The sequence below is a fragment of the Bubalus kerabau genome, chromosome 6 (assembly GCF_029407905.1).
Source record: "Bubalus kerabau isolate K-KA32 ecotype Philippines breed swamp buffalo chromosome 6, PCC_UOA_SB_1v2, whole genome shotgun sequence".
NCBI classification, from domain to species: domain Eukaryota; kingdom Metazoa; phylum Chordata; class Mammalia; order Artiodactyla; family Bovidae; genus Bubalus; species Bubalus kerabau.
In genome coordinates this window covers 67,559,708-67,631,796 of record NC_073629.1, presented here as the reverse complement: position 1 = coordinate 67,631,796, position 72,089 = coordinate 67,559,708, and the positions used below count along the sequence as shown (strand labels likewise).

The 72,089-nt window shown below is 41.9% G+C and overlaps 1 protein-coding gene across 1 annotated transcript; it reads left to right on the top strand.

Annotated features, from left to right (window-relative positions):
* Positions 1-36,831: 36,831 nt before the first annotated feature.
* LOC129655240 (adenylate kinase isoenzyme 5) lies at positions 36,832-71,604 on the top strand. The gene is made up of 4 exons (XM_055585432.1): positions 36,832-37,463; positions 40,073-40,189; positions 52,574-52,765; positions 70,795-71,604. Exons 1-4 carry the CDS (start codon positions 37,284-37,286, stop codon positions 70,861-70,863), a joined length of 558 nt encoding a protein of 185 aa, XP_055441407.1. The 5' UTR covers positions 36,832-37,283; the 3' UTR covers positions 70,864-71,604.
* The last annotated feature ends 485 nt before the right edge of the window (positions 71,605-72,089 follow it).

The window sequence follows — 72,089 nt, the reverse complement described above, 5'->3', positions numbered from 1 at the left end:
CTTAGGCAGGATGTCCCTGATGGTCCAGTGGTTAAGACTCCATTCTTCCAATGCAGGGGGCAAGGTTTTGGGGAACTAAGAGCTCACATGCCTCATAGCAGGGTCAAAGAAAAAAAAAAAACTTAGGGCAAAGGGAAGGCATTTCAGGCTGGACAAACATAGTAAGCAGGGAGTCAGAGGCCAGATTAAACGAGTCAAGTTTTAGGAAAATTAATAGACTCATTTGACTTATATCAAGTTGCTTGGGCGAAACAACATGAAATTTATCCAAGTTGTAGATAGCAGCTATAGATATCAACTTCCCCACAGTCTGTCCAGGTTCTCTCTTCCTGAGCCCTTCCTGGGACTTGTAGACTCTATAGCCTAATGGTTTCAGGTCCAGGGAGTGTTTCTAATGAAAAGAACACTTCTTTCAATCTGCCTCTTTGATTTCCGTCTCCAGCTGGGAGGTCACCTTCAGCTCCTCTTTGCTCTGTGCTCAGCGACCACTAACTGTGTCCCACTCCTCGCCCAACCTTAACCCCTAAAACCTCAAGGAATTGAACACAGACATTCAGTTGGATTATAATAAAAGTGAGAGAAGTTGAGGCAAGGTCAGAGCTGGACTGTGAGTGTGTGGATGGTCCCTGGAAAGCTGTTGTGTCTGTGTTAATGATAAGCATGAAATGCTTCAGATCACTGAGAAAGCAGGGGGCACATCTGTGACAAGCAGAGGACTCAGAAGGAAGAGGAACCGGGAGGAGTTAGCAAGGAGTCCTTCCAGCCTCCACTTGCTCACCCCATCCAGATCTGCCGTCTCCCAGCCTTACCTCCTTTTAACAGAAAGCTGTGTACTGCTCAGTCACTCAGTCCTGGCCAACTGTTTGTGGCTTTGTGGACTGTAGCCCGCCAGGCTCCTCTGCCCATGGAATTTCCCAGGCAAGGATACTGGAGTGGCTTGCCATGCCCTCCTCCAAGGGCTCTTCTTGATCCAGGGATCGAACAAGAGTCTCTTGTATTGGCAGGCAAACTCTTTACCACTAGTACTGCCCGAGAAGCCCCTTTGACAGAAGGATAGTGGGACAAAGGATGATGACTCCAGGCAATATTTTTCTCCTTAGAAAATGCATAAACACACATAGTATGTTTTATTCTGATAATTAACTTGATTGTCCATTTTGCTGAGACTGTCTCATAAGGAGTTGTAACCTCATAGCACCGAAGTACAAAAGTACTCAAGAGAGACTGGTGTTGCTGTAGTTTCCAATGATTGACTCTAAGCTTTGCCATTCTATTTCTTTTATACAAAGAATCAGAAGACAAAAGTTCAGTTCAGTTCAGTTCGGTCACTCAGTCATGTCCGACTCTTTGCGACCCCATGAACTGCTGCTGCATGCCAGGCCTCCCTGTCCATCACCAACTCCCGGAGCTTACTCAAACTCATGTCCATCGAGTCGGTGATGCCATTCAACCATCTCATCCTCTGTCATCCCCTTCTCCTCCCGCCTTCAATCTTTCATAGCATCAGGGTCTTTTCCAATGAGTCAGTTCTTTGCATTAGGTGGCCAAAGTATTGGAGCTTCTGCTTCAGCATCAGTCCTTCCAGTGAATATTCAGGAGTGATTTCCTTTAGGATGGGTTGGTTGGATCTCCTTGCAGTCCAAGGGACTCTCAAGAGTCTTCTCCAACACCACAGTTCCAAAGCATCAATTCTTCAGTGCTCAGTTTTCTTTATAGTCCAACTCTCACAATTGTACATGACTACTGGAAAGATCATAGCCTTGACTAGACCGACCTTTGTTGACAAACTAACATCTCTGCTTTTTAATATGCTGTCTAGGTTGGTCATAACTTTTCTTCCAAGGAGTAAGCATCTTTTAATTTCATGGCTGCAGTCACCATATGCAGTGATTTTGGAGCCCCCCAAAATAAAGTCTGTCACTGTTTCCACTGTTTCCCCATCTATTTCCCATGAAGTGATAGGACCAGATGCCATGATCTTAGTTTTCTGAATGTTGAGTGTTAAGTCAGCTTTTAAACTCTCCTCTTTCACTTTCATCAAGAGGCCCTTTAGTTTTTCTTCGCTTTCTGCCATAAGGGTGGTGTCATCTGTATATCTGAAGTTACTGATATTTCTCCCAACAATCTTGATTCCAGCTTGTGCTTCATCCAGCCCAGGATTTCTCATGATGTACTCTGCATATAAGTTAAATAAGCATGGTGACAATATACAGCCTTGACATACTCCTTTCCCAATTTGAAACCAGTCTGTTGTTCCATGTCCAGTTCTAAGTGTTGCTTCTTGACCTGCATACAGATTTCTCACGAGGCAGCTAAGGTGGTAAGATTCCTCAGAAGGCAGTTAAGGCAGGTAAGACAAAAGTGGTAAAGACCAAATAACTCTCCTTGGTAAGACTCTAGTCAGGGATGACTTTATGGTCAACAGTCACTTGAAATGAAATCAGGATGAGAACTTGACTCCCTTCTTTGAACAACCAGCCTTGCACAGCCCTGGGACAATGTCTGGAGTGTGAAAGCAAGACAAGTGTTTCCTCCATGGTCTTCCAGCAATGGCTTGAGTTGGACATATTTTTGAGCTGATGAAAACAGGAACTTATAGAAAAACATCAGGAAAAAGCCTCTTTCTTTAAAATTTCTTATTAGAGACACCAACATTTCAATTTATACCTAAACAAAGAAAATACCATTCCTCCTCAAGAACTAGATCTGTAAACCACTGTTTAAAGTAGTTCATGTAGAGAGACTGCAATTTAGTAAGATGGGAAAAAGGCTAGCCTCACATCCCCTATATTTTTTCCTCCTTGTTTACTCAATTATGCAAGTACTTCCAGAACAAGCAGACCTCTAATTGTGCAGACTTCAGTGAAAGAGAAATGGAACTTGCTGTAAAATAAATTCTTGGGTGCAACTAAATTACATACCACTTCTCATACTTTTTTTTTAAATTGCCCATTACTTTAAATGAAAACATGCTTTAGAAAAGAACTGTAAACACTCAAAGCATTTCTCAAGGACCAGTTTCCCTTCCTCCTGCTGATACAATAAAGCTATGTTCCATTTTCCAGTATTCTCCAGCTGAAGGTCTGAGTTATTTCAAAACTGCATTCACGGTTCTCCCAGTAAAACTTGAGAGTTCCACTTCCAAATCAGTTGAGCAGAATCCAGCTTCAGTCCTTCTTTTAGCAAATGAATCTACCTTCGTGCCTCTTCATGCGACATGACGAGTGTTCCCTACCCTCAGGTAGTGAAGTCGCTCGATACGCTCTGTCTGCCTCATTTGACACACGGAGGAGTCATCACGCTCCTTCGGGCAGCAGGAGAGGGGCTAGAACATGAGCTGGGGCATCAGGAAACCCCACTGGCTGTAGCCTCCTGCACAGTCCACCTACGCTTTCTGAGCCTGAGTTTCCCTATCTGAAAAATGGGAAATAGCAAACCTGCCTACCTCCTAGTGTCTTCTAGGGGATCAGATGAGATCACACATGTTAAAACACCCCAATAGCCACCCAAATAGCAGTTCCAATAACCATTTTAAAAATAGTTCCTGTGAGGTGCTTCGGTTGCTTTTGTTCCTTGAGTGGCATGGAGAAAAATAATCCAAAAAATCTCATTTTCAGGTCCCAAAATGGGGAAACGATACTATTTTGGTTGTTCTTTTTAAATTATTCTTTCTTCCTGTTAAGAGTCTGGTTCTCAGTGAGATGAACCCTTCTGAGAACTCCAGCACATTTTTGTGCCTCAACCCCAGCGTTGCTTCACTGCCATTGCTTCTTATAAGCAGAGATAATGTCATTAGACAAATTTAAATAAAAAATCCTCACATACTAGCTTTTATGATTATCCCAGAATGTAGATGATCTACATAGTACTAGTCAAAGTGTGAAAAGGTTAGAAAAGATGCATCCTCATACTGTCACAGAAACTACAGAATCTCTTTGAAATCCATTTTCTTAGATTAAAAAAAAAAAAAAAAAACTAGATTGGTATCTGTGCTCAGTGCCAGAGAAAGAAAATATTTTTTTCCTTGCAATATTTGTGAATTTTGGAGCAAACAATTACTCACTGTGCCATTTTATTGTTATGTAAAACCTCTTTCTCGTAATCCCACTTGAAGCTTGAATCCCACATATTCTTTATGCCATGAAACACACACACTGTTTAAGACAAACAGGAACTAGGAAAACACTCCCCAAATGACCTACTACTTCTCTCTCCTTCCCAGGGGAGGTTTTGTTTTGTGGTCCCCAAAAAGGATTTTTAAAAATCAACATTGGCAGGCTTCCCTAGTGGTTAGAAGAATCCACCTACCAATGCAGGAGACATGGGTTCTATCCCTGATCTGGGAAGGAGCACCAAAGCCCATGCACCACAGCTACTGAGCCTGTGCTCTGGAGCCCAGAAACTTCAACTACTAAGCCCAAATACCACAACTACTGAAGCCCAGGCACCCTAGGGCCCATGCTCTGCAACAAGAGAAGCCACCGCAATGTGAAGCCCACGTACCACAACTAGAGAGAGAAAAACCTGCACAGGAAAGAGGAACCAGAACAGCCAAATATATATATAATATATATATATATATACACATATACATATAAAAGTATTTTAAAAAATCAACACCATCTACTGAAGGAGGGGCAGTAGAGGACCTGATTACATGACCACTCCCACAGTAAGAGGATGCTGATGTAGCATCTAGCTTGGTATCAGGGCACTGAAGTCAGTTCTTAGCCCAAATCTGGGCAGCAATGGAAGCTCACGTATTGACACATCCCAGTCCAGCAGTACCACAGTACCTCAGTTGCATCATTCCTATCAGGGTTGCAGCAAGGATCCAGTGAGATCATACCAGTAGAAATGCTGCCAGAGCTGTAAAGCACTGTTTAAGTGACAGCCTCATCTTATGACATGATCTGCTTGTGACAATGCCCTGGTCCCGTAACCAGGAACAGACACCATGCTGCCATCAAAGCATGTTGAAGAAGGAACGTAATGCCTTATGATTGGTGAAACATCTGTGAAGCTCTGTTGTTCTATTTTGATCTTGCCTGCCAAAATTCAATGATTCAAGGAACTGGGATGACAAAACATCCATACCTCAAGGTGGAGATGTAGGAGCGCCAACCCAAAAGGAAAATATCCACACACACCAAATAGCTGCTCTTCTGACAAAGAATACCAGGATCCATCCAGCCTTGCAGAAGTAGCTTCTTGCCTATACATCCACACAGGGAAGCAAAGTGGAATGCAGGTTGCTTTTACACTCCTCCTGCATCTGGCATGACTGGGAAAGAGAGATAGAGACCAAAACACACATGTAGTCCAAATCCAGCTTCCTCATAATGCCATCAGTCCTTTCCTGATGTTCTAAATGTGTCACTTCAACAGAAATTCTCACCATCAATTGCCAACCTATTGTCAAATATCTAGTAGAAAAAGATGTGGCAACCTGAGTTGATTTAGGGGGCCAGTGGTTTTGCTGCAGTTCTTCCCACATTCTCCAATATTAACTGCATCATCCCAGGCTTTGTCTTGGCTCCATACTCATGAGTCACAAATCACACTTACATAAATCCGTACCTATATTTGTAGTGTCTCTCTTTGTCAGTTTGTTCAGTTTTGGTATCCTTCTTCATGCCCCCAAATTCTAGCTTAATAATGTAGAGTCTTTTATGTCTCCTTGTACCTACAACACTTAACCATGCATTCAGACTTACAGATGACAAAGAGTTGAGTGGATGGAGCAGCAGCAAGGTAAAAGGCTGTAACCCCCAGCAGCACCCACAGGCATCGAGGGCAGAAACAGTGGGTTGTGTTTTCCCCAAGAGCACCTCACTCGAGATGCAGCTACAGTGGAACAGGATATGAACACCTTATCAGCCATTTCTCCTAGAGGCTTATTTAACATTTTGCTTATATAAAGCTTTTATATAACCTTATATAATTTATATAACCTTATATAACTGACTTTCTGAAATTAGTGCTTTTGCGCAAAACACACCTAGCAGTTGAAAAGAAAGAAGGTAAGGCTTAGAGCCTCTGGAGACTGTATGGCATCTTTTCACCAAAACCAGAAGTGGTTGCCTTCCACTAGTTGTTTCTCATGTGTGTGTGTGTGTGAGTTCAAATAAATCTTTTCTACAAAAGATTCGCACTGGAATCATGACGTTTATTGAGCATCACTGGAAAATAACACCCTCCAACCAAACAGCCTATTCACCTGGGCTTTCATGTCAATGGCACGCACATTCGTGGCAAGGCAGCACATTCCTGAGAGAGAGCTTTTGGCAGTTGTATCTATGCCCCCAGACGCCTGTTCACTATCAGCGCACTCATGGAAATGAAGCTGGGGCTCATTTGAGGCATTTGGGCAAACAGCATAGAAGGCTGTGAATAAGTGCTATGGATATAAACAGGTCAGACTCAAGAGACCACATAGAGGTCAGATAGGCCCTTGTATAACCTGGTGCATTATTTTATGAATTCAGATTAACCCTAAACAAACTCCCAAGACATGATAGCCAGATACAAGAAATGTCTGATACAATTTGGTATATAAGGTGGGTTTAAGTCTAATAATTCAATAATAATAATAACAATAATTGAAGGAGAGGACTCAGGGTCTCCTCTTAGCATTACCTGAATATATTCAATGTCTGTTTGAAAGCAATAATTAGAGTCTGATTAAACAGTCGTTTTCCACCAAAGGCTATTGAGCATCTTTCTGTGTAGCTGTATCTTAGGTAAATGTGTGAACTGTAATTGCTTCAATTAGGTCCCTGTCTCAAGTGGGCTTCCCTAGATGCAGAGCTTTCCAGGAAGATTTTTGTGAGTGTGATATTAGGTGCGCTCTTGGGAGAGAGGAACAGATGCAGGAGAGGGCCGCAAGTGAGGACAGCTGGGTATTAGCTTCAGCTTGATCTCAAGGTGACCACTGGGGAGCAGCTTATACCAGAGTCATCCCAGCTTGAAGGAGGGACCAGACCCCTGTGTGCTCTTAGCTGCAGGGGGATGGCGCAGTTACATGAGCGTGAACTCTGGACACAGCCCAGGCTGGAAGCCCAGGCTTTGCTCCTCACTCTGTGACTATGTGTGTACACGCTCAGTCCCTTAATCGTGTCCGACTCTTTTGTAACTCCATAAACTGTAGCCCACCAGGCTCCTCTGTCCATGAGATGTCCCAGGCAAGAATACTGGAGTGGGTTGCATTTCCTTCTCCAGGGCATCTTCCTGACCCAGGGATCGAACCTGAGTCTCCTGCAGTGGCAGGCAGAGTCTTTACTGCTGAGCTACCTGGGAAGCCCTTGGCCAGCTGAGCAACAGGACACTCACAGATCCATGATGGTAGCCAAGCTGATGGGACTAAATCTCTAGAAGCCAGGCTATGTGGTAGGGGATGTGGTTTTCATCCCAACCCTGGCCTCACTAAGGACGTGACGACATGGTCATGAACCCCTCACGTGACCACTAACTATCAATTTCCTCATCTGTAAAATAGGGACAGGGGATGGTAGAACTGGATTAGACCATCCCTATACTTTCAGCTGAAAAATGAAATGATCTCAATAACGGAAGTAGGGGGAGGCTCACTGAGGAATAATGGACTTTTTTTCTATTCATGGAAAGGAGTTCATTAATGTAAATGTGTCCTTGAATAACCACTCCATTGAATCTTCTTCTCTCACCTGGAATAGCTCTGGATACACAGGCAAATCTAAGAAGACAGGCAGTAAAGTTGCCCTGAAGGCATATGTTCTAAAAAAGGATTGCAACGCTCTGTTTTCAGACAAAGTGCTTTTGTGGCAGTTTACCTAAATGGAGCATTAATGCAACCCAGCAACCTCATTTAACTGACTCCTATATCATAGCAAATTAGAGGCAAGAGGCCGGAGTAAAGCATGAGCCAAAGGTTGTCCCTGAAAAACTATACAATCTCTAGGGAGAATGGTTTGGAAAAATCTATCAGCTTATAAATAAGTTTATTCTTTGCACAGCCCCTTCTCTAGGAATTTATCCTACAAGTATATACATATGAAATGCCATTTATGTGAGTTTATTCTTTGTTCTACTTTTTCAAAAATAGTCCAAGATTGCAAGCAACTCAGTGGTCCATCAATAAAGAACTAGTTAGAAATAATAACAACTATGGTACCTTCCATAGGGTAGAATACTGTGTAACCAAGAACATCTGTACTGGTACAGAAGCTTCTCCAGAATATATTGATAAGTGAGAAAGCAAAGGGAAGAATAGTATTATCATAGATTAGCATGTGTTTTATAAACATATGTGCATATGTAATGTTTGCTTCTTTCTGTGTAATGGAGGTGATAAGATTCTATACTTATACTCAAGTGTATCCATAGATATCTGGAAGTCAACTTTTGTGTGTATGGAAAGGTACAAAAAAAAAAAAAAAACCTGTGAGTGGTTACGTATGAGCAATGAGGAAGTGAGAAAATGGGGTGTATGGAGACACAGGTAGGAGTGAGGAATCTCACCAGTACCTTTTTTAAAACTAATTTTTATTAGATTATAGTTCCTTTATATTATTGTGTTAGTTTCTACTGTACAGCAAAATGAATCAGCCATACATATACACGTATCCCCTCCCTTTTGGACTTCCTTCTCATTCAAGTCACCAGTCATTAATCACCAATTCCATTTTACAAATTTTCTTTCTGGATTTTTCCTCAAACACCATGTATTTTTCTGTAAGAAGAATGGAGTAACTGTTTGATTAAAAATGAAAATGAAAATTTTAAAGTGAGGCAATCAAATCTGGTCATTCCGACTTCCTTTATTTCATGCTTTCATTCCAGGATTAGCAAACTATGGCTGGTGGTTAAATAGTGAGACCACATGGCTCCCAATGCTGAAAATGTTTACTCTCTGGTGCTTTCCAGAAAGTTTGCTAACTCTGGACACAAACAGCCCAGGTTGAAGCCCAGGCTTTGTTCCTCGCTATTTGACCGTGAGCAGCTAACTTCTTGATATAAGTATGGTTTTCATCTGTAAAAGGTGGGCAGTTATGGTACCTCTTTCACAGAGCCGTTTGGAAGGTTAAGTATATTCATCTCGGCAAGAAGTTTAGCACAATGCTTGTTGGTATTATCATCTAATATTTTGATTTTGATTTTTTTAATAAACAGGGTGATGACCAGTTAAATGTGTTTGGAGAAGACACCATGGGAGGTGAGTTTCCTTTACTGATGAGACTAAAGTTGTCATTTTAGCAGCTCTGAGCATATCTTTTTTATTAAACACCACTAAGAGATAATAACCTACCAAGAGCATGTACTTTTTTCCCTCAGCCAGGGATCATGATTATGATTGGAATTCTGGATTTCTCCCCTCTTGGTCCATGTAAAGAACCAAAGTGATGCCTTACTAAGTGATATATTTCCTCACCTCCCAGAGGACATGAGCCCTGAGATGCTCAGTGAAGAGAGGATGCTCAAAGAGTTCATGCTCTTTGTAACTGGTAAAAATGTTTGAAAAACACAACACCCAATCCTCTTTGGAAGATTCACATATATAAGAGCACAGCAAGGCTCCCACATGTCCTGCAGGAAAGAGAACTGGCTAACTTTAATTCAACATTCTTCAAATTTTATTAGAAGCATGTCTAATAAAAGTCCTTTTTTAGACTTTTAAGTCTAAAAAGTGAAAGTGAAAGTCCTTTTCCTGCATAATGTTGCTCCTCCTCTGTGGTGTGCCATTGGGATACAACCTAAGAATCACCCAAATTATACTACTTCATAATTTTGTCACATTAAAAGTCTTGCCAAAACTAAAAAAAAACCATTATTAGCTCCACATGGAACTGGAAATAGAAAATTACATAAATCTGACTTTGTCCAAAGAAGATAAGGTTTATGATTGCTCTAGGAAAATTACCTTCTAACATTTCTACTCTGTAATAAATGTTGTTATAATTATGGTCCATGGAAATATATTTACATTGACTGTGAGCACATACAAGTAAGTGAATTGGCTTTCTAAACAACCCCAGCTCTAATCTTGCTGATCCATGAGCATGAGGAGGTAGATAGAGTGTCATTTGATGATAATGGCAAGAGCAGTATATGAAGATTGCAGTCACCCAATGACATCATGGTGATTCATGGGAAAAAGGCACTTAAACATGAGCCAAGTGCAAATAATCAACTCAGTCCCAACTGGAGAGGGATTGATTGATTGCTGAATAAAGTCTCCTTTTTTCCTGGCTACAGAATTAACACACATTCATGTGGAAAATTTTTTAAGGTAGAAAATAAGAGCCATCTAAAACCTTATGACCTCTAAATAATCACAGTTAACATTCTGGTTTATTTTTATTCCAGTGTATTGTCTATATACCTATTTTTACATAGCTGAGAATACATGTGTATATACAAACATTATCTCCAATATTTTGTGCTTATCATAACATAAGCATGTTCCCGTGTCATTAAAAACTTCATATAAACTTAATTTGTAATGATCACATTATCTGAATGTATCATCATTCTTTGTTAAAACTGGACTAATATAGAACCATACTACTAATAGTAATAATAATAGCAACCACTTTCCTACATTATAAATAGATTAAAAGTTGCTCAACTCCATAAAAGTAAACTAAAAAAAAGTAAACTGAAAGTCTGAAGAACTTGAGATGACTATTTGGCCCAACATGTTGAGAGCATTAATCTATCTGCCTTAATGAAAGTGAAAGTGAATGTCACTCAGTCGTGTCCCACTCTTTGCAAACCCATGGACTACACAGTCCATGGAATTCTCCAGTCCAGAATACTGGAGTGGGTAGCCATTCTCTTCTCCAGGGAATCTTCCCAACTCAGGGATCGAACCCAGGTCTCCCACATTACCTTAATAGAAGGTTCCAGATAATATAGAATTTTCCCATCACCATGGGCTATTCTGTAAAAAGAATAAAGCGTCTGTTTAATTAAAAAAAAAAAAAAAGCCCTTTAGTGTGAAAAACAAATGGTTGCAAAGACCCCCAAGTTCACCTTTTGCTTCTATTTCCAGCTCTTTCTCCCTTTTCTTCCTCTTCTACCCTCAACTCAGTTCTTCACGCACCACTCTCTCCCGCTCCTGACTGCCCCCTCTCTCTACCTCTGTCTCTCTCTGGTGAAGCTGGGCCTTTCACTCACTCAATAGTGGATTCCTGCCAAAATGTAGCATTGTGTATAGAAATAAACACCCCCTGACACCACGTGACAACTGGAAATCTTTTAGGCTCCGCAGACTCTATAGAGTTTTGCACTTTGCCAAAAATCCCTAATCATTTCTTTGTCTTAAAGCAGTGGCTCCCAAGATTTAGTTCTCACTCACCACCTTTGTAATTTTTGTTTCATCTCTATGCTCTATTCTATTTGTATTATATAGATAGATAGATAATACTGTATACTATAATACAGAATAGAATATTATATAATACTACACTATACATTATAAAACCAGGGTTTCAATACAGTTTTTCTTGCTGTATAACTTAAATTATTCTTATTTTAAAGGTTTCATGGAAGACTTGAAAAAGTGTAAAATTATTTTCATGATTGGTGAGTAACAGCTCTCAAATTTTCAATTGTAACTGCTGATTATAACAATGTGGTACAGAAGGAAGACTATTCATTTCTCAACCGTTTTTTAAGACTTGCACCTTTTTTAGTCAAGATTATACCCCTGAGGATTCCATATTTTTCCTCTCATTTATACAGTTTTATATTGCTCTGGCTTTGTGTCTTTTCAGCGGAGACAAAGCAGGAGTCTAAGGAATGGCAAACTCCTGAATTTAGTTCTATGATAATAAAATATATTATAATCCCATGGGTAAGAGGATGCCATCTGTTAAAATCTAACACCTTTTCTGTTTGAACAATGATCTGTTCCTCCCTGAACTATATACATCAGTGACCACATATTCAAATATACCTTAATAACCATACCCTGCATTCCATGTAGCTAACAACAAAAACAATCTTGTTTGTTTTATGCTCTCGTACAGTGAAACTCATTGGGAAACTCATTATGGGATAAAATTCATTTGAGTTTAACCAGCATTTTCTGAACACTTATCAAGTTTCAAGTTACCTCCTTTAATCCTTACACAATCCTATAGGTTGGCAGTCCATCCCTATTACATATCTATTACACAGACAAGAAAAGTGAGCCTCAGAAGTTTAAGGACCTTGTCCAAGGTCATAGAGCTAATTAGTGTGAGAGCCAGATTTCCAGTTTTTCTCATGGGAATAAATGGGTCTAGTTGTGCAGCATTAAAACTACACAGAATAGGACAAAGCGTTGTCAGAGAACCTCCAAAAACTTAGTGCTTTTCCTTCTAGTTCCTGAAGTCTACAGAAAAGTTAATATACCCACCCGAACATTTTTCAGAAAATACCTGTTTATATTCAGAAATAATGAAAAGGTCCACACCTCCTCAGTGAGTGGGGGAAAAAAAAAAAACAACAGTTATCAGCACCCTAGAAAAATAATCAGATATACTTAGAATCTTACACTCTGAAGTCAGGACGCTTCCTTGGAAATCTCTCAGTACATCTCCCTCATTTTCAGATGAGGAAACTGAGTCCCAGAGACTTTAAGGGATTTGATCAATGTCATTCTAACAACTAGTGGCAGAAAGGAGATCAGGGTCCATGGCTGTAGTTCCCCATTCCAGGGCCTTCCACATCCCACCACCAATTTATGTGGGTTGCCACCCCAGACTGTCCACCATGTTTAATCATCCACCAGCTACTTACTGAATATTGGACCTGTGCTGGACAGTGAGCAGGGATCACAGAGCTTCCATCTTAGAGGAAAAGGAGAACTAATCAAATTATTATCACAAACCTTGAAAAGCATCAGGAAGGAAACAAAGAGCTGAAACAGTGAACAAGTTAGGTAGAGTGTTTGGGGTAAAAAATGGGTAATCAGGAAAGGCCCTGTGGAAGTGATATTTAAGCAGGCAACTAAAAGAAGCGATGGGTGACTGAAAAGATTAGTAGGAGGTGAGAGGAAGAAGAATTCTAGCCAAGAGAACAGCGTTGTCTAAGTACTGAAAATTCTTAAGCTCAACTGAGTTTTGTTTCTGACCTGCTTGTCTCTAGCTGACCTTAGTCCAGGGAGCTGGATGGACTGTTGCTGCGCTTATTCCACATTCTTTTCAGAAACTTGAAGTACATTATATCTACTCCTTACTAAAGAGAAGCTCATCATCATAATCTTGAAGGAAATTCCCCTTTCCACACAAATTTTAATTAATTACCTTGGCATCTAGACTATACACAATAAATTATACTTTTTCTGTTCAGCTTTTATCTTAGGGGCCAAATTAGGAAGAGGGGAGACTTTCTAAACTTGAAGTTCAGGAATCCAAAGATTGAGTCTTTAATATCACACAGAAGTCTGTATTTTTAATAATACAAAAAGAAGCTTTTAAAAATAGCACAGCATATTTTGTGGTGGTTGTTATTGTCTCTGGGAATAATATTATTTCAGATTCATCTGTTGTTTAGCACGATAGTTGAATTTCGATTGTATTTTCAAATACTGCTTTTATCTAGCCAGGTCTAGCTAAAGATCTCAGCTCACCTGTTACTAAGCTTTGTGCCCTTCAGAAAATGAAATAGTATGATATAAATATGGCATCAGACAAATCTTAAGACCCTCAAGGGTCCACAGACCACACTAAGAACCGCTTCCCTGAATAAAGGATTTGTTTTTATATGTATATATATCAACCAAACTCTCCTGTACTTCAACTTGTTATTCAGTCACTGTTATAGTAAAAAACAAAAGATTTCAGCTTACTGTTTGCACTGTAGAAGGTACAAAGCAACTGCAATAAAAGAAAAAAAGATGGTTCTTCTTCTAGGCTGTTTACTGGATTCTGCTTGAAAATTAACACCTTTGTTCTAAATACAGTTAAGCCTTGAACAGCACAGCTTTGTACTGCCCAGAACCACTTATGCACTGATTTTTTTTAATAGTAAATACTACAGTATTACCTAGCCCAGGTTGGGTAAATCCACTGATTCGGAATCATGGAGTCATAGGAACAAAGTATTCAGAGAGCTGACAATCCAAGTCATACATGGATTGTCAACTGTGTGGCGGGGGGTGGGGGGGGCATATAGCACCCCACACATTGTTCAAGGGTCAACAGTACTTTCTCAGCAGATGGCAGGATGGTATTTTAAGGCTGTATTGTTGCAGGTCAATTTGTAGCTCGTAAAAATACTCAGGATGTTGTCGATACACCCATAACACTTTTGATGAGCTTTAATCCACAAGAGTCAGCTTCCCCTTTTCCACTCCACCCACACGAGTCTTCAACCCCAAGCCCACCTGCACCGCTATTATCTCTTGAAGTTCCCTCACTTTTGCCAGTCCTCTCTCTTAAAATGTCTTCTCCCCGGCTAATCCTGCTCCAAAGTCAGGTCTCTGTGTGAAGTGAAAGTCACTCAGTCATCTCCAAGTCTTTGTGACCCCATGGACTACACAGTCCATGGGATTCTCCAGGCCAGAATACTGGAATGGGTAGCCTTTCCCTTCTCCAGGGAATCTTCCCACCCAGGGATCAAACCCAGGTATCCCACATTGCAGGTAATTCTTTACCAGCTGAGCCACCAGGGAAGCCTGTCTCTGTGAGGTCTTCTCTAATCTCTAGCCTTCCTCCTCTGTGCTCCTCCATCCCTGTGTCTGCATCACTCATTTAGATGCCCCAGAATGACTAATATTTGCTGGAATAATGAATTTTTTAGGAAGCAGTGTGGTCAGTTTCCATAACAACTGAAATAGCAGTTAGAATTCCTGGACTGGAACTGACAGACAGGTTGCTGCTGTTGTAGCTGCTTCTGGCAGGAGAGCTTTTAGGTTAATTGTGAGCCTAATCAGACACTTCTTATACCATATGGCTGCTGCCTTCTTACAGAGAACAAGCAACACCAACTCCTCTGCATCCTCAAGCTGGCTATTTCTTGCTCATTTGCAAAATAGTTTTAAGTGGGGACAAGTAATTGCACTGCCTGCCATCTGAGTCAAAAAAGTGTTCAGAGAGAGTGTACCGTCTGGACCAAAGGGAAAAGTGACAAAGATGGACCTAGTTAGCCCTTTGAATGTTGTGTGACTATTACAACCTCTTTGTTCATGAAGAACAGAGTTCTGTATCTATTTACAGAGAAATGCCTTCCAAAGACTAGATAAGGGATCTCACAGGATAAAGCCTGATGATCAAAAAGGCTGAAAAAGATTCTAAGGTTGCTCACAAACAAGATATAAGGACAATGCTGATGTACAAGACTGAGATGCAATCATTGTCGAAAACAGAAAATTATTTGGAAAATGTAAAAATATCATAAAGATGACATCCCATTAACAGGCTCCTACAGTTTTTCACAACCTTTTCTGGTACATTTCTTTCCTTTTTTCTTTTATAAATCTCTCAATCATTATCTTTCTATCTTATGCTATTATCTTTCTATCTTATGCTATCATCTATCTTATGCTATTATCCAAACTATTTTGGCTTCTTTTACTCTTCTCTGCTTTTCATGGCCTGCCTATTCCCCAAATGTAACATAGCCTAAATTCCCTTTAATCCGTACCCAAAGCCTTGGCAGAAGTGCTTCAGTTTGGACAATCATCTCATGTTACAGGTGAAGTGAGAGACTTCAGTTCAGTTCAGTTCAGTTCAGTCACTGAGTCATGTCCGACTCTTGCAACCCCATTAATCGCAGCATGCCAGGCCTCCCTGTCCATCACCAACTCCAGGAGTCCACCCAAACCCATGTCCATCGAGTCAGTGATGCCATCCAACCATCTCATCCTCTGTTGTCCCCTTCTCCTCCTGCCCTCAATCTTTCCCAGCCTCAGGGTCTTTTCCAATGAGTCAGCTTTTTGCATCAGGTGGCCAAAATATTGGAGTTAAAGCTTCAACAGCAGTCTTTCCAATGAACACCCAGAACTGATCTCCTTTAGGATGGACTGGTTGGATCTCCTTGCAGTCCAAGGGCCTCTCAAGAGTCTTCTCCAACACCACAGTTAAAAAGCATCAATTCTTCAGTGCTCAGTTTTCTTTATAGTCCAACTCTCACATCCATACATGACCACTGGAAAAACCATAGCCTTGACTAGATGGACCTTTGTTGGCAAAATAACATCTCTGCTTTTTAATATGCTGTCTAGGTTGATCATAACTTTCCTTCCAAGGAGTAAGAGTCTTTTAATTTCATGGCTGCAGTCACCATCTGCAGTGATTTTTGAGCCCAGAAAATAAAGTCTGACACCGTTTCCAGTGTTTCCCCATCTATTTCCCATGAAGTGGTGGGACCAGATGCCATAATCTTAGTTTTCTGAATGTTGAGCTTTAAGCCAACTTTTTGACTCTCCTCTTTCAGTTTCATCAAGAAGCTCTTTGGTTCTTCACTTTCTGCCATAAGGGTGGTGTCATCTGCATATCTGAGGTTATTGATATTTCTCCCGGAAATCTTGATTCCAGCTTGTACTTCCTCCAGCCCAGCATTTCTCATGATGTACTCTGCATAGAAGTTAAATAAGCAGACTACTGGCATAATAATCAAGACATCATTCAATGGCTGTGGCTTTCAGGATAGCAGGAACACAGGTGGCCTTGTGTATTTTGGTGTTGGTGCTCATCCACTGCTTCTACAGAGTAAGCTTTGGGAAGTACTTGTGTAATATTTTGTGTTACTCTGTGCATTTTCTAACCACTGCCCTACTTGTCCTATTTACTTCCTGGAGAAAGATTAGACAAATGAGAATTTTTGCTTAAAATCTATTATCTCAATGCCTGTCATTTTACTGTGGTCTATTGTGATTTCACAGTTGACCTCTTATTAAAGAACAAGAATAAATCTAATTTTTAGCAAGGATTTTCTTGGGGATCAGGTTAACATTTTTGGTAGAATTGACTTGGATATTTGGTCAAATTACAAATGGAAACCAAATCTGATTATTTTAACTTGATCGAGCTATAATAGAAACCAATATTTATTGCACACTTACTTAATACACAGCAGGCACTGTATAAAATGCTTTATAATGTTATCTTGCTTAATACTTGTATCCACTCTCTGGAATATTATCACCATCCTACTTTTCCAGTAAGACATCAGAGAGATAAGTAATTTGCTAATAAGTGGTGGATCCAGGGTCAAAAGCTTGGATTTTATTATTAACAAAGATGCTGCCAGTTGTTTTCCTTGAAGTGACCAACTTACTTTATTACTTTTCTAGAAAATGTCTGCCAGATATTCAAGTCTGAAAAACCAGAGTTTTATCTGTTATTCAGTCTTTCAGAAGGTAAAAATGCATTCAACTAAAAAAACAACTAGTTCCACAACTCAAGCAATCACACAGTGCTTTTCTTAAGAAAACCATTAAACGTACCTGGTGTGCTGAAGTATCTACACGTCTTCCCATTTTGTCACACAAAATATTACAGTGACAAGTATTTAAGGGTCAACATTAAACTTTTTCATTGCAACATCAAGAGCATTCTTAAGTAAAACTGGCAATTTTTTTTCTTTCTTTCTTTCACTGTGAGTTTATGGTGGTGAAGAATACTAGAATAATTGGCTTTTATTGGCACCGCAGGTTTACAGCCACTGCTTTTTCACCATCAGTGAAAAGCAAATAACCTCTTAGTGTTGTAATGAAAACAGGGGACCAGAGTCTGTGAACCACACTTTGAGAAACCTAGGGTTAACTGGATTTGGGGGAGCGTTGTTGAGCAGCTATATGAAAAATCCCCAGACTTAGGGTTTGGAAGATCTTGGAGGAAAATAGTCCCTTGTGCCTTGTTTTGATTTGTCCTTTGAAAAGCAAAGAACCTTACAAATGGGAGGAAGTGGTCAGGGAAAAGTGGTGCATCTCCTGAAAGTCCCCATTTCTCTGGGCTCCTGTGGGTCTGGAAAGGTTCTGAATGTTTCTCTGTACCCAGTGGTGCAAGGGAGGCCTGAAAAGAAAGTGTGGGTGCTTGTTAGAAATGGGAAAGAGGAATGCATCAAGAGGTCCAGCTGGAGACTCCAGAGCAGGGGCTGAATGGAAGGTAGAGGGGACACCTCAGGAACCAACAGCATTGGCAAGACTAGGACTAGAGCAAGAGCAAAGAAAACCCTCCAAATGGGAGACAGCCCTGACTTGGAGACTAGACTTGGAGCTTGTCTAAGTCCATTTGGGCTTAGACATGGCATAGACTAAAAAGCAGAAACTTATTTCTCACTGTTCTAGAGACAGGAAATGCAAGATCAGAACATCAACAGATTCAGTGACGGGCAAGAACCCATCTCCCGGCTCCTATATATCCATCTTCTCACAGTGTCCTTACATGGTGGAAGGGCCTCGGGAGCTCTCTGCAGCCTCTGAGCCACCAGGGAGGCCCCAAGTAATAGATAATAGCTTAACTGTGATTATTGTTGTTTAGTCCCTAAGTCGTGTCTGACTTTAAATTATTCACCTCTTCATTATGTTATGTTGTTGGTTTATAACATAATGCTTATTAATTTATTAGTTTGTAATATAGTGTGTGCACAGTCCTGTCTAACTCTTTGTGGTCCTATGGATATGTAGTACCAGGCTCCTCTGTCCATGGAATATTCCAGGCAAGAATACTGGAGTGAGTTGCCATTTCTTCCTCCAGGGGAACTTCCTGACCCAGACATCGAATCCACGTCCCTTGCATCTCCTGCTTGGCAAGTGGATTCTTTACCACTAACCCTATTCACGGGGCTTCTTTGGTGGCTCAATGGTAAAGAATCTGCCTGCTAATCCAGGAAACATAGGTTAGATCCCTGGGTCAGGAAGGTCCCCTGGAGAAAGAAATGGAAACCTACTCTAGTATTCTTGCCTGGAAAATCCCATGGAGAGAGGAGCCCAGCAGGCTACAGTCCAAGAGTCAGACAAGACTTAGCAACTAACCAACAACAATCCTATTCATGAAGGCTCCACCCTCATGACCTCAACACCTGCCAAAGGCCCCACCTCCCAATACCATCACATGGGCCTTTAGGATTTAACATAGGAGTTGGGAGAAGGACACAAAGAACTGGACCATCAAGATTTCTGACTATCAGAAATCACTAGATTAGACTAAGAAAACCCACACTAGACTTGGTTGAGTTTCTACTATGAAGAAAAAACACCCAACTCATGAGCTAGGCTGGGTTCACATAGAGAAATATTCCCATGTGACTCCAAGGCCCGGCTGCCCTAACTGTGAGAGATCATGCCATTCTAGACATAGTCGCGTGATCGCCTCAGCTCTTTCTCCCCTGAAGGGGCCCAGGTGAGTGTTGACACTCACTCTGACCAACACCTATATTTTCAAAGTCCAGGCCATTCAAGTTGGGAGTAATGGAAGAGAAACATTGGGCCGCTTTCCAAGACAACCTCAGATACATTACACACCAGTGGATATCTTTCTAATGTTGGAGAAATGCAGGCATTGTGTGCTGACAATGAATTAATTATAAAAGGTTAATTATATAAACCTTTTCACTGCAAAAAAACTCTAAGTATGGTTTGGCTAGAACTAAACACTTTCTTCACTTAAACAGATCAAATTAATAAAGGGTTCACTATGCTTAAACAACTGTGAGGTTCAAAGAGACATTAAACAATCCTTGGAACACTGCATGACATGGCATAAGGGTTTTTTCCCGCATTTTTAAAATTATTTCCTCAAAGGAAATAAAAATGTTGCTGAGTTACTGGAGTCCTCCAGGAGGACTAATTATTGCTAACAAAGGAAAGAGCACAGTACCAGGTAAAGTGAAGATCTCACAGCCTCATACTCACTGTCTCCCTACCCACTTATTGAGATCTTTTTGAAAATACCATTAACTCACAGACAGAGTCACCTCATGAAGTTTTAGGTACTGAGCCTGTTCACTCAGTCAAGGCCATGTCTTCAGGCTTAACTCACTGAAAGCCCCCTTTTGCTTGTTCCAAGACTCACGAAGGATGGTCAGTGGACCCTGGCAGACACTACAGACTCAAAACCCAGCACTGGCGATGAGAGAACACCCAAAATCCTGTGTTTGTGTCCAGGCCATGTGTGCCCTTGAACCTATCCCTTAGCCTCTCTATAACATAATTATTCTGCGGTTTGTGGGTTGTCCACTGAAGGTATGAGATTTTATTAAATCTTGAGTCTGCACCTCCAACAGTCTCGTCATGGTTCTGTCTTTATGTCTTTAGCTGTAGTGGAACTTTTCTGGTGGGATTAAGTCTTTTTCAACAATGGTCATTCTGCAGAGTGATATGATTTTGGTATGCTCGTGAGAGGAGGTGAGCTTAGGGTCTTTCTACTCTGCCATCTTGGACACTCCCCTCCTAGCCTCTCTGGATTTCTTTTACATGGCAAAATAATATTGGTCTCTGTTCGCCCCAAGTCTGAGTAGCCAATGAGTTGACACATTGCCAATTGTTTTCTCAATTGGAAGCATGTACAATAGAGACATGACCCCAGGGAAATGAAGTGTGAAGGCAACTGAATAAGCCAAAGTTCCCATCCTCTACCTCAAAAATAGTTTATTTACCTCATAGCAATATTAAAACTAACATATAATGCGGACTTACTATGTTCCATACACTGTGGCATCTTTATACATATTATATTATTTAATCCTCAGACCAATCATCAGTACTCATATTCTTCCTCATTTTACTGTTGAAGGAATGGTTTAGGAAGGTTTAGGAAGGTTACTGTTTAAGAAGGTTAAGTAACTTTCCTCTCAGAACAAGTTTTTCAGACTTCAAAGCACATGCTCTAGAAGCATATGTAAATATATGATGAGGAGGCCAAAATCTAGGTGAAGTTGTAAGAATATGGTAGATGAGGGAAGAGTTTGCCATAATTATTTTAATAAGTACTTCAATTTTCCATTTTACTTTGTTCCTTTATATCTAGCTATTGATGTCTGAAAACAATGACAAAATAACGACAAATGCATATCAATGACAAGAACTCTGAGTGCCCCAGCTATGTCTCTCCCAGTTATGTGAAATCCCATTTTTTGGTAAAAGCACTTTTTAAATTTTACTTTTTTAATTGGAGTATAATTGCTTTACAATGTCATTTTAGTTCCTGCAGTACAATAGCGTGAATCAGCAATATGTAAACATATGTCCCGTCCCTCTTGAGCCTCCCTCCTGCACCCCTCTTCCCACCCCTCTAGGTTGTCACTGAGCACCAGGCTGAGCTCCCTGTCTGATTTACACATGATAGTGCATATAAGTCAATGCTACTTTCTTGATTCATCTCACCCTCTCCTTCCCCCTCTGTGTTCACAAACCCATTCTCTATGTCTGCATCTCTATTTCTACCCTGTAAATAGGTTTATCAGTAGCATTTTTGTAGATTCTATGCATATGCATTAATATACAATATTTATTTTTCTCTTTCTGACTTACTTTACTCTGTATGACAGACTTTAGGTTCATCCACATCACTACAAATGACCCAATTTCATTTCTTTTTATGGCTGGGTAATATTCCACTGTATATATGTACTACATCTTCTTTATCCATCATCTGTCAATGGAAATTTAAGTTGTTTCCATGTCCTGGCTATTGTAAATAATGTTTCAATTAACACTGGGGTACATGTGTCTTTTTGAATTGTGGCTTTCTCAGGGCATATGCCCAGGAGTCAGATTGCTGGGTCATATGGTAGTTTGATTCCTAGTTTTTTAAGAAATCTCCATAGTGTTCTCTATAGTGGTTGTATCCATTTACATTCCCACCAATTATGCAAGAGGTTCCCTTTTCTCCACATCCTCTCCAGCATTTATTATTAGTAGATTTTTTTGATAATGGCCATTCTGACCACTGTGAGGTGATACCTAATGAAATTATGTATTAACTTCAAAAGAGAAAGCAATTTGAACCCATGAAATTATTTGAATCATTACCGAACCCCTCCCAAAGCACAATGATTTCAGAATATACATTGCATCTTTTACTAAGACGTATTGTGAGTATCTTTTTGTGAGCCCCATGAAAACTGTTTCAGAAGGCCAAGGGCAACAACTAGCAAATATTTGAGGATTTGGTGCTGGTTGGACCTGAGGAAGCTTGGTGCTTCTGGGGTTTTTTTCTGGTTTAGACGGAGCACCTTGACTCCGTATTAATCTCAGTGATTCAGTATTGAGGTGAAAGAAAAAATAGCCTAAGCTAAATGATACATAGACTTTAAGGGGGTTGCTTAAACTCCCCTAATGATAAATCTGTTCCCCTGCCACTAATTAAATTCTTCCATTAGGTATATATATATTTTGGGGTTACGTTCATTAGTTCATTTGACTTCTTTTTTGAGTTTCTGCTATATATCAACAAAATGATAGACTTAAGCTTACAAAGATGAGAGGCAAGGCTTCCTTCCTTTCCTCTCAAGGAGTTTGTGTTGTAGAAAGGTGACAAAGAAATAGCACTGCTTGGTACATGCAATGGCAGAAACATAGGTGATGGAGAGAAAGATGAAGTGGGGATGATGGGGTGGAGAGGGGATATCAGAACTGTGTCCTGAGGAAGAAAAGGAATTGGCCAAGTGCAAGTGGGAAAAAACCTCGGGATGGGCCTATGGCACAGAGAGGGAACAAGTGTGCAAGAGGGAGCCCCAGACGTGAGGGGGTAGAAAGTGGCAAGAGATGCCATTCAAGGAGATAAGGAATGTGGGAAGAAGTGGATTTGGGGGAGCCATAAAGAGTTCAGTTTTAAACATTTCAAAATTGAGATGTTAATGGGACACCCAGAAATAATGTCCATTAAACAAGAGGTTTTTGAGATCTGGTACCTAGAATGCAAGTTCTGGCTGTAGATAGAGACATGGAATTCAGCAGGACAGCAATGTTAGGTGAGGCCATGTATGCAAGAGAGATCGCCCAGTGGGCTTGAGTAGAAGGAGGCTAGAGGAAATTTGAGATCTGGAGGCTTGGAAATACCTCTGCCAGAGCCAGAGAATGAAAGAGAAAAAAGCAGAAAACAAGAAAAAATGGTGTCATAGAAGGCAAGAGAGGAGATATTTTTCCATCCAGGAAACTTTCAATAAAATATAATGAGGGGACTTCCCTGGTGGTCCATTGGCTATGTCCCCCTGTGCCCTCTTTTATTCACTGCCCTCTGCAAAGAATGTCATAGATATTTTTGAACTTTATATAAATGGAATCGCACTGTATTAGTTTTTATCTGTTTTCTTTCAATATATCATTTTAATGACCACATACTATTTCTTTGTATTGCTATATTATAATGTATTCAGTTTAATGTCATGCGTTTTACCAAAATTTTTTTAATTAATTAAAAATGCTGTGGGGACTTCCCTGGCAGTCCAGTGGTTAAGACTCTGCACTTCCAACACAGGGGGCACAGGTTAGATCCCTGACTGAGGAACTAAGATACCATGTGCTGCACAGCACAGCCAAAAATATAAAATTTAAAAATAAAAAATTTTTAATTAAAATAAAATAAAAATATTGTGAATATCTATATAACAAAAACATTATTTTTCCTCTTAGGATAAATCCACTGACCTGAAAACTTTTAAGACTTTTTATTTATATTACCAAATTGCCCTCTAGAAACATTGCACCAACTTTATATTCTCATCACAGTTTGTAAAACATCCAATTTCCATGGTATGGCCCACAATTGAACACAAAACCCCAGATGTAATCCAACTAACATCCGTGACAAATGTCCCTACCTGTCTTAAATATCCTCACTTCCCTTGACAGTACAAAAATAGACTCCAAACACAAATAATCTCCAAGTTCTCTGATAAAGACAAAAACAGAATGTTAGTGTTGGAAATGACCTTGGAATTTACCTAGTCCAACAAGCTCATTTTCAGATGAGACTACAAAAGCCCAAAGAGGAGAAATATCAAAGCAGACATATTCCCAATGAAAACCAAACCAGAAAATCATGTGTAGGAAAAAAAAGCTGCAAAGAAACAAAACAAAATGCATTTGGGGCAGCTGCATTTGGATAGTGATACTGAGGGAGATTTTTCATTTTCTCACTTTTCCGAGTTGTCTAAATATTCAATAAGGAGCGTGTATTTCTTATACAGTAGAGAAAAATGACTTTATATAAAAGAAGGAAAAAATAGAAAGGAGAAGCTGAGTTTATAAATAGCATATTATAGTCATTAAATGCATGTCTAGTATCATAGTATGAAAGGGTTACAAGATAGAGGGGAAGGTGGCTTGATAAGTTTAAGAAGATTTTGGAAGAAGAATATTCTGGAAGAGTATGAAGTTCAAGAATTCATAAACGCAACCAAGCAGAGCCTGAGGAAGCAACTGTTAAAAGGCACCAGTCTGTAAGTGTTGTGTGAGTTGTGTCTGGAATAGGCCATGGAGGTCGCTATGTGAAGGACAGGGCTTTTAGTGGCATTTACTTGTGAGCAGTTTGGAAATCTTGTCTCTGTTTAGATGAGGCGAGGTTGGGGTGCTATGAGCTGTAGGAACATCATGGGATGTAAATGTTTAGGAATCACCTTCATAGAGCCTGTGACTTCCTCTCCCCCAAGACCTGAACCTTCCTTGTCTATGTAAGAGGTAGAGTCATGGAATCCAGTTTCAGAGTCTTGTCTTAATTAGACATTTCACATGTCTCGCTAAGGCTGTGATGGTTTTAGCTGAATGAACCACAGAATCACAAACTATTGGAGTTGTCAGAACAGAGATAAAATTATGTCTCCCAAAAGTCTCTAAGCTAATAACTGGTGGGCCCTGATAGAGTTGCCAGATTTAATCAATAAAAATATTAGACACAATTAAATTTGGATTTTAGATAAGCAATGATAATGTTTAGTGTAACTGGAGAGTCTGTATTTCAGCCGGCAACCCTACTAGTCAATGATGAAAACCCACTGCCTCGTGACTGAAGACTGTTCAGTACTTTTCTGAAAGCAGGCCAGTCTGATTTCCAGAATGGCCTTACATACGAGAGGCTATAGAGCTTAGTGGCTACCAAGGTCAACCTGGCCCTTGGGGATATTTTTTTCACCTGTATAAAAGAGTTACAAATAGCACCTACTTCACATTGTTGTTGTGAAGATTAAATGAATTATCACAAACAAAACATATAGGAAAGATACTTATTGGGGTCAAATATCAAACATTGTGAACTAAATATCTTTATCTGAACAGTCTGCAGTCACCTCTTGAACTTGTCTCTGACCCACTCCATTGGTATAAAATAGGCTCACTGTCTGGCTCCCAGTATCTCCAGCTTGATGCAAAGAAAACTAAAAGAATCCCTCATCTGCAACAGAAGGGATGGCACCGATTTTTATAAGGCAGTGAGGATTCTTATTAACCATTATAGTAAATATTTGGAAAACTCATCAGTGGCACAGGACTGGAAAAGGTCAGTTTTCATTCCAATCCCAAAGAAAGGAAATGACAAAAAATGTTTAAACTACCACACAATTGCACTCATCTCACATGCTAGCAGAGTAATGCTCAAAATTCTCCATGCCAGGCTCATGCCAGAATTTCATGTGAACCATGAAATTCCAGATGTTCAAGGTGGATTTAGAAAAGGCAGAGGAACCAGAGATCAAATTGCCAATATCTATTGGATCATCGAAAAAGCAAAAGAATTCCAGAAAAACATCTACTTCTGCTTTATTGATTATGTCAAAGCCTTTCACTGTGTAGATCACAACAAATTGTCGAAAATTCTTAAAGAGATGGGAATACCAGAACACCTTACCTGCCTCCTGAGAAATCTGTATGCAGGTCAAGAAGCAACAGTTAGAACTGGACATGGAACAACATACTGGTCCCAAACTGGGAAAGGAGTATGTCAAGGCTGTATATTGTCACCCTGCTTTTTTAATTTACATGCAGGCTACATCATGAGAAATGCTGGGCTGGATGAAGCACAAGCTGGAATCAAGTTTGCCGGGAGAAATATCAATAACCTCAGATATCCAGATGACACCACCCTTACGGCAGAAAGTGAAGAACTAAAAAGCCTCTTGATGAAAGTGAAAGAGAAGAGTGAAAAAGTTGGCTTAAAACTCAACATTCAGAAAACTAAGATCATGGCATCTGGTCCCATCACTCCATGGCAAATAGATGGGGAAATAATGGAAACAGTGAAAGACTTTATTTTCTGGGCTCCAAAATCACTGCAGATGGTGACTGCAGCCATGAAATTAAAAGATGCTCGCTCCTTGGAGGAAAAGTTATGACCAACCTAGACAGCATATTAAAAAACAGAGACATTACTTTGCCGACAAGGGTCCGTCTAGTCAAGGCTATGGTTTTTCCAATAGTCATGTATGGATGTGAGAGTTGGACCATAAAGAAAGCTAAGCACCGAAGAATTGATGCTTTTGAACTGTGGTGTTGGAGAAGACTCTTGAGAGTCCCCTGGACTGCAAGGAGATTAAACCAGTCAATCCTAAAGGAAATCAGCCCTGAATATTCATTGGAAGGACTGATGCTGAAGCTGAAACTTCAATACTCTGGCCACCTGATGCAAAGAACTGACTCACTGGAAAAGACCCTGATGTTGGGTAAGACTGAAGGCAGGAGGAGAAGGGGACGACAGGATGACATGGTTGGATGGCATCACCGACTCGATGGACATGAGTTTGAGCAAGCTCTGGGAGTTGGTGATGCACAGGGGAGCCTGGCGTGCTGCAGTCCATGGTGTCACAAAGAGTTGGACATGACTGAGTGCCTGAACTAAACTGAACTGAACTGATAGCAAATATTCACTCATGATAGAACCATTATCTCCACAGTATACATTGTAAATATTAAAAGAAAGATCAACATTACAGACTCCCTGCAGTGACCACTGGGGTATTCACAGCAAATTGCCTTCCTTAGATTATCTAATCCAGAAGTTCAAAACAAGCTAACAATCAGAATGACCTGGAGAATTTTTTTGAAGATCTTTTTCGTTATGAAAATATTTCAAACATTCAGCAAAGCTGAAAGAATTTTGTAGTGAATGCTTGTAAACTCAGTCTGGATTTTACCATTAACATTTACAATAACTGTTTTATCAGTTATCTGTCCCTCTATCCATCCCTTTACCCATCCCTTAATACATCCTTTTCTTCCTTACACATACTGCCGGGATCTATATAATTTCCCTGGAGAACTTTCTAAAACTGAAAATTTCAATGCCTCAAAACCCCAGAGGTTCATAAAACTACTCTGTACAGTAGAAAAAAAATGATTTTATATAAAAGGAGGAAAAAATAGAAAGGAGAAGTTCAATTTATTGCCTATTATAATCATTTAATGCATGCCTAAGATCATAGTGTGACAGGGAATACTGATTCAGGAATTTTTCAACCTCCTCAGGTGATTCTGATGCACAGTGAAGTTTGGCAATGTATCAGTCAGAAGAAGCCAGGCTAAGCTGTTGAAGCTAGGTCATGCTGTAGTAACAAGTAAGCTGTTCCAACAATCTCTGAATTATAGTGATAAAGATGTTTCTTCTTTTTTGTCTTCCTCCTCCACCTCTTCTTCTTGTTCTGGACTAATGCTACACGTTCATCAGTAGTTGCCTGGGCTTCACTTTGGTAACTAGGTTAATTGACCCCCTGCTGTTCAAAATATTGCTAGTATTATAGCAAGGTGAAAAGATATACAGTAAACCACGTATTGGCCATAAAACCCTCTGCCTAAATGTGACACACATCCACCTCTGCCTATATTTCACTGGCCAAAGCAACTCACTTGGGCACTTTTAACACATTATTGGCCAGAGGTGTATGAATGCATCTTTTGTTACTCAAAATTTATTGACTGGAGACCTTTCACTATCACTTGTATAAATCACCAGCCACAGATGTTAATAGTTTCTCCCAAAATCCCCCAACAATGAATTGAGTTTAAAAGGTGAGGATGAGTAGTGTTTCCTCACAGAGATGCACTATTGAAAAGAAGCTGTAATATTTAGAAATATAATGTAAAATGCAGATGTTTCCAGAAAAACATCTGCTTCTGTTTCATCGACTATGCCAAAGCCGCTGACTGTGTGGATCATAATAAACCATGGAAAGCTCTTAAAGAGAGGGGAATACCAGACCATCTTACCTGTCTCCTGAGAAACCTGTATGTGGGTCAAGGAGCAACAGTTAGAACTCTGTATGGAACAAATGATTGGTTCGAGACTAAGAAAGGAGTACTTCAGGACTGTCTGCTGTCACCCTGTTTGTTTAATCTATACACTGAGCACATCATGAGAAATGCAGGGCTGGATGAGTTCCAAGCTGGAATCAAGATAGGCGGGAGAAACATCAATAACTTCAGATGTGCAGATGATATCACTCTAAAGGCAGAAAGCGAAAAGGAGCTAAAGAGCCTTTTGATAAGAGTGAACAGGGAGAGTGAAAGAGCCAGCTTAAACTAAATATTAAAAAAACTAAGATTGTGGCATCCAGCCCCATTACTTCATGGCAAATAGAGAGGGGAAAGAGTGGAAGTAGTGACAGATTTCCTCCTCTTGGGCTCGAAAATCACTGCAGATGGTGACTGCAACCATAAACTCAGAAGATGTTTGCTTCTTGGCAGGAAAGCTGTGGCAAACCCAGGCAGTGTGTTGAAAAGCAGAGAGATTACTCTGACGACGAAGTTCCGTACAGTCAAGGCTGTGGTCCTCCCAGTGGTCACATACAGTTGTGAGGGCTGAACTGTAATGGAGGTAGAACACTGAAGAATTGATGCCTTCAAACTGTGGGGCTGGAGAAGACTCCTGAGAGTCCCTTGGACAGCAAGGAGATCAAACCAGTCAATCTTAAGGGAAGTCGACCCTGAATACTCATTGAAAGGACTGTTGCTGAAGCTGAAACTCCAGTATTTTGGTCATCTGATGTGAACAGCTGACTCATTGGAAAAGTCCCTGATGCTGGGAAAGATTGAGGGCAGAAGGAGAAGGGGGTGTCAGAGGATGAGATGACTGCATGGCATCATCAATGCAATGGACATGAAGATGGGCAAACTTTGAGAGATGGTGAGGGAGAGGGAGGCCTGGTGTGCTGCAGTCCATGGGGTCTCGAAGAGTTGGACATGATTGGACAACTGAACAAAACAATAATGTAAAATAGCACAGGAAACCACTAATTTAATAGAGACTCTTTGATTTACAGACAAGGAATCTAGCATCTGAGGATATAGAGTGAGTCTCCCAAGGTTACCCAGCTAGTTAAAACCAGAAATGGTCTAGAACCAAGGTCTCCTGACTCCCAAAGTTATGTTCAAGGCTACCTCCCTGAAGCTCCATAATTTAATAACTATACACCAGGTATTGGTAAATAAGGCACAGTCCTTCTTAACAAAAACTGCTTCTTGGCCTTTTGGCTAAGATCACATGTAGCATGGGGGTTCCCTCATAGCTTGGTGGTAAAGAATCCACCTGCCAATACTGGAGACGCAAGAGACACAAGTCCAATCCCTGGGTCAGGAAGATATCCTGGAGTAGGAAATGGCTACGCGTTCCAGTTAATATCCAGAAGATGTTAAGAAGAAGTGGCAAGAATACACAAAAGAACTATACAAAAAAGATCTTCACAACACAAATAATCATGATGGTGTGATCACTCACCTAGAGCCAGACATCCTGGAATGTGAAGTCAAGTGGGCCTTAGGAAGCATCACTACGAACAACTAGTGGAGGTGATGGAATTCCAGTTGAGCTATTTCAAATCCTGAAAGATGATGCTGTGAAAATGCTGCACTCAATATGCCAGCAAATTTGGAAAACTCAGCAGTGACCACAGGACTGTAAAAGGTCAGTTTTTATTCCAATCCCAAAGAAAGGCAATGCCAAAGAATGCTCAAACTACTGCACAATTGCACTCATCTCACACGCTAGTAAAGTAATGCTCAAAATTCTCCAAGCCAGGCTTCAACAGTATATGAACCATGAACTTCCAGATGTTTAGGCTGGATTTAGAAAAGGCAGAGGAACTAGAGATCAAACTGCCAACATCTGTTGGATCATCAAAAAAGCAAGAGAATTCCAGAAAAACATCTACTTCTTCTTTATTGACTATGCCAAAGCCTTTGACTATGTGGACCACAACAAACTGGAAAATTCAAGAGATGGGAATACCAGACCACCTGACCTGCCTCTTGAGAAGTTTGAATGCAGGTCAGGAAGCAACAGTTAGAACTGGACATGGAACAACATACTGGTTCCAAATAGGAAAAGGAGTACATCAAGGCTGTATATTGTCACCCTGCTTATTTAACTTATATGCAGAGTACATCATGAGAAACACTGGGCTGGAAGAAGCACAAGCTGGAATCAAGATTGCCAGGAGAAATATCAATCACCTCAGATATGCAGATGACACCACCCTTATGGCAGAAAGTGAAGAACTAAAGAGCCTCTTGATGAAAGTGAAAGAGGAGAATGAAAAAGTTGGCTTGAAGCTCAACATTCAGAAAACGAAGATCATGGTATCTGGTCCCATCACTTCATGGCAAATAGATGGGGAAACAGTGAGCGACTTTACTTTTCTGGGCTCCAAAATCACTGCAGATGGTGACTGCAGCCATGAACTTAAAAGATGCTCGCTCCTTGAAATAAAAGTTATGACCAACCTAGACAGCATGTTAAAAAGCAGAGGCATTACTTTGCCAACAAGATTCTGTCTAGTCAGAGCTATGGTTTTTCCATGAGTCATGTATGGATGTGAGAGTTGGACTATAAAGAAAGCTGAGTGCTGAAGAATCGATGCTTTTGAACTGTGGTGTTGGAGAGGACTCTTGAGAGTCCCTTGGACTGCAGGGAGATCCAACCAGTCCATCCTAAAGGAGATCAGTCCTGAATATTCATTGGAAGGACTGATGCTGACACTGAAACTCCAATACTTTGGCCACCTGAGGCAAAGAACTGACTCATTTGAAAAGACCCTGATGCTGGGAAAGATTGGAGGCGGGAGGAGAAGGGGATAACAAAGGATGAGATGGTTGGACGGCATCACCGACTCAATGGACATGAGTCTGAGTAAACTCCGGGAGTTGGTGATGGACTGGGAGGCCTGGCATGCTACAGTCCATGGGGTCGCAAAGAGTCATACATGACTGAGGGACTGAACTGAACTGAACTGACCCATTCCAGTACTCTTGCCTGAAAATGTCCATGGACAGAGGAGCCTGGAGGGCTATAGTCCATGAGGTCACAAAGAATCAGATATGACTGAGTGAATAAGCGCGCGCGTGCGCGCACACACACACACACACACACACACACACACACACACACTCCTGTCAAGAAATTCCCAGGTCCAGGACTTATGGTTAAGACTGCACTTCCAGTGCAAAGTGGGAGTGGATTCCATCCCTCATTAGGGAACTAGGATCCCACATGCCACGCCCTCAACTCAGAAGATGAGAAAAAGATGCAGCAACTTCAAGTTTATTAGGCTTTCAGTTAAAAAACAAAAAAGTGAAGAAGTTCCCAGTCCTGTGTGAAATTCTTTCACGTAGCCTTCGGCTGACTCTATCAGCAGGCAAACTTCATCCTATTTGGCGAATAACCTGAAGCAGCAATGTGTTTCAGAACTAATAGAGGTACTGTCTTTGAGGATAAAGTTCTATTTTTCTTAATTGTTTTTGGTCAGAAAGAGCCAATTCCCAGCAACGCTACTGAAACTCAGCATGATGACACAGCCCCCCCAGATACAGGATGTTTAAGTGACTCATGGGCCACAATAGTTGAGGATCATTCCTAGGGCATAGTCATTTCATGATCTGATAGCAGAATGGCTTTTCTCTGAAAGAAATCATTCAGTTACAAAAACCCGAACCCAACCTTGAAGCCCATTTTCATTTAGAGAGAAGGAAATATTTCAAAAGGTAGAAATCTGATAACTTTTTTTCCTTAAAAATCTCTTCTTTCTCTGATAGATTTTTAAACAATTTTGAGGACTATCTAAAAATAAGACAGTTTGATTCGCAAAAGACATTTGAAACCTTCACAGGCTATAACTGTGGAGACTATCCATCTTTAAAGATGCTAAAATTGTACCACAGTATAAAAATGCTGTATCTAATCTTTGTAAAAAGCATGGAACGTTACAGCTGGTAGTACTTCTAAGCATCACTAACATGAGCTGCCTTGTTTTACAGATAATAAGCATGGTGCTTATTGAGTGCTTCACATGCCAGCTACTGGTCCAGGCAATTCATTTGCATTATCACATTTTGTCCTCACAGCCAATAGGCATTACCTGTTTTGTTACTGAAGAGGCTGAAGCTCAGAGAGGACAAGTGACTCCATTAAAGTATCTCACCAGATAAAGGTCTAGGGTGTGAACCTAGAACTCAAGTCCTTGGATCCAGAGTTCCTTTAGTGTGAAAAGGAATATAATTGTCACTGTCATGGGACCACAGGTCTCCTAGACTTCAATTCATCAACAATTGCCAGTGATGCTTCCCAAGGTCCCTGGGGAGACCAACATAAATAAAGCAATTTCTGCTCTCTGTGAGCTTCTATCTGGCAAAGGAAAGGAGAGAACATGGGCAAATTATGTGTCTGGAAGTCATGGGAAAAGAGATTTTTAAGCTGTTTATCAGTGATGTTAAATGCTACTAAAGAGTCAAAGACAGTAAAATCTAGAAGAGGATCATTGAATAATATGACAATTATGCAATTACTGTTGAACTCTACTTTTTTTTATATTTGTTTACTTAGGCCACATCAAGTCTTAGTTGTGGTGCTTGGGCTTTGATGTCCCTCAGCATGTTGGGATTTTAATTCCCTGACCAGGGATCAAACCTGAGTCCCCTGCGTTGAAAGGCGGGTTCTTCACCACTGGACCACCAGGGACATTCTTACTGTTGAATTTTAAAAGATCAATTTCAGAGAGTAATGAGAGAACAGAGTAGCTTGCAGGAGGTTAGGGAGTCAATAAAAGAGGAGGAAATTGAATTGGGCAGTTTCAGGTTACTGAGAAAAAAAAAGAGGAAAGAATGTGGAGACAACTAGAGCATACATACAGACGATGGTGGAAATATTTTTATTTGGATTGGGAAGAACTAAGTATGTTGTTCACAGAAGAGATAGTGCTAACAGAGTAGTAAATTTAAGGTGGACAAGAAAGAGAAGATTGAGTCTTTGCAGCAGGCAGGAGGAGAGGATCCATTCATCATTAAGTTATTTACTATTTCAGCCATTATTAAAAAGTAGACACCTGAGACATCCCTGGTAGTCCAATGGTTGTGACTCTGCACTCCCAATGCAGGGGCCTGGGTTCAATCCCTGGTTGGGGACCTGGATCCCACATGATGCAACTGAGAGTCCGAGTGCCACCACTAAGACCCAGTGCAGCCATGTAAATAAACACAGAAAATAAAATTTACAAAGAAAAACAAGTAGATGACATTAATACGGTAGACATTTGTGTTTCAAGCACTATGCTGGGGCACTGTGGTAAGCAAAGTATACCCATGTCCTATAGAGTCTAATATGGAAGACAGACTTTAAGTAAACTATAAATAGATAGATACTATATCCTATGAAAACACTATGACAGAAAACGCTGAAGTGCTACGAGAGCCAAAGCAGAAAAGTTAGCCTTCAGTTCAGTTCAGTTCAGTCACTCAGTCATGTCCGACTCTTTGGGACCCCGTGAATTGCAGCACGCCAGGCCTCCCTGTCCATCACCAACTCCTGGAGTTCACCCAAACTAATGTCCATCGAGTCAGTGATGCCATTCAGCCATCTCATCCTCGGTAGTCACCTTCTCCTCCTGCCCCCAATCCCTCCCAGCATCAGAGTCTTTTCCAATGAGTCAACTCTTCGCGTGAGGTGGCCAAAGTTCTGGAGTTTCAGCTTTAGCATCAGTCCTTCCAAAGAACACCCAGGGCTGATCTCCTTAAGGATGGACTGGTTGGATCTCCTTGCAGTCCAAGGGACTCTCAAGAGTCTTCTCCAACACCACAGTTCAAAAGCATCAATTCTTCCACACTCAGCCTTCTTCACAGTCCAACTCTCACACCCATATATAACCACAGGAAAAACCATAGCCTCGACTAGACAGACCTTTGTTGGCAAAGTGATGTCTCTGCTTTTGAATATGCTATCTAGGTTGGTCATAACTTTTCTTAGAGCTAACTAGTTGTTTGTGTGTATGCTAAGTCATTCCAGTCGTGTCCAACTCTTTGCTACCCAATGGACTATAGCCTGCCAGTTTCCTCTGTCTATGGGATTGTCCAGGCAGGAATACTGGAGTGGTTGCCATGCCCTCCTCCAGGGGATCTTCCCAACCCAGGAATCAAACCCACATCTCTTAATGTCTCCTGAATTGGCAGGTCAGTTCTTTACCACTGGCAGCACCTAGGAAGCCCAAATAGTTGTATAATATCTTCCAAATGAGAGAAAGGAGAGATGGAGAACAATAGGATAAAGATACACATTGTGAAAATGTTGAGGAAAGAAGATAATCTTCACCTTAATAGTGAATAATAGAAGGACTGAAATGCCTATTAAAAGTGAGAAGAATGAAAATATGTTTGAGGATATGAGGACAATGGGGAGATATATTAGAATCTATCTGTGGACATCAGATTTGGTATCAGCAAAAGAGGAATATATCTGTCAAGAAGTATTAAGAGCTTTTATGAAGTTAGATATAAACCCAGTTGGCTCTGACTTTCTTGGGGAACCCTTAGCAACCCAGAGTAGATGCAAGTCAAGTAAATGGTAGGTTGGGCAGAGAGCAGGCTGGTGGTTCTCATCACAGTCACAGTGGAATTCAAAGGGTGTAAAAGATTCAGAGTTACGAGAATGGCTCTGGAACCCAGCTGGTCAGGAAACAGAGCCCCAAGGGAACAGACCAACTAGCTGAGGTCACAGTGAGAACAGAAGACAAGTTGAGAAGTCAAAGTATTAGTCGCTCAGTCATGTCCCCATGGATTGTAGCCTGCCAGGCTCCTCTTTCTATGAAATTCTCCAGGCAAGAATACTAGAGTGGGTTGCCATTCACTTCCCCAGAGGATCTTCCTGATTCAGGGATTGAACCTTGTCTCCTACATTACAGGCAGATTCTTTACCATCTGAGCCACCAGGGAAACAATCAGAGGTCAAGGGAAAAGAGACAGGGAGAGCAAGATGTGAGCAGGGTGGGAGGACAGACCCAAGTAATGATGCACTTCTAGGTTCAGCCACATCAAAGAGGAGCTAAAATTGGGTTAGTAATGAAGGTCATTGGTGCTGAAGAGGTTTAAAAACCCTGAGGCTGGGGTGAGATGGGAATGTGTATGTGTAAGCGTCTTTTAATTTCATGCCTGCAATCACCATCTGCCATGATTTTGAAGGCCTAAAGAACATTGCTGATGACATTAGAACCTGTGGAATACTGTCTCCTTTGAATTACATTGGTGGTTGAGAATAAAAATGTTTCACCTTTTCTTTTTTTAAAAGTGTTGAAAGACACTTTTAATATGGAACCTCCTACCCCAGGCTGCCTTTGTGAATCACACCATGCAGTATTGTGCATCCGTTTGTTCAGGGATTAAGCCTGAATAATGATACAGGAAAAATCAGTGGGATGACAATAATGTGACAGCTGCCCATCTCCCGTCAGTCATCTCATCAAGAGAGAATGCAGCCCACTTGCTCAGATATGTGAAAATCACTTAAGAAGAGTTTTCCTCATGTAACAAATTATCCTGGAGGGATATCAAGGCTCCACTGTTTTTTATCTCAGTGTCATAAGTGAAGGCCTCAAAGAAATGTCAGTGACAGCCTATGAAAATTCCTACATCTCCCAGCAGTTTTGGTGCCTTCACGGCAGTAATAAAAATCACTTTGTTCCCTGGTTTGGAGCCACGGGAAAAATCAAACCATTGTGGAGATTACTTAAAATTCCACTGTGCCTGCCCCATTTGCCCAAAGAATGTTAAGAATTTGCAGCTGTTGCTCCCACGAAAGGTTTCTAACTGGAGCAGCGGCTGCTGTTTCACACACAGCTGTAGTTAATTTGAGCTGAAGATGTTTTAATTGCCTTTGTGTCAAGATTTATTAAATAACATTTGAGAGGAACAAAAATTATAATAGTCAAATTAGGAGGTTGCTGAAAGAAAAAAATAATTGAAATGCAGCATTTTTGCCCTGTAAGCCAAGGCTGAAAATATCTTTTTCCACATGACTGGCTTCCAGCCATCCTCAAGAAAGAGTCTCTAGGTAAATCCAGCCACAGAAGCCCCCGTGGCTGCTGCCAGAGCCTGGCCCTTTGTTTCCCTCCCTCCTTATCTGGAAGCACTTCTGCGAAGAGTGGCCCTCCCTTGTTCCCACTCTCCATCTCTGTTGTATCAGGAGACAGGAGTCATGGTGCTGGGAGCAAACGTAGCATCAGCTGGCAATCAGCCTCTCCTGCTAAGTGGTCTGCGTTATTTTTTCGAGCCTCTGTAATTGCTGTTTTCCTAGTACATCTTGGCCACCATGACAATACAGCGAGCGCTCCAAACCCTTCCCATTTGGTCAAGAGCAGCTCTACAAATGAGCAGAAGTCAAAGCATGGACGTTTCCTGGATTCGCTGCCAAGGCAAAAGAGAGGGAGTGAGAGGCCCTTCCACAGATGAAGGGCCACAAGTATCACCCCTCAAGAGGTTTGTTGCCAGTTGTTCCGAGAAAGGAGTTTTGTATTTGAAGAGAGCCCAGACAGGAAAATTACAGAACAAGTTGTAAGCGCTGACTACCACACTAAAACCTCAATAATGTTTGATATTTCGGCATTACATATTTCCTTTTAACCAGGAAATCCTCCAAGCATTAAGAAGCACCTACCATGGCCAGGTACTGTGTAGATGCTGTGGGGCAGAAGGTCTAGTGGAAGATCTAGACCAAGGGTAAGAGGGGCCAAGGGCACCCAAGTGGGGGTTACATCACTCACCCCAGGAGAGGTGAGGTGGACAGGCTGATTCCTGCTGGAAGGGGGAAACACTGGATCCAGACCCATGGGATGAAGAGAATCTTGATAGAGTAGAAACTGGAAGCCATCCAGGCTGAGGACGGGAAGAGCAAAAGCACATCGGAAAACTATATCTTGATGCCTATGGTTCCACTGATACAATTCTCTCCAAATGACAAAATTATATACAGATTTAGTGGTTGCCAGAGGTTAAGGATGGAGGGGTTGTGTGTGTAGAGAGAAGTGGGTGTGGCTATAAAAGGCCAGCATAAGGGACTCTGGCACGGATGGGAATGCTCTACTTCTGTATTACATCAGTGCTAATATTCTGGTTCGGGATGGATGTCTGATCCATGACTTCTTTTCTAGGTGGCCCAGGCTCTGGCAAAGGCACACAGTGTGGAAAGCTGGCGGAAAAATATGGATTTACACATCTCTCGACTGATGAGCTCCTGCAGAATGAGCTGTCATCAGAATCTGGAAGAAGCAAGTTGATCAGAGACATCATGGAACGTGGCGAGCTGGTGCCCTCAGTAAGCAACAGCTGCCTTCAGGAGAGATCTGGAAGTGTTGCCATTAATCTAGCTTCAGAAACAAAGAAACTCAAAAAGGATAATGCTGTATTTTGTTTCTTTTAACAATCCAGAAGCAAGCAGGAGGTCCACAGCAGAGGCCCATCTGCCGGACCAAGTTGCCCAGGCCCTGGTTCCATCTGTCTTGTTGATCTGCCAGTCCCTTGAATGTAACCTATTTCATACTTTTTCCTAAAATTGGTCCCTGCTTTAGAGTTAAAAGCTTCAAAGCAGAAATGATCTTGGTGCAGCAGAACCTAGATCTAGAATTACTTGATGCTGTTCAGTTGCTAAGCCGTGTCCAACTCTTTTCTACCCTGTGGACTGCGGCATGCCAGGCTTCCCTGTCCTTCACCATCTTCTGGAGCTTGCTCAAGCTCAAGTCCATTGAGTTGATGATGCCATCCAACCATCTCATCCTCTGTTGCCTGCTTCTCCTCCTGCCCTCAATCTTTCCCAGCATCAAGGTCTTTTCCAACTAATTGCCTCTTCCAATAAGGTGGCCAAAGTATTGTAGCTTCAACTTCAGCATCAGTCCTTCCAATGAATATTCAGGATTGATTTCCTTTAGGATTGACTGATTTGATCTCTTTGCAGTCCAAAGGACTTTAGAACCTTCTGAAAAAACAGAAAATAATGTCTTGGTCTCATTCTGAGAGGTATAATGGCATTAACATGAAATTTGTTATCTTTCTTGGGTAGCTGAAGAATATCCCTTTTATTTATCTTTTTTTTGTTTTCAAGTCACTATCCATATCTGAGAGGCTGGATGCCATGGGTTTCATAAAACATTCATCCCTTCCAGACTAACTCACAGTAAGCTCTGTAGTCAGGGCATGGGCAGTGCAGCCCGTATTAGCTAAGAGAGCGTCTCGCTTCCTCTTTAACCAGCTACAGTCTCTTTCCCACCTGGAAGCCAGAATGGTTCTCAAAAAGGAAACAGACCACTGCAGTGGTCTCTTTTCTTTCTTTTTCTTTTTTTCTTAAGTTTTGGAGATGTATTTATTAATCTGTTTATTTATATTGGCTACACCGGGTCTTCATTGCTTTTTGAGGACTTTCTCTAGCTTCAGCGAGTAGGGGCTGCTCTTTGTTGCAGTGCTTGGGTTCCTCATCGCAGTGGCTTCTCTTGTTGTGGAGCACAGCCTCTAGGCATGCGAGCTTCAATAGTTGCCGCATGTGGCCTCAGTAGCGGTGGCTCAAAGGCCCTAGAGCGCACAGGCTTCAATAATTATGGCGCACAGGCTTAGTTGCTCCAAAGCAAGTGGAATCTTCCTGGACCAGGGATCAAACCTATGTTACCTGCATTGGCCGGCGGATTCCTATCCATTCTACCACCAAGGAAGTCCTGTAGTTGCCTCTTAACAGGCCTCCTTCTGCCCACTCTTTTTCCCCTACAGTTTACTCTTTTCACAGCAGCCAGAGTGATTTCTTAAAAACATTTATCCCCCTTCCCAGAACCTTCCAGCAGCTCCTCACCACATTTTGAAGGAAATCCAGAGACTTTCCCATGGCTCTGGACTCCAGCTTGCTCTCCAGTGCTCTTTTCCATGACTCTCACATTTCCTCTCACCCAACCCACACCCCCATTCTTCCTCCCACAGGCCAGACTGCTCCTGCCTCTGGGCCCTTGCATTGTCGATTTCCTCAGCCTGAGTGAAATTCTTTCATATATGCATATAGCTTGCTCCTTTACTTCATCCAGATCTCTACTTAAATATCACAGTCTATCAAAGAGGCCTGCATATCCCATCTAAAAACAGCACCTCTAACAATCTGCTTCTTCTGATCTGCTTTAATTTTGTTCCTAGTAGTTTTCTCTGATTATTTTTATATATTTACTTGCTCATCTAGTATCTATTTTCACTAAAATATAAACTGCATGAAGATTTAACTCATTATTATCTAGGGGTAGATTCTGACTGCTCTGTGTGAAAGTTGCATTCCCCAGCCCCTGCTGAAAGTCAGAGGTAACCAGGGACTCAGAGAACACAGTGGGTTCCCCCGATTTGGGCAGCTGGTAGCTTCCTTGTTTTCTATAAGCACAAGTTAAATCAAAATTTTTAACAAAGTGATATTGCTAGAAAATGCTGCTTCATGTCTACTGAAGTCAGTGCGTGTCATGTCAAATTTTACAAAATATTTACTGGGGGAAAAAAATCAACATTGAATTTTATACCATGTTTTGTCTAGTTTTAAACGTCCATTGGGCCTAATTCAAGGAGTGCTACTGCTTGAAATACAGTACCATATTTCACCTAATTTAAGATACCATTATTTTTAGGCAACCCCCCAAAACTTTAAACATTAAAATTTACCAGTAAGAAAAAACATCAACAGACTTTGACCCAGTACTGATTGTAAAATACCTACCAGTTCCATAGACATTAAAACTGGGTGGTGGGGGGCTGAGATTTATAGTTGATGAAATACAGGATATTGCTATCCACTGTTAATCTAACTAGTCCATCTCTCCCCCTTGCCATGATGGGATGGTTGGGAGAACTTTGGTAACTCCAGTGCTGCTCTGTGGAAGAGTCTGGGTCCTTACCCCTCTCCCTCTGCTCCAGGGCATCATTCTGGAGCTCCTGAAGGAGGCCATGGTGGCCAACCTCAGCAACACCAAGGGCTTCCTGATTGACGGTTATCCTCGGGAAGTCAAGCAAGGAGAAGAGTTTGGACGTAGGGTGAGTGTTGCTATGGGGATCATCCCAGAAGACAAATAGGGGATATTGTGGAAGCTGAGGGAATAAAGGCAAAGTTTGTCAATTCTATTCATAAAACTTTCTATTATAAATGGAAGAAATTCAGCAAAAAAGCGGGGGTGGAGGGTGCGTGGAGGGTGGGGATGCTGTGGTGGATTTATTGTTCAAGTAACTAAAACCTCCAAAGGTAGTTCACACTTTAGTGGATTCATGTGTTCAAATTTGTCAGTCATCTGACTTTGTCCATTTCTTGGATTTTCTTTCTTTGCATTGGCCTCATTTTCTTCCTGTTAGAATCATATTCTATCATCTAAGTGATATCACAAACATGTTTCTATTCTCCAGTGGGTCTAGCAAAAAAAAAAGAACCCAGGGTTTTGTATAATTATCCTGGATTATCAGGTCCTGGGCCTGTCACTGAACTAATCACTGTGGATTGATTATCCAGGGATATCCTGGTTCAGCCTGGAGGACCAGGGCAAAGATGAGAGTAAAGGAGGGAAAATGGGTACCACACCTGAACCACACAGACTGAGAAAGGGAAGGGAATTACCTGAAGACAAATAGGATGCTCTAAGAAGAAGGAAGGGAGAACAGATCCTGGACAGGCAAAATCAGATATATGCCCAAGGCCCACCCCCTTCACTGGGAGGCCACTCACAGGAGAATAGCAGTAAGTAAAAAATATTTCTCCTATCATTTATAGAACCTACTCTGGGCTGAGTCCTGTGCTACACACTCTACATACATTATCTCTAATTTGTCCCTCTTGTGCAAACAAGAGGGAAACAACTGTCCCCGTTTGTTAAAGACTCCAGAGCCTACAAGAATTAATATTTATATAGAGATCTCTTTAGATTAGTTTTAAAAATATTTTATTATATAATTTCCTTTGATACATTTTAATTACCTTTTAGATAGAGAATGGGGTATTTCTTCATGGTAAAGGCGATGAATTAAGCCCAGAGAGGTTAAGTGACTTGCTCACAGTCAAACAGCTAGTCTACTCATTGGTAAGTAGCAACTACTGGGAGGACTAAGGTTTGGGGGCCCATCTCCATCTACCTCTAACTTCAGCGTTGATTGAGAGGAATTGTACTTTGTGTCTCCTAGGGGTTACTGTAACCTCCTTTTGAGCCTCTGTTTTAATTTCCTTAGATGGCATCTAAATACTTACAGGACAATTACTAACCCTCCCTTGCATTTCTTACTTGCAATCAGAATCAGAGAAAAACTTTCCTGTCCTAGTTGGCAAGTGTGGCCCTGACCCCGGGGCTGACTTTCTTCCTCTCAGCTCAGGAGACTTAGTCAAGATAGGAGTGAGCAGGGAGAAACAGATTTGTGTGCAAAGCCTGGGCCTGTGGCAGTTCCAGGTAGTTCATTAGAATTCACACACCAGAATTCCAATGAGCTTTTTCCCACCAAACAAACTACTTTAAGAGCTCAGACTTTGATATAATTAACCACTTTTTTACAAAATTATGTTAGGAGGATCATTTCAGGTTTTTTTGGTGGCTCAGATGGTAAAGAATCTGCCTGCAATGCAGGAGACCCAGGTTCAATCCCTGTGTCAGGAAGATCCCCTGGAGAAGGTCATGGCAACCCACTCCAGTATTCTTGCCTGGAAAATTTCATGGGCAGAGGAGCCTAGGGGGCTACAGTCCATGGGATTGCAAAAAGTTGGACACAGCTGAGTGACTAACTTTACTTTTATTTTTTTTACAAAATGGAATTGGGAGGATTCTTCTAGTGTTTTTTAAATCACAGTAATATTTTACCATGTTCTGCATATTTATAGAACATCAAATTTACCGTCTTAACCAATGTTAAGTGTCTACTTCAGACATGTGAAGTGTATTTGTACTGTTGTGCAACCAATCTCTAGAACTTTTACCATCTTGCAAAACTGAAGCTCTACACTCTTTGAATAGTAACTCCCCACTTCCCTGTCCTCTCAGTCCCTGGAAACCACTGTTCACTCTCTGTCTTTATGAAATGGCTACTACTCCATGTACCTCACATACATGGAATCCCACACATTTGTCCTTCTGTCACTGGCTTATTTTTCACTTAGCATAATGTCCTCAAGTTTCATTCCTGTTATAGCATATGTTAAAATTTCCTTCCTTGTTCAGGATGAGTAATATTTTGTTTATCCATGCATTCATTGATGACAACTTGGGTTACTTCCGCTTTGGAGCTGTGGTAATTAATGCTGCTATGAACGTGGGTATACAAATAGCTCTTCAAGACTCTGCTTTCAACTCTTTGGGGTATATACACGGAAGTGAAATTGCTGGATCATATGCTAATTCTATTTTTAATTTTTTGAGGAATCAATACATACACGTACATACTGTCAGCCATAGAGGCTACACCATTTTGCATTCCCACAAACAGTGTACAAGAGTTTCGGTTTCTCCACATCCTCACCAACACATATTGTCTGTTTTTTTCACAGTTACCATCCTAATGGGTGTTGTTGTAATTTTGGTTTGCATTTTCCTAATGATTAATGAAGCTGAGCCTCTTTTCATGTGCTCATTGGCCATTTATATTAATATGTCTTCTTTGAAGAATGTCTATTTAAGTCTTTTTCCTATATTTTAACTGGGTTGTTTGGGTTTTGTTGTTGAGCTGATGGTTGCCTTTTCACTCTGTTGATTGTGTCCTTTAATGCACAGAAGTTTATAATTTTTATATAAACCAATTTATCTTATTTTTGCTTTTGTCTCCTGTGCTTTTGGTGCCATGTCCAAGAAATTATTGCCAAATCCAGTGTCGTGAAGATTTCCCCCTATTTTTTCTTCTAAGAATTTTGTAGTTTTCACTCTTACATTTAGCACTTTAATCCATTTTGACCTAAGTTTTGTATATGGTATAACATAAGGGTCCTGACTCCATTCTTTGAATGTAGATAAACAATTGTCCCAACACTGTTGTTTGAAAAGACTTTTTTCGCCACTGAATGGTCTTGGTACCCTTGTCAACAATCATTTGACCATATATGCGAGAGTTTATTTCTGACCTCTCTGTTATATTCCATTGATCTAAATTACTGACTTTATGCCAGTACCACACTATTTTGACTACTGTGGCTTCGTAATAAGGTTTTAAATCAAGAAATGTGAGCCCTCCAACTTTGTTATTTTCAAGATTGCTTTGGCTATTCAGGGTCCCTTGAGATTCCACAAGAATTTTAGGGCAAAATTATCTCTATTTCTGTTAAAAAAAAAAAAAAAAAAAAAAAAAACGAGCCTTTGGAACTTTGATAGAGATTGTGTTAAACCTGTAGATCACTTTGGCAGTATTGAGATCTTAACATCTGAACAATATTAAGTCTTCTGTGGACTGTCTTACATTTTTTGTTTGTTCTGATCTAGCCAGCATCTCAGAGAAGGCAATGGCACCCCACTCCAGTACTCTTGCCTGGAAAATCTCATGGACAGAGGGGTCTGGTAGGCTGCAGTCCATGGGGTCGCTAGGAGTCGGACATGACTGAGCGACTTCATTTTATTTTTTCACTTTCATGCATTGGAGAAGGAAATGGCAACGCACTCCAGTGTTCTTGCCTGGAGAGTCCCAGGGGCAGGGGAGCCTGATGGGCTGCTGTCTATGGGGTTGCACAGAGTCAGACATGACTGAAGCAACTTAGCGGCAGCAGCAGCAGCCAGCATCTAGGCTGTGAACAAGTCTCCTGGGAATACTCTCTGACTAACAGGAATAAAGACATCTTTCCTGCACCACTTCAGAATTAGGGCCTGTGTAAATCCAAGGGGTGAGGAGAAATCCAGAAAAGAGGAAGGTGTGATTGGGCCCATGAGGGGCTCCCTGCTGAGTGGGGATTGGCCGTTTTGTAAACATTAAAACACAAGGGAGCAAAACCTTAAAAGTGGGGAGGGGGGATGAGTGCTAAAGGCCACCCATCAGCAATGTTGACTGAGGTTCAGGCTTCAAGATGGCTGCACCCCACCAGGATATTTCACCCTTGACCTTGCCTGTGAACTTAAGGTCCAAAAGTCCTAACAGGGTCTTTAGGAGGGTCAGGACAGGTCATGAACTTGCTTGGAAGTGCTGGGGAAAACATCCTTTTCAATGTCTTCTTTTTAATTGCTCTCAGTGGTAGTAGACTTTTCTTCTGAAACCCCCAAATGGCCAAGTGTGATAAATAAGATGTAGGGTAAAAATAAGCATCTTTTTTGTCAACTACTGTGTGCAAACAACAAAATTATGTTCTTTATTCTCCTTTCTTTTCTTACTTTATTCTCCTAACTTTTCTAACTGGTAAGTAAGAACTCAAATCATCCATACAGTCTTCCTGATGTAAAGCAAAACTTCCTTCCCCACTGTGGGCCCCATTCAGACAGGTTTTAGAAAGTGTCAGAGGAGAGACACCGACACTCCTAACTAGAACTTAGGAGTGAGAAAGTCACCAACGTGATAAGTGGGTAGTTTCAATCAATGCTAAAATTCATGTAGCCATTGCTAAAATATGCAAGTGCCCTGGCCGACAACCTTCAAGTGAGATGTCAATGAAGACAGTCTTCCACATTCTGCCGGCACGAATTCACCAAGATTAAGCATGATCTTGATTTGTCCCTGGGTACAGGAATTTAGAAGATTCTAATATCAAATCAGCTCATGTGAAGAGAACACATGCCGCCCTCCAAAACAAACACCTGCTTTAAACCTGACCAGACGAACAAAGATGCTACGGACACAGAATGAGCTGCTGTTGATTCACTTATGCCCTGAAGGGACCCCATCATTTGTACAGCACCCTCCAAATTACCGGCAAGCAACTCATTTGAAATTTGGCAAAGACAAACACAGATGAACAATTTCACCCCAGAGATTCAGAGTAATCAGCCTGGTTGGGAGCACAGTGAGTGTTCCGTGTGTACCGGTCAGGCCTGCAACTCTGTTTGAAGCCCATTCAGGCCTGTGGATGGTTTCCCAACCCACAAACATCTCAGCAGCCCCTCTATATCCCAGAGACTGATGTGCCTGATGCTTGGGACCATCTGTTGCTGAAAAAAGTCCAGTTTAGTTAGTCAGGCTGATGCTTTTGCATCCCTGTAGGTTATTGCTCTGAGAGGCAGGTCCTTCGAGGATCTGCTTGGCTATATGACACTGCTAAAGGCCAAATGCTCACTCATGTCCGTAGCTTAGGGCTAAGTCTGCATGTGATTCCTCTATTACCACCCTATCTTCTGTTCCCAAGCCTGGTTTTACCCCCAATGAGTTAAATATCTGTGCCTTTAGTATCCAGCAAAGCATAAGGGAAGGTTGTCTGTGTGGGTATGTGTGTGTGTGCGTGCATGTGTGTGAAAGAGAAAGAGAGGTAATATGAGGAGTTGGGGTTTCTAACCACCATCCCCATCTCTCACCACATTTGTGAACTCCTGGTTATAGTGACTTTGTGTTCGCAGACCTGTATTCAGAGCCTGGCTTCATATGTCCATGACAAGTCATTTAACTATACATAGTTCAATTTCCTCCTCTATAAAATACAGATTGAAAATAGCTGGGCTTCCCTGCTGGCTCAGTAGTAAAGAATCTGCCTGCCAGTGCAGGAGACGCAGGTTTGATCTGCGGTCTGGGAAGATCCACCGCCACAAAGCAACGAAGCCCCTGCACCATGGCTACCGAGCCTGTGTTCTAGAGCCCAGCGCTGCAACTACTGACGCCCATGAGCTCTAGAGCTCACAGTCTGCAACAGAAGAAACCACTGCAATGAGAAGCCCGTGCCCCGAACTAGAGAGGAGCCTCCACTCAACCACAACCAGAGAAAAGCCCACGCAACCATAAAAACCCAGATCAGCCAAAAATAGATACATAACTAAAATTGTTTTTTAAAAAAGAAAATAAATACCTCCAACCATTACCAAAAAAAATATATCTTGCCATTTGCAACAACATACATACATCTAGAGGATTATTATTCTAAATAAGTCAGACAGAGAAAGACAAATACTGTAGGATATCACTTATGTGTGAAATCAAAACAAACAAACAAACAAAATGAAACAAAAATAAACTCATAGATACAGAGAATCAATGGGAGGTTTCCAGAAGGTAAGGAGTGGGGGGAATGGGCAAAATAAGCAATGCTGCTGCCTGCCAAGTCGCTTTAGTCGTGTCCGACTCTGTGCGACCCCATGCAGCCTACCAGGCTTCTCTGTCCATGGGATTCTCCAGGCAAGAACACTGGAGTGGGTTGCCATTTCCTTCTCCAATGCATGAAAGTGGAAGGTGAAAGTGAAGTCACTCAGTCGTGTCCGACTCTTAGTGACCCCATGGACTGCAGCCCACTAGGCTCCTCCCTCCATGGGATTTTCCGGGCAACAGTACTGGAGTGGGGTGCCATTGCCTTCTCCCAAAATAAGCAATAGGTAAAGATTATATAAACCTCCAGCTATATAATAAATAAGTCACATGAATGTAATATTCAGCATAGAGAATATGGTCAGTAATATTGTAATAACTTTGTATGAGGACAGATGGTAACCACTGTGGTGATCACTTCATAATGTATATGAACATTAAATCACCATGCAGTACACCTGAAATTTAACATAATATTGTATGTCAACTATAGTTCAATTAAAAACAGGAAAATAGCTTCAGTGCTTGCTGGGAAGATTGGATGAAATCCTTGAAATGTGCCTTACATATGTATATGCCTGCATATGGTGTTCAATAAATTGTTACCATTTTTTTCCAAAATTATATGTATTTTTTCTGACTATAGAAATAGAAATTATATAGATATGAGACAATCCAGGAAAATGTAAAACAAAGACTAACTAACCACCCAGAAATAACCTGTTGTCTGTTCTTCCTGCCTTGGTTCTACCTATTCTCATACAGTTAAAGTCATACAGAATACATAACTATCTAAATAATAGCTGTTATTTTTTGAGCACTTAAAATGTGCCAGGAACTGAACTATATGCTTTTCCTATATCATTATATTAATCTTTACAATTATGTTCAAGAGATATTATTATCCCCACTTTATAGATTATTATCATCTTAAGGAGAGTGTGTACTCAGCCTGACTCCCTGTAGTGAGAACGAAATGCTTTCTTATGTTAATTCAACATTTACTCTACATCAGCCGAACTAAACACATATTAACAGAAGTAAATGTATGGGTTAGCTCTTTCCTTTCCCTCCCAGGAGGTTCTTAGCTGAGATTCTGCCCTTAGCCTGACTACAAAGATGAGTTTCCTGGATGTGTGGATAATGATAGTATATCCCTCTGCCTGACTGCTCTTAACTGTCTCATAACACTATTCATCTACAGAGTCAGTGATTCTGTTGATGTGTGCTTAGTCGCTTAGTCGTGTCCAAGCCTTAGAGACCCCATGGACTGTAGCCTGCCAGGCTCCTCTGTCCATGGGATTTCCCAGGCAAGAAAACTGGAATGGGTTGCCATTCCCTTCTCCAGGGTATCTTCCTGACCCAGGGATCAAACCCCAGGTCTCCCACATTGCAGGTGGATTCTTTACCATCTGAGTCACCAGGGAAGCCCTGAAAATTAAAGTGTTAGTTGCTCAGTCATGTCCAACTCTTTGCAAACCCATGGACTACAGCTCGTCAGGCCCCTCTGTCCAAGGGATTCTCCAGGAAGGAATACTGGAGTAGGTTGCCATTCCCTGGCAGAGAAGGGAGGGTAAATGCCTCTTCATGCGCCACCTGCTGAAATTATCATCACAAGTCAGCTGACATCCTCATCTGGTGGGCTACTCTCAGTCAGAGTGAGTGCTGATCCCAATTAGAGCCCCAGAAACAGCACGAGCAAGTTTGGCCTCTGACACTGTCCACTTCTTTTCCCACCCCACCTCCTCTCCCGGCTCCATTCAGCCCACCAGGCATCTGGCTTGAGTCCCATTTTGAAGTCTCTGGCACCCTCCACTAGGGTGAAGTCACCAAGCTTTTGGAGTTACACGCAGACTCAAAACTGTCACTAACTAGTCCTCAGTGATCTTGGGCAAGTTGACCTGTGTAGGCCTCCATTTCCTCCCCTGTTAGCGGGACGGCACAATATGTCAGCTGCCGAAATGTTCTTACACATCTCAATGCCTTTTCAAGGGCATGTGTGCTCTAATAAGGGTCTTCTGACTACCCAAAGACCATGAAGAACGCCATGCTGCTGGGGCAGAACTCCAGGGAGCCAGCAGGGGCGTGGGCACTGGGGACATGGAGTTGTCCATAAGTCTCTGTGGTTCATCCAGACAAGGGCTGAGTTCTCTGCCCTCCCACCCGTGGGACATTAGAGGCTAACCATGGTCCAGGGAAAAAGAGGCAAAGCTACTCCAAGGAACTTTGTAAAGGAATATACCAAAGCATTCTGAAAAATAATTAAGTGGTGTTTCATTCAAATCTTTCAAAAACTTTCAGGCATTAAAAGCATCAGTGGAAGAAATGAGCTCTAAAACTGTGAAAGGACATGGAAGAAACTTAAATGCACATTGCTAAGTGAAAGAAGCCAGCCTGAAAAGGCTGTACACCGTATGAGTTCAACAATGTGATATTCTGGGAAAGGCAATTCTATAGAACAGTAAAATCATCAGTAGTTGCAGGGTTAGGGAGGAGAGAGAGGGAGGAATTAAATAGAAAGAGCCCAGCAGATTTTTAGAAGGGTGGAACTATTACATATCATTACTATAATGTGGGATCATGACATTATGCAGTTGTCAAAACCCATAGAATACACAACACAAAGAATGAACCTTAGTGTCAACTATGGACTTCAGTTAACATTTCAGTATTGTTTCATTAGGACATCCTTCCTGCCATTTGCAAGAGATGTAGAAAACACAGGTTCTATCCCTGGGTCCAAAAGAGCCCCTGGAGGAGTTTGAGTAGGCTCCAGGAGTTGGTAATGGACAGGAAAGCCTGGCATGCTGCAGTCCATGGGGTCGCAAAGAGTCAGACACGACTGAGCAGCTGAACTGAACTGAACTGAAAGACATAATAGGGGAAACCAGGGAGAGGGAGAAATATATGGTAACTCTCTGTATTATCTGCTCAATTTTCACGTAAACCTAAAACTTCTAGGGCTTCCCTGATAGCTCAGTTGGTAAAGAATACGCCTGCAATGCAGGAAACCCTGGTTCAATTCCTGGGTCAGGAAGATTCCCTGGAGAAGGGAAAGGCTACCCACTCCAGTATCCTGGCATGAAGAATTCCATGGACTGTATAGTTCATGGGGTCGCAAAAAGGCAGACACAACTGAGCGACTTTCACTTCACTTAACACTTCTAAAACTTAAAACCTATACAGGCCATTTTCAAAAAGAATGATTGCTTGATAGCTTTTTATCTAAGAAGAGAGTGCTGACTCCAGGAGAGACAGGTCAGGTCTAACCCCAGGCTTGGCAGGAGGAAATGGCTTGGTGGAGCAAGGTCTTACCTCAAGGTCTTATTTTGTGAAGAATCACCTGGGGATCTTCTTAAAATGCAGACTCAGCAGGTTGGGAGTGGTGCCTGAGCCTCTGCATTTCTAACAAGCTCCCAGATGAAGCCTGAACTGCTGTTCCACGACCCATACTTTCTGGGTGGAATCAACCTCTCTGTCCTGCACTTATTTATCGTCAGATCCTGCTCAGACACACATAATCTCTGTTTGTACCTAAATGAGTCCAGGAATTGTCTTTTGTGTCCCCACGAGTGCCTGAAAACCCCCACAATAAGAAAAATAGCCTAGTCTGCAAACACAACCCCAGCCAGAAACTGTTCCAAAAGCCAAACTCTGTAACTAAACCCTAGCCTGCCTCTCAAGCTTGCCCTCTGCTGGTGGACACAGGTCATTGTCTTCTAAACTTTCACCCAGCTTTCATACTGCTCAAATGCTCTTTTTTTTCTTCCAATTAATAAAGTCAGAAAAATTAGATGACATGTCCCAGAGGTTTATTTCACCCTTTTAGATTTTGGAGAACTTTTCTACTCTGTTCCTTAAAGTACTTCCTTCAGAATGGGAAGATAAATCATGGAACAACACAGACAACTTATAACTGTGTGTGTTGTCCTGAAGTACTCCCCTACCCTGACTTTGTTCCCATCCCTCCCAGGGCTTTCCATGGTAGAGCAGTAAGACTTCATTTACATTGCCAGATCAGAAGGGAACAACAGATCCTTTTGATCCAGAGTTGGGATTGGTAGTGGAGACAAGGTTGGTGTCTTCCAGAGGCATCAGAAGCAAAAGAAGACTTTAAGAAGGATGGGGAGATGGAGAGAGTCATGCTATTGATCATATCACTATCATTCATTCAGGAACAAATTTATTTATTACCTACTGGATAAGACTGGATATACCCATGCCTCAGTCATTCTGCACACTCCCTCTGCACCACCGCCCCCCACCCCAACCACCTCCAAGCCCTACCCTTTGGCCCTGTGGGCTGCTTCCAGCTACTGTCCTTGTGCAGTGAGCCTCTTAGAAGCGTGGTAGAGCTCACCGCTTCACTTTCTTGTCTATCCATTTCTTCCTTGGCCTTGGGGCCAGGAGCTGAGCATTCCTAACCCCTGAACACAGAGATTGTAGCTCATATGGGTAAGCATGCTGCTGCTGCTAAGTCGCTTCAGTCGTGTCTGACTGTGCGACCCCATAGACGGCAGCCCACCAGGCTCCCCCGACCCTGGGATTCTCCAGGCAAGAACACTGGAGTGGGTTGCCATTTCCTTCTCCAATGCGTGAAAGTGAAAAGTGAAAGTCACTCAGTCGTGTCCGACTCTAGCAACCCCATGGACTGCAGCCTACCAGGCTCCTCCGTCCATGGGATTTTCTAGGCAAAAGTACTAGAGTGGGGTGCCATAGCCTTCTCCATATGCTTACTATGCTTACTCCATATGCTCCATATGCTTACTATGGGTAAGCATAGTGCATGCTAAGTTGCTCAGTTGTGTCTGATTCTTTTGGTGAAACCCCATGGACTGTACCTGCCAGGCTCCTCTGTTCATGGAATTTTGTCCGCAAGAATACTGAAGTAGGTAGCTATTTCCTCTGCCAGGGGATCTTCCCAACTGAGGAATCAAGTCATTTCTCCTGTGTCTCCTATACTGGCAGGCAGATTCTTGACCACTGAGCCACCTGGGACTCCAATAAGCATAGCAGCTAATACTTACAGTTTGCTCTATCCTAAGCAATCTACTTACATTGCTGCTGCCATTTAGTCACTAAGTCATGTCAAACTCTTTGAGACCCCATGGACTGCCAGGCTCTTCTGTGCATGGAATTCTCCAGGCAAGAATACTGGAGTGGGTTGCCATTTCCTTCTGCAGGGGATCTTCCTGACCCAGGATCAAAGCTGCATCTCCTGCTTGGCAGGTGGTGCTTTACCACTGAGCCACCTAATTCTTACAGCAATTCTGTGATCATCTTCATCATACAAATGAGAAAGTTGAGGTGCAGAGAAGTTGAGAGACACAGTTAGTAACTTAATTTGTTATTTTCTCTAATAGGTTTCTGGGGGTTGATGGGATCCATTATTCTGTTGCAGTTGGATGGGGGGGTAAGACCAAGTAGACAGGTCTGGAGCAGGGGCTGGGATATCTGCATCAGCCAAGGACTGGTCAGGCATCTCTGTCCACATGGCCTCTTGAAGAGGCTAGCTTGTGCTTCCTCCCAGCTTATCAGTGAGCATCATTGGAAATCTTAGATGGTGGTTGACCTGGCAGGAACTGCAAAACTTCTTATGATCTTGCTTCCAAAATTAGGTGACATCATTTTCACTATATTCTGTTAAAATATATACAGTCCAGCTCAGATTCAAGTAGGTAGAAGAATAGTCACCAGTCTCAATGTGGGAAGAGCTTAAAGTATGTTGAGGCAAGGAACCAATGAAGACCGTCTTGGAGACAAGTCATTGCACCAGGATTCGACCCTAAGCAGCCTGACTCCAACCTTTGTATGCTCAACCATTGTGCGCTACTGACCTCCACATGGTACAAGACGCAGCCGCACTGTGCTCTTGGTGGCTGGGATAAGATATAATGGTGGACAAAGGAAGAGGTGATTAACTTGCCTCCGTAAATCAGGAAAGGCTGACAGCAGGAAGTATTACACACACACAGCCCTCCCCCTGCTGTGGAGGACAGATGATGACTGCACCGGGCTGCATTCTACACAATCCCTCCAACACGAGGTGACCTAAAAGCTGAGGGTGGTTCTGTGGAAAGTCGCTGGCCTGGAAGTGAGGAGCTGTGATATCCTGTCCCAGCTGTGTCACATTGTAGGCCTGGAACCTCAAGAGAAAGCAGAAGGTCAAGACAGGAAAGAACTAGCGTGCCCAGGCCTTTCCAGAACCTTGCAGGGTAGAATTCCTGACCATGTTGTGCCGCCCTCTCCCATCCCCAGATTGGAGACCCACACCTGGTGATCTGTATGGACTGCTCAGCAGACACCATGACCAACCGCCTTCTCCAGAGGAGCCGGAGCAGCCCACAGGCAGATGACAACACCACCACCATCGCCAAGCGCCTTGAGACCTACTACCGGGCCTCCATCCCTGTGGTCGCCTACTATGAGACAAAAACACAGCTACATAAGGTGAGTCCCCTCACAGCCCCCCAAAATGAGCCAACTACCCATTTTTTTTTTTTTTTTTTTTCAAAAACAAAGAAAAAAAGTAGGAAATTTCAGGTTTAGGGATTTTGGAATTAGAACTGCATTGTTGTTGTTGTTCAGTCGCTCAGTCGTGTCTGACTCTTTGCAACCCCATGGACTGCAGCACGCCAGGCCTCCCTGTCCTTCACCGCCTCCCGGAGTTTGCTCAAACTCATGTCCATTGAGTCAAAGATGCCATCCAACCATCTCATCCTCTGTCATGCTCTTGTCCTCCTCCCTTCAATCTTTCCCAGCATCAGGGTCTTTTCCAATGAATCAGCTCTTTGCATCATGTGGCCAAAGTACTGGAGCTTCAGCTTCAACATCAGTCCTTCCAATGAATATTCAGGACTGATTTCCTTTAGGATTGACTGGTTTGATCTCCTTGCCTTCCACGGGACTCTCAAGAACCTTCTCCAACACCACAATTTGAAGGCATCAACTCTTCAGCACTCAGCCTTTTTTCTCGTCCAGCTCTCACATCCGTGAACTGCATACAGCTGCACAATTGGGGCCAGCATGTGGGTCCCTTATGCTCTTCACTTTTTGTATCACTCATCACTTGGACCATGAAAAGCAGGTCATACAGTGTTTACAGAAGCCAATACAGTTGCTCCATTTTCCAAGAAGGAGGGAGGGAGGACAGGACGAGGGATAAGGCATTAGTTCTGACTTTCAGACCTCAGCTACACAGGAGAATCTGAAAGGTCTCATCTAGACCTAAAATTCAACAACTTTGAATGTCTAAATTTTGACATAGTTCCTCACTGGCACTTGGCTGACTCAGTTTCTTGAAATAACTAGTGATACTAGGAGAAGCAGCATATGGGGCCAGATGAGCAGATGAGGTGAAACAGTGAGGCAATGGGTGGTCAGCTCAATGGTCATGAGCAATAATCCATGCTGAGTCACTGTAAAGTTCATGAATTTGGGAAAACTACCCAATCTTTATTCACTCACTCATTTAATATACATGTACCAAGCACTTCCTATGGGCCATCCATTGCCCTGATGGTTTGGATGCAGGTAATAAGATGTAGTCCTTGCCTGCTAGAGCCTAGGGTTTAGTAGGTGTGCATGCGTGCTAAGTCACTTCAGTCATGTCCAACTCTTTGCAACCCCATAGACTGTAGCTCACAAGGTTCCTCTGTCCACAGGATTCTCCAGGCAAGAATATTGGAATGGGTTGCCATGCCCTCCTCCAGAGGATCTTCCCGACCCAGGGATCAAACCCATGTCTCCTATGGCTCCTGCCTTGCAGTCAGATTCTTTACCACTGAGCCACCCAGGAAGCCAGGGTTTAGTAGGGGAGACAGACAAATCAGTGATCACAATATGGAGTGAAAATGAGCAGAGAGTAAGTTCTGAGGGCCCTTTAACCTGATCTAAAGGAAGACAGAGGAAGGTCACCAGAGAAGAACTAAGCTAAGCCCAAGGTGGGGGTGCTGTGAGGGGAGCAGAGCACTTCACACAGAAGGAGCTTGGCTGTGACATAAAGTGCCAAGAAAAAGAGAGAGAAGTGGGTGTGGAGAGGCAAGCAGGGACCAGATCAAGGTGAACCTGTCCTGGGAGCTACTGAAGGGAACAGACCTAGTCAGGGTTTCCACTTTAACAGCTCACTCCATCAGCTTAGTGGGGAATGGATCCCAAGATTAGGCCAGGAGACCACTGGGAGGTGGGATGGATCCAGGAACCAAACCCTCAGAACCCAACACAGAGGAGAGAGAGTAGACAGCTACTATCTGCTTTTCCCAGGGAGTTAAAAGGAAACATCTTCAATCAATAATGTGTCTTGGAGGGAGCTACATGATTGATTCCTTGGGGAAACCATTGATAATGAAATCTTATCTTCTGAGCCAGTTAATTGTCCATTTTCCAGACCCTTAAGAACTTAACCCTGTTTAGTATCTGAAAGGTGTCCCATGATTTAACTCAGAGATGTCCCATATGTGACATGAGAGACATCACCCCCACCTTTTTCACCCACAGCAGCCACTGCTAAGCCATCGTTGTTTTTCCCTCAGGACCTTGACTTGGCCTTGAGATGTTAGCACAACACAACAGGCAGCTCCTTGCAGTTACTAGGACTTAATGTACAAGACGAATCCTATTTGCTGTGCTTCATGTAGCCTTGAAAGTGAAAGTCACTTAGTCATGTCCGACTCTTTGTGACCCCATGGACTATACAGTCTATCACAGTATAGTCAATGCCGTGACTATACAGTCCATGGAATTCTCCAGGCCGGAATACTGGAGTGGGTAACCTTTCCCTTCTCCATGGGTTCTTCCCAACCCAGGGATCAAAACCAGGCCTCCCACATTGAAGGCGGATTCTTTACCAGCTGAGCCACAAGGGAAGCCCAAGAATACTGGAGAGGGTAGCCTATCCCTTCTCCAGGGGATCTTCCCGACCCAGGAATCAAACTGGGGTCTCCTGCCTTGCAAGCGGGTTCTTTACCAACTAAGCTATCAGGAAAACCCCTCGTGTAGCCTTGGTTGCCACATAAAACAAAGACCCAGATCTTTAAACAAGCAAACAAAAAGTATATCATAAAAGGGCAGGGTCTTAATAATTCGGGTGACAAAGGTCTTTCCAGGATTCATGATTTCCACCCTCATGCCACCTGGAACACAGATGGAAATTATCCAGAGAGAAGAGGGTTTCTTCCTCTTTCAAGATTTACAGAGGTGAGAAAATCCTGAATTAAGACTTTAGCCACTTTCAGAGTCAGGAAAGCCCTTTTATCTCTCTCCTGTATGGTTCTAGCCTAAGTTCTACATGCTCACACATGATTGGTGCATGGACACAGGGCTAACCGAGTTCTCCAATACAGCTGATCTCTGGGATCCTCCTTAGAAACAGTCAAGTTAGTGGGGAAGGGAGCTTCCTGTAGCATGTGGCTCAGCTCTTCAGCTTCCCCCACATTTTGGAGATGTTGGCAGCTGGGTCTGTGGTGAGGTAACATATACGAACCATTGGCAAATATTTAAAACCACTCCAAGTTCTGACTCCAGAGCAGTGTGGGCTCCAGCCCTCAGGACTCCCCCAGGGCCTCTTGGAGGAAGTTGTTTCATCCCTGCCCCTGCCCCGGGCTGTCCTCCCCACGTAGCTGCCAAGAGCAACAGGCTTCCCCCCCACCTGGAGCAGAGTCAGTGCAGGGTGGCCTCGTGCCAGCCCAGGGACCCAGGGATGGGAGACTGGCTTGTAGGTGCCCCATGGGGCTTGCCAGCAGCTCAGGTGGGGATTGGAGAAGCAGTGGGGGAGCTGGCTGGCTTGGTCTATATTGGAGAAGGTGAAAGCCTCTGGCCTTTTATGTTTTCTGGCCTTCTGGGCTCGTGCCCAGTCTCCGAGCACCAGTTTGATCAGCTCCTGATCTCAAGTGATAGCCTGCATCTTGTTCCTGTGATGCTCTTTGGAGTCTTAGTACCTTCTCCCTGTCTCATTGGTAATTGAGCCCACAGCAGGACTCTAACCTCCAGGTGGGCTCCTGGATCATGTAAAGAGTTTTCTTAAAGTACATGGGGGTGGTGAATGAACTTCGAGATTCAAGTGAGACCATTCAGTAGTGGCTCAGTGAGATTTCTTTAGGAATTAGAGCCACAGAAACAGTCCAGCCCAGAAAAAGACCACCCTCCAAAAACACTTCCCTCTAACCTGTGTTGCTCACTTATGCTTACTCTCCATCCAGCCCCTGACACCTTTACTGCCTGATGATGTGTGTGTGTGTGCTTGGTCATGTCCAGCTCGGTAGCCTGCCAGGTTCTGTCCTTGGGATTTTTCAGGCAAGAATACAGGAGCGGGTTGCCATTTCCCACTCCAGGGGATCTTCTGACTTAGGGACAGAAGCCAAATTCCCTGTGTGTCTCCTGCATTGCAGGGGGATTCTTAACCTCCTGAGCCATCGGGGAAGCCCACTGCCTAATGATAGTCAGTCCTTTTTGCCACCAACTATCTGGAAAAGTGCAATGGAATTTCAAACAAAAGTAAAAAGCAAAACAAAACCAAGTTTATAGAGCCACTGCCTTATTCTTTGTTATGCCATCATGATATAATGATGTAAAAGTTAGAACTTCTTGTAACATAAACCAAGGGGTAGAAGCATATGTGATCCAAATGGATCCTCTGACCTTCCATTTTCCCCTCTAATAAAGTCAGCTTTCTGCTGCATCTAAGAAAGAATTAGAACTTTTGTCCATGTCACTCCCTTCCTCCTTGCACTCAAAGTAGACATCATTAGGCAATTGTGGTTCTTCTTTCCTATCCATTCTGGACGTTGCCTTAGAAATTTTATCAGGGACTTCCCTGGCAGCCCAGTCGTTAAGAATCTGCCTGCAGAGCTTCCCTGCAGGTGACTCAGTGATAAAGAATCCACCTGCCAATGCAGGAGACACAGGTTCAAGGGATCCGGGAAGATCCCACATGCCATGGAGCAAGCAGCTAAGCCCGTTTACCACAACTATTGAGCCTGTGTCCTAGAAGCCAGGAGCCGCAGGTCCTGAAGCTGAAGAGCCCTCAAGCCCATGCTCCCAGCACGAGAAGCCACCACAATAAATAAGCCCAAGGACCACAACTAAAGTAGCCCCCACTCACCACAACTAGAAAAAAGCCTGCACAGCAACAAAGACCCAGCACAGCCAAAAATAAATAGATAAACAAAAAGATGGAAAAGGATTAAGTTAAAAAAAAAAAAGGAATCTTGTCAGCCTATGCAGGGGGTGCAGGGTCAATCTTTGGTCGGGAAACTAAGATCCCACATGGCTCGCAGCCAAAAACCCAAAACATAAAACAGAAGCAATATTGTGATTAATTCAATAGACTTTAAAAATGGTCCACATCAAAAAATCTTTTAAAAAAAAAACTTTATCGACACAGCAGTACAGGTAGTCTCACCCAACTCACTAGAGTTGACCCATAAGAGAAAGCTTTTTTCACCTTGAGTGAGAGAATTTATAATTGAAAAAATAATTGAAATGAATCATTTTGATGGGCTTCCCAGGTGGCAATAGTGGTAAAGAACCTGACTGCCAGTGCAGGAGACATAAGAGACTGAAGTTTGATCACTGGGTCGAGAAGATCTCCTGGAGAAGGAAATGGCAACCCACTCCAGTATTCTTGCCTGGAGGATCCCATGGACAGAGGACCCATGCCAGTATTCTTGCCTGGAGGATCCCATGGACAGAGGACCCACTCCAGTATTCTTGCCTGGAGAATCCCATGGACAGAGGAGCCTGGTGGGCTACAGTCCATGGGGTCACAAATAGTCGGACACAACTGAAGTGACTTAGGATGCATATAGCATTTTAAAGTGAATGACATAGTATCTGTCCAGAGGCTCCCTGGTTTGAGTGTAAGAAAGCCAGAGTCACTGAGGTGTGTATTCACTTTGGGAACTTGGTGAGTCATTTCACCGCTAAACCTTTCAGCAGAATAAAATGAATGGACAGAATGGGATCTCCTGGAATACCCTAGGTCTATCACTTATGCATCTCAGGAAAAAAACAAAACAAAACAACATATATATATTTGTAGTCATGCATACTTTTCTGTTTTAGAAAACACAAAAAAGTAGGTAGTGCCAAAACTCAGAGGCAAACAGTCCTGATTGTTTCCTTCATATCTTTTTGCTATGAATTTTTAAAGCATGATGCTGACCACAGGTATATTCATGAGATTGTAGATAAGAGCTGGCCTAACCTGAAACATGGAGCTTACTTGTAAGGTGATACGAACCAGGGCTGAAACAGGTCCAGGAAGCCTCTGGGACCAGGCTCCCTTCTGCTCCTCACAGCTGTCTTCCCCTTCTTCTCTCTCGCATCCTGATTTTTCTCTTTCTCTGGTCCAGAAGCTAGAATATGGCAAACATACAGCTTCCATGTTCATGTTCCCACAACAGGTCCAAATTCCAGAGAGAATTATTCTGACTGGCCTTGCTTTCTCTGGTCCCTGGTCCTACCAGCTATGGCCGGGCAGGTGGGGTCACATGGGGCTTTTTCATCTGTTCGGTAGCTGTTTATTGAGTGCATACTTCATGTCAGATTCTTGGTGCTGGAGACACAGCACTAAAAATCCCTCACTGAAAAAAGAGCAGTAGACAAGAAAATAATTGCTGATAGGATTAACTCTATGAAAAAACAAAACAGAGTGGGTTGTTATGGGTGAAAAGTCTCTAAGGAGGTAGCATTTGAATTAAGATCAGACTAATAAAACTATGGTTGCCTGATTGCCTGGGACTTGTCCCTGAAAATTGGGTGGGAAACAAGAAATTCCCAGAAGAAAAGATCTTGTAAACTGGGAGAAATTCTAGAAATAGCTTATTCAAGTGGCATGTACAAAAGTGTATAAATTGATATTTAAAACCTCTCTTTTTGCTAAGGATAAAGCTGCTTTTAAAAAAGAAACTAGAAAATTTAAGAGCATAAAGATAAAAATAACCCGGAGTTATTCCACCCAAAGATAAAATTGATAAACAAAGAAAACATTTTGATATATTTTCTTACATTCTTGTTTTTTCACTTTTAATATGCTTTTTGCTCCTGGCATCATAAGCCCAGAAACGTCCCCCAGCCCTAGAGAAAGCAGTCCTGACAATAGATGATATCTGTTCCTGGGTTATTTATTAGTCTTAATCAATTTAGAAAATAAAAAGAGAGGCCAGTGACTCATTAAACAGGCACTTAACAGATGCAGAAAATCCACTTCCTTGGCAACTTGGCATTTATAAAGGAGAAAATAAGTTATTCGCTCTGCAGCTCTTCTGCTAAAATGTCCCAACTTCATAAATAGTTTAGCCATTTTTAGTAAGTCCTGAAATATAGCTGTATGCATTTATTGTTCTGGGTAGTCATCCAACCTGGCAGGAGACTTCCTGTGAACTGAGGGATAAAGAATGAGAAATGTCATTGCTGGAACTTCCATGAAAGGAGTGGAAGCAGAAGGCAGCATTGGATCAAATTTTATCCCTTGGATATAACAGTCCATTTGATAGCCCTAAATCAATTGGATTCTTGACTGGAGTCTAATACGAGGCAAGGAAAACCCCAAATTACTTGTGTACTCTGAATTCTCTGTGCTTGAATCCTTCATTTTAATTCTTCTTTCAATTGGCTAAAATAATTTGAACTAATTTTTAGTTCAATCTCTCTATGACTGTCCAGGAGTGTCATTATGGTGGTTTTATACATCAAATACCATTTCACTAGATCTAAAATTTAGGCCATAATATTTATCTATCAAATTTAGGTCATAATATTTCTCTATCAATTGTTTTCAACCATTTAGTGTTGTGGAGAAAAGGCCAAAACAAATTTGAAAGTAAATTTTTTCAACTTGTATTTTTAAAGAAATGTTTTAATGTGAAAACTTGTGTCCAGATATAGGTCTGATTTTCACTGATCCTCAATGGCATGATAATTTTGTTTTAACTGAAGAATGTTTTCTGTAAGTATTTTTTATGTACCACTCTTTCAGTTTTTCTCAAGTACACACAGATCTCTTCCTTCTACCCCAGTGCCACGCGATAGAAATTTAATGTGAGCCACATGTGTAATTTTAAATTTTCTAATAGCCATAATTTTAAAAGGAAAAGGAAACAAGTGACACTTTTTATCAGGCCTTTGAAATCTGGTGTGTACTTCACACTTGCAACACAGCTCATTTTGCGGTCACCACATTCCAAGGGCTCAGTAGCAACAGTGACTTCTGGACTAGACAGCTCAGTTTTCTATCTATAAGCCACTCCATTATTTTCAATTTTTTTCTGTCTACTTTCTAGGAAAAATCCCAAAGTTGTCTTCCACATTACCCAACTCAATTTTCTACTCCATTGCTCCTTCTTTCCAGCTACCAACATTGATTTTAATTCTCATGTGTTTTTCTGTATTTTTACCTTAGCTGATTCTTTTCATCTGATGCTGTTGCTATTTCAGTATAAACCTGTTCTAATTTCATGACTTTCTGCTCTTATTGATAGCAACCATGTTTTCTTACATACTGCATACTGTTTAAACTAACAATGAAAGTGAAAATATTAGTCCTTGAGTTGTATCAGACTTTTTGTGACCCTGTGGACTCCTCTGTCCATGGAATTCTCCAGGCAAGAATACTGGAATGGGTTGCCATTCCCTTCTCCAGGGGATCTTCCCAACCAGGGATCAAACCCAGGTCCCCTGCATTGTAGTCAGGTTCTCTACCATCTGAGCCACCAGGGAAACTCAAAATATACATTAATTGTCCCTCCTGTGTGCTCTTATAAACACCATTTCTCTCTCCATCTTTGCATTTATCATGTTTTGCTTTTTATTTCTTTACTTCTCTACATCTACCAATAAGAAGTGAACTCCCTCCCCTTGCCACCTCTCTCCCTCTCCCTCTTTCTGACATTAATCAACACATACTTCTTCTATGGTGGAAAGTTCTGATTTCATGAAAATACTACCATCCTGTACACATGTCTGAAGCATCTGGAAGTCAATACATGTTGCAGAAATGTTTTTTTTTAATAGTTACTAACATTCCATATTAACATATTATCTAATTTATTCAACTAGTTTATTTCTCATTTAGTTTGCTGCTGCTGCTAAGTCACTTCAGTCGTGTCCGACTCTGTGCGACCCCATAGATGGCAGCCCACCAGGCTCTGCCATCCCTGGGATTCTCCAGGCAAGAACACTGGAGTGGGTTGCCATTTCCTTCTCCAGTGCATGAAAGTAAAAGTGAAAGTGAAGTCGCTCAGTTGTGTCTGACTCTTCGCGACCCCATGGACTGAAGCCTATCAGGCTCCTCCGTCCATGGTATTTTCCAGGCAAGAGTACTGGAGAGGGTTGCCATTAGTTTGGTTACTACTAAATATGCAGTAAATAAACACACTCATTTAGGCTTTTGTTTCTAGTATGAGAGACTGCTGAGCTATTTTAAGCAGAGACCTCTTAACCTCCTTCACCGATTTCTCCCAAGCCCACCAATCCCCCTTCCCCGCCCTTCTGGCAACCACCCATCTTTTCTCTGTCTGTGAGTCTATTTTCCCTTTGTTCTGTTTGTCTCTGTCATGACTTATTTCACTTAGCACAGTATCCTCTAGATCCATCTGTGTTGTCGTTCTTTTTATGGCTGAGTGGTATTCCACTGTGTATACGTACCCGTCGTCTTTATCTATTCATCTGCTAATGAATGTTTAGGTTGCTCCCATATCTTGATTATTGTGAATAGTTGTGCATATATGTTTTCCCATTAGTGGTTTTTTTTCCCTTTGGGTAAATATGCAGAATCACGTGGTAGCTCTGTTGTTAATTTTTTAGGAACATCCATACATCCATATTATTTTCCACAGTGTGTGTAGCAATTCATATTCCCATCAACAGTGCACAGGGGTTCTGTTTTCTCTACATCCTCACCAATATGTTATTTTTTGTCTTTTTGACAATAGCCATTCTGACAGGTGTGAGGTGATATCTCACTGTGGTCTTGATTTGCATTTCCCTGATGATCGGTGACACTGAGCATGTTTTCATGTGTCTGTTGGCCATCTGTATGTCTCTTTAGGAAAAATATCTATTCTGGCCTTCTTCAAAATAGATATTTCATTTCCCACTCATTTCCCTTTCTCTCTCTGTTACACTGAGAATTCTTTGAAGCATAGAAAAGCTTTGGGATTTCCCCGGTCCTGGATGCCTGGCCTCTTTGGTCAAGGCCCCACCTCAGCTGAGTTTCCTTCTCAGTTCTGAGTCTGTAACTTCCTTGCATTCAGTCTGGACCTGCCCTGCTCAAGTGCTCCTAGCAACCTGGACCTGGAGACAACCCTCTCTCCTGCCCACTGGCCCCGGAGAAAGGAAGGTGCATGAAGGAGAGAGTGAGTGACTTAGAGGAACCCTGAGGGTCTGTCCTCCCGCTTGGCAAATGAGGCATAAATCTCCCGTCTGTCTCTGAGAGACTTAAGAAATTCATTCCTTATGACTCTGCCTGAAAGAATCTTCTTTCTACCCTCCGCCACCCTTCTGATCAGCAGGCTTTCACTAGATTCCCACAAAGAGCTTTTGATTCAGCCCAGCGTTCTCTGCACCCCTGTGGCCCTGTTGAAAAGAGTTGTGCTCACTGCAAGCTTGTCTCCCCCCAGAACAGCAGGCGGAAGAGAACGCCAGACCTTTGTTCTCTTCTGAACACAGTCTTAATTGTCTTTCTCTGGTTGCTTTCATCATGGCCAGGCTTTGTTTTAACCAACTCAGGGCAGTCCCTTCTCTCCCATCTCGAGAACCTTCCCAGGAGCCACTGCCATGGATTCTACCAGCAGAGAATTGGCGCTGTTCCATCCAAGTCCTTGCCAGAGTCCACAGACATTCACAGGGTGTCTCCAATGTCCAAATGTTGGGTGCTTAGTGCTGGGTATTCAGAGAGGAAAAGAGACGGGTGAAACTCTGCACCCACAGCATGGTTGTAAACGTAATAATAGGATTTACAAAATGTTTCAAGTATTTGGAGGCACAGAACTTGGGCCTGGAGAGGCAGATAACAGTTTCAGGAAGAAAAAGACATTTGAGCTGGGTCTAAAGGGAGAGTAGAAGTTAGAGCCAGATGGAAGGGAGGGGACCAAGGCTCTGACATGAGAAAGAGCCCAGTAATGCTAGTACAGGACGAAGTGCACACAGATGGATTAAAGTGGTGGCAGACTTGACTGAAAAGCAAGGTGAAGGCCCCATTCCTCCCTTATGCAATAAATTTTCTAGAAGGAATTATCCAGTAGAGATATGATCTGGGCCAAGTAGGTAATTTACATTTTCCTAGTATTCTCATTCACCAAGAAAAAAAGAAGTAACAAAAAACAAGTCATATTAATTTAACAATATATTTTCTTTAACCTAATATAGCCTAAATATTATCATTTTAACATGTAATCAATATAAAAAATAATATTGAGATGGTTTTACATTCTTTTTTTAATCTCTGTCTTCACAATCTGGTACTTAAGCCTATCTCAATTCACATGCTAAATTTTCATCAGAAATACTAGAATGGTATTTGTATTTCATAAAATTTACAATTGAAAAGGTAGATTGCACATACTCAAGTTGTTCAAATATATTTTTAATTTTCCAATGGCTGAGTCAAGTATTAGTTTTTAAAGTTAATTTTAATTACAGAACATCAAAAACTTAATTCCTCTGGTGTACTGACCACATTTCAGGTGTTCCAAAGCCACCTGTGGCTGGTAGCTACTATATCCTGGGTAGTCCTAGCTTCTTCAAGGAAGTTTGAATTAAGTCCTGCAAGTAAGGAAGGGAACCACAGAGTCATTTCATGCAGGGACATGGCTGATCAGATCTGTTTAGAAAGGTCACTTTTAGAAAGGATAGTTTGGTTTTTTTCCATATCTGTGAAAAGATCTGCTAGTCAAATGTAAACTTTGGACAAAATTGGGAGGAGGAGAAGGAAGGAAAGAGAATAACAAGTTTAAATGGGCAGACTGCTGTTACCCTGGGAAGTCCTGTGAAGAGAGCAGTCATCAACGTGCAGATTATGAATCATCCTTGTATTTTTGCTAAGCTTGTCCTTAAAGTAAAGGTGTACATTGTCCTCCTTCTTTCTAAGGCCTTGAGAGTGAGAAGGAATGTGTGACACGACCAGATCAATGAAGTGGACAACTCCCCGGGGCAGCCTTTTTCATGATCCTGACTTTGCAAAAGCGCATCTGATGATTGTCCACAGACATGCACAAGTTCTAAGCACCCCTCCCCTCTGGCGATAGGGATCCCTGTGGTTGAACAGAGGATGGGGTGAGAGAGGAAGAACGTGGCCCACACAATCAGCATAAACCACTCAGTGGCAGCTTGGGTTTGTCCCAGGAGCCCCATGGCGCCAATACATGAAAAATGAAACTCAAGCAATGTTTTGAATAGTGTGGGAAAATTCAGGAGAAACACTCGATCTGGGTAGTGTTTAAAACAGCTGACTATTTTATGGTTCATAAATTCATAGAACTAAAGAAAAAGAGTAGACAAAACGTGCCAATCCCAGGGTGATATAACTACTTTCCTAATTTATGATCTGTTCCGCTGACAGCTGAGCAGAAATATTATCTCTGATTAGTTTTCCTTTGAGAAGTCAGGTGAAACCTCAGAAATTTAATCATAGCTCCTATTCGCTGGCCTTTAATTTTTTTGTTTAAAAAATCTTTTGTATATTGGTCACTTAACTGCAGGACTTTATATCAAGTCTCATAACAAGAAGGGTAAGTTCTTCAAGCAAATCCACTTACCTGGTTTTCAATTAAAGATATGAAAACCTCGTACATTCTGACTCAGCTGATTCAGAACTGGAGCTCCTTTGGGGTAAGATCATGGGGTTTACTTTCACTCTTCCTGGGTAAAGAAGGTTGCTGTACATTGATATTATCAGCACTGATGACATGTTGAAAACTGACTGTAAGTGGGAGGACACTATATTTTTGAGTTTGCACAATTGCTGAGGAAGCTCTCTTCACACTGAACAGTTTAGTGTGCTGTTTACACAGGATCTTCATCTGTTCACTAAAGACTTAACACTAGCGCCTTGTGAGCTAGTTTAAATTTGCTGAAGTTGTGAGCACCGAGAATAGTTCCTGTTGCTTAGAAAGCACTTAGGAGATTGGTTCTTTTCCATTTCCTATGAGTTCCACAGTTACATATGAAAATATAAAAGCCACTGGTTGTTCTCGTAAAATACTCCCCTTGTGGGTATTAGATGAGATTAAGGAAATGTCCAGGTAATTGCTCAAGAACTGAAGGACAGATTTGGAGAGTAGACAGAAGGCTTTCGTCCCACTCTGTTACTTGGGCTCTCTTTCGCTCCATAAAAGTCCAACCCATTCTTTTCCCAACATGCTCATGCCCACATGCACACACACACACACACACACACATATGTGTGTGCACCTCATTGGCCCTAAAATTCTATTCTCAGAGTTTTGCTTCTGGGGCCTAATGAGGGTCTCAGATTAGTTTCATAGATTTCCCACTCACTGGAGTCAAAGGCTGCTTTCTCCATCTAGAAAGCCTGATTATTTGATTTTGTCTTGAAATCTCCTCACGTCCTTGGGCTCCACAGAGGCACACACCACAGCACGTGACTCTGGATGGCAATGAGCAGCTTTCTTTTTTTTAATTAAATAAATAAATCCCTGGATTTAAGCCACAAAGCAAAATGAAGAAGGGAGGTTTTGGATGAAAATAGAAACGGGAAATGGTCCAGTTAAAGCTCCAGGGCATGACTCACTCCTGCAGCCCAGCTCGCAGCTCCCCCCAAACATCAGCCTTGGCCTGATTGACAAGATCCCATTGAAATGCCTTCCTCCCCCAAGTCCCCTCCATTGGAAAATATCAAGTGTCGCCCTTCAGATGCTTGTTCTCATTAGCCCTTGTATCTGAAACGAAGTTGCCCAGTTTTTACAGAGGGGAATCCCATACCATTCTATAAAGTCCACATTGCGGGTCAGAAAATAGACTCCAACAGTGTATTTCTGGCCCTACAACAACCTGTTTATGTAAAGAAAGGGAAGAAGGAATGGGAAAATGAGGGTACTTTTTCTTTTTTCTTTAACCTTTATTGAAATGCAGTTGACTTACGATGTGTTAGTTTCAGGTGTACAGCAAAGTGATTCCATTATACATATATATTTATACATAGTCTTAAGATTCTTTTCCATTATAGGTTATTACAAGATATTGAGTACAGCTCCTGTGCTTCCCTGGTAGCTCAGTGGTGAAGTATCTGCCTGCAATACAGGGGACACGGGTTCGATCCCTGGGTTGGCAACATCCCCTGGAGAAGGAACCCACTCAAGTAACTTGCCTGAGAACTCCCATGAACAAAGGAGCCTGGGGGCCCGGGGGTCACCAGTCAGACACAACTTAGCAACTGTACCACCGCCACTACCACCACCCTGTGCTATACAGTTGTCCTTGTTGTTTATCTATTTTACACAAGGTAGTCTGAAAAGTGAAAAGTGTTAGTTGCTCAGTCGTGCCTGACTCTTTTTCAACCCCATGCACTGTAGCCCGCCAGGCTCCTCTGTCCTTAGAATTCTCCAGGCAAGTACTGGAGTGGGTAGCCATTCCCTTCTCCAGAATATCTTCCCGACCCAGGGATTGAACCTGGGTCTCTTGCATTGCAGATTCTTTACGGTCTGAGCCACCAGGGAGTCACCCAGTAGTTTGTATAGTTTAATTTCAAACTCCTAATTTATCCCTCCCCAATGCCTTTTCCCTTTGGTAACCATAAATTTGTTTTCTATGTCTATTACTCTATTTCTGTTTAGTAAATAAGTTCATTTGTCATTATTTTTAGATTCCACAAATAAGCAATACCATATGGTATTTGTCTTTTTCTGACTTACTTCACTTATTGTGACAATCTCTAGGTCCAACCATGTTGCTGCAAGTGCCATTATTTCATTCTTTTTGATGGCCAAATAATATTCCATTGTATCTATGTACCACATCTTCTTTATCCATTCATCTGTCGATGGACCTTTAAGTTGCCTCCATGTCATAACTATTGTAAATAGTGCTATGAACACTATGGTGCATGTATTCTTTTGAATAATAGTTTTCTCCAAACATATGCCCAGGAGTGAGATCATTGGAGAGGATCCAGTGGAGAGGTGGAAAGTGTCACTTGGAGAGGACACTTTCTTTCATTCAACTTCTCTTTCCTTTGCCTACCTCTCTAGAGTCAAGCTCTGAGGGTACAAATGCTGAGTGGTGGCCCTGTCGTCAAAGAGCTGGCTGTGTAGATATTTGGGATAGTGGTAGGTTATATCTGGCCAAGAAGTAAAAAGTTGAACATCACAGTGAACTGCAACCACTTGAAAATGTTGGAAGAGCCATTATTTCATTACGATGACAAGTAGGGAAAGTTAACAATAGAAAGAAATGTTGTTATAATGAACAAATGTGTTTTCATCAGTCTAGAAGAAATTCTGGTTAACAGTCAACCAAATTATATGAATTTGACACTGTCATTATACCAGATTAGCAGGTTATCAATCAACAAAAAAATGGAGGAAAAAAGAGAGGACGTAATCAGTGTTTTTAAAAGAAATTTTTTGTACTAATAACTTATCAGTGTTAGGAAACATGATGAGTATTAGATAGGAGACAAGAAGTGGGAAACATAAGCGTGAGTTTCTTTTGGAAGGATGAAAAATTTAGAAAAGCATGTAAGATTACAAGTGCTGGGTGGCATTGGTTAGAAAAGAGTGGGTTGGAAGAGGGAAATGTTACAGGACTAGTTCGTAGAAATGGGGACGTGTTAGGTCAGTTAAATGCAACTAGAGAGTTCAACAAGACATTATGGAGAACAGATAAAGAGGAAACTGCAAAATATAGTTAGGGTAACTATAACTAGTTAGGGTTTGTCCAAATGAAGCAGAGGCTGTAACCAAACTGAAAATCCCTCTACAGGCATCCCTGGATTAGATAATTATAATGAGAATGCTTACATGCAAATACAGTAGAAGGTGACTTGGGGGTCAATCCGTAATTAGCTGCTTCTTCTGGGGGAGATTGGAGTGAACTTTGGGAAGTGTTTGTGCCAGGTACAAAGCATTGGAAACAAGGAGAGAAAACTTAGAAGGATGTACTGAAAGGTTGTAGAGTCTCTGCTCAGGGAACTTCCTGGGGAACAGAGGCCTGATACCTCTTGCACTATACGGTCACAGATCATGTAAATAATAAGCCTGTACTATCGATTTACCTCTGCTCACCCACCCTCGGTGAGAGGAGATGAGGAAAGTGAATTCACAGTCTCTTTTTCTCTTCCCTCCTCCCAGTATTTGAAAAGGTGGGTTAGAGGACTGCTCAGCAGGACAACAAGCAGTGGCAGGGGACAAAGTGTGGATGAACCTTGAAAACATGCTTAGTGAAAGAAAAATCACAAAAGACTGCATATTATGTGATTCCATTTATATAAAATGTCCAAACAGGCAAATCTATGGAGATACAAGCCCATCCCAACCTATTCTTCTAGCCTCCCCCCTTCCTTTGAAACTAGTTTGCACAAAGAATGTAGACAGGAGTTGAACCAATCATCTAGTGTTTCTCAAAGTGTGGGCCAAGATGACCCACATCAAGATCATTGGGAAAACTTATGAAATATGCAGATTAGAAGGCCAGCCCAAACTCACCAAATGAGAACCTCTGGAGAAGAAGTCTGAAGAAGCTCACTCCCCCAACCCTTCTGTGAGTCTCATTCCAATCACCAGGCTTCTACTTTCTATGGACACTATGTGTGCAGTGGGACAAACCTCAGCAATTGGCACAATTTTAGGGAATTTTGAGAGGAAGGGATAGTAGTGCCTTCATGCCCAGAAAATCAGCTCCCCTCTGCTTCCTCTGTAGCTGGCTCCTTGTCCTGGTGTATCAACAGTCTCCAAGAGGACTTGCCTTAGCATTTAGCACCCCTGCAAGTTGAGGTCCCAGCTTTTGCTTTCTCCACACTCATCCCTCTTATCCCCCAACTTCTGCCCTATTCATACCCTGCCCCAAACACTCCAGAACACTGAGAATCTCATTTTAACTAACTTGAGTCTTTCCATGACCTTTAACAATAATTTGTTTACCTCAATAGGCTCCTAGTCTTTGCTGTTGTTGTTAGGCCAGTTCAGGTTCACGGCAAAATTGAGCACTAACAACAACAGCAAAGACTAGGAGCCTATTGAGGTAAACAAATTATTGTTAAAGGTCATGGAAAGACTTGAGTACATACTCCCTGGCCTCAAACACACACAACCTCTCCCACTATCAACATCCTACACAGAATTCCCTGGAGGTTCTAGTAGTTAGGATTCCAAGTTTTCACTGCCATGATCCAGGTTGAATCCTTAGTCAGGGAACTGAGATCCTGCAAGCCACAAGGCACAACAAGAAAAACAACCCCCCACTCCCACCCCCACAAAACATCCCACACAGGAGTAGCACATACATTATAACTGATGAACTTATATCAACACATCATTACCACTCAACAGAATTTATATTATGGGCTCACTTTTATTTGGCTGCACGGGGTCTTAGTTGCAGCATGCAAGATCTTCGTTGCAGCATGCAGACAGTTAGGTGTGGCATGCAGGATCTAGTTTTCTGACCACGGATAAAAGCTGGGCCCCTGCATTGACAGCACGGTCTTTAGCCACTGGACCACCATGGGAGTCCCAGGGTTCACTCTTGGCATGGCATGTTCTATGGGTTTTGACAAAGGTATAGCAGCGTGGATCCATGGTTACAGTACCACACAGAATAGTTTCACTACCATAAAAATCATGTGTTCCACTTACTCATTCCTCTCTCCCCCCAACTCTCAATATTTTTACTACGTCTCCATAGTTTTGTCATTTTTCCGTTGTTACATTGTATGCAGCCTTTTGAGATTGGCTTCTTTCATTTAGTAATATGTATTTACATTTCCTCCATGTCTTTTCATGGTTTGATAGCCCATTTCTTTTGCGCTCTAAATAATATCCCATTGTTTGGATGCACCAGTTTATTTATCCACTCACCTAAGGACATCTCTGTTGCTTCCAATTTTTTGCAATCATGAATAAAGCTCCTATAACCCTGTGTGCAGGTTTTTGTGTGGGCTCATTCGCATAAGTACCAAGGAGCACAAACTGTTGGATCATATGCTAAGAATGCTTAATTTGTAAGAAGTGGACAAATGGTTTTCCCAAGTGGCTGTACATTTTGCATTCCCGTCATTCCTGTGCCTCCCCACCCTCACCAGGATTTGATGATGTTTTAGACTTTGCCCATTCTAATAGGTGTGTAGTGGTATCTCATTATGTTAATTAGGCACCTAGTTTTTAAACAACTACTCTTTTCTCCATGGTTTTGGAGTCCTGTGTTTTAAACTTTTGCACTGCAACTTATAAGCAGGTAATCTTTATTACTAAAAATGGTCTTATTTATAAACATTTCTTACTAACTTTCTCTTTCTTCCTTTTACACAGATAAATGCAGAGGGCACACCAGAAGAAGTTTTTCTTCAACTCTGCACAGCTATTGACTCTATTTTCTGAAGGCAAAAATGCATGTATGTTGAGAGTGGAACAGAGAAAAATATTAAAAGGTTCATCGCTTAACACAGTATGTTTCAATTTAAACCTTCTGTGTGTCCCCCGCCTCAAAATCCTGACATTGCTGTTTGCTTCCCAGCTTGACCTGAGAGGTGTGTGGAAATCATGCATGGTGTATTTGGTATTGTCCAGCCTTTTCTTCCTCAGACAGCAGTCTGCACTCACAGCACGCACTCTTTTCTGTCACCTCAGAGCTAAATTAGTCTGTGAACAGCAGTGCAGTGCCCGTCGGTGTCAGCTGTGCCTTCAGGACTAATCACTTGATTCTACTCTCCTCAGAAAGGGAGGACTTAGCGCCCTTAACGCCACATCACATCTCCCTTCCTCTCTTCAAGATTTGTTACTGAACTGAAGGCCCTTAATATGGGGGGCAAGCTGGGGCGTCACCCCCTGGAAGCTGTTTCCTCAAAGTCTCACCCAGCTCAGAACCACAGAGATTGGGTTAACAAGTGAACACCAATTGTTCCTAAGAAATTTGATTAAATTTCTAAAAATGTTATAAGAGCTTTTTAAAATTTGAAAGTGTATAGCTTTTTCCAAGATAGCAAAATCTAGACTAGTCACCGATAACATTTCTCTATTCATTTCTATAAAACTGGCTACTTGGAATACTGTCATATTGGCTAAGAGAACAAATTGGATAAACTGTCTAACTTAGACTCTTCTATAAAACAGTTGGAGCATCTGGGGAATTATACATTAATACCAATGACCACACAGAATTTAAAAGCATGAGGTGATTTGTTATTGCATTCACTGGACTAACATCAGCTTATGTCACCTGTGTAGTTACCAAGCAAGTAAGAAATGTAATAACAAAACTGACGTGGGAGGAAGGGGCATGTCAGTACACAATGTTTATCAGAGTTTAATGCTGTATTTGTTCCATAAAGGCCCTTTACAGAGGTTTGCAAGCCTTATATCCATATGTAAAATTGTGTTTCCTCAAATCAAACCAGTGAAGTTTGGGTTCTCTTTTGTGCTACCAGCTGCCAAGTCCGAGTTTCTTATATATTCTACTGGAATAATTGCATTTAGTCACTACAAAATACCACAGTTTCAATTTGCATGATTTTTTTTTTTTCTTCAATGGTTGTGCAGGATTGAAGGATTCGTTTCTGGGACAGATTGTATTTTTTAAATCTTTTTTTTTTTCCCTTGAAATGGAT

Bases quoted from the DNA above. Each gene is read 5' to 3' on its own strand.
- LOC129655240 (XM_055585432.1), top strand. From the start codon at position 37,284: ATGACTTCTTTTCTAGGTGGCCCAGGCTCTGGCAAAGGCACACAGTGT. The intron at 40,190-52,573 runs GTGAGTGTTGCT...TCCCATCCCCAG, and splicing joins GAGAAGAGTTTGGACGTAGG to ATTGGAGACCCACACCTGGT. The intron at 52,766-70,794 runs GTGAGTCCCCTC...CCTTTTACACAG, and splicing joins CAAAAACACAGCTACATAAG to ATAAATGCAGAGGGCACACC.